The sequence below is a fragment of the Accipiter gentilis genome, chromosome 34 (genome assembly GCF_929443795.1).
Source record: "Accipiter gentilis chromosome 34, bAccGen1.1, whole genome shotgun sequence".
NCBI classification, from domain to species: Eukaryota; Metazoa; Chordata; class Aves; order Accipitriformes; family Accipitridae; genus Astur; species Astur gentilis.
This window is the reverse complement of record NC_064913.1, coordinates 9,223,957-9,296,045: the sequence shown is the minus strand read 5'-3', so window position 1 is coordinate 9,296,045 and position 72,089 is coordinate 9,223,957. Positions and strand designations below refer to the sequence as shown.

Genomic DNA, 72,089 nt, shown 5'->3' with positions numbered 1-72,089 from the left:
TTTTTGACTGGGATCCCTTAGGAAATCAATACTATATTTTCATTTTTTATAACAAAATCCATCCTTGTCATTGACTAAACAATGGTATCAGCACTACAAAGTAGACAAGGCTTGTTTTGCAGGGTCTTGTGGTCCCCATTTGTCATGTCCACATAAGACCATTGCATTTTAAAGATAAGAGACCTGGAAAATCAGCTTTCTAACTGGTGCTTTCATGTGAATCCAGCATTAATTGTCTCTTTGTACATATTCACAATAGATTCATTACTTTGGACATACTATTTTTGTGAACAAAATGTGTATTTGTAAAGAAGCTTTCTGTCTCTGTAATCATATACTTCACCTGAACAAAGATATCAAGCTTGCCAAACTTTCTCAACCTGTAACTGCAGCTTGAAATGTTGGTTCTGTGTACTGACTTCCTTAAGAGATTTTAGCTTAAAGCAAGTCTGATGCACAAAGCAGCAGCACTCACAGGTACCATGGCTGCCTGCCCCGAGGCACACATCCACATCCCTGCGCTGCACATTCCTGCCTACTTCTCCTACGCTGGGGAGTTATTTCTTGCTAGTTCATACCTGCAGCAAAGTAAAGCTTTTGTTCACATGTACTTACACATTGTCAAGGACGGGGAGACTCTAATAATTACTTACCATGGAAATTTTTACCATTGACTTCACTAAGCACAGGATCAAGCCCTGGTGTCATAGCCCTGAACCGTGCAAGACAGGCAATATCGTAAGAAAAGCACATTTACAGAGAATTAAACTCACAGTCTACTCATTAGTTAGTGATTTCAGTTCCACAGTATAAAACCCCATACTGCCCTCAGGTATACGGTAGCGTCCAGGCTAAATCAACAGCTCTAGGCAAAACCCCAACCAAACAAGACCCCCCCAAACTCCAAACCCTGGTCTTGCACGCCAGCACCTACAGATTGCACTAGCACCTCTGGAAATTGCTTGCTGTTCAGTCACAAGCCCCGCAGAGCCGACTGTCTCTCATTTTGAAACTTTAAACTGCATTGTTAGCATGACTCTTCAAAGTCTAGGTATAATGCCATAGAAAAGTCTCACCAAAGTAATACAAATTCCTCGATATATCATTTGTCTAGCAGTAAAGCGGAACCAAATTAGGGTGCTCTATAAAGAAATCATCCTTCATGAATATTAGTGTAAATATTGCATATTTTGAGTTCTGTATACTGAAAATAGTGGTTATTGTACTTTCAAGCAAGTACTAGTTAATGATTTCTAGCTTTTGTAAACACATACTCAGAAAAATATAATTTGAGGAATTTTTATGACCTGATTGAATCATAGTAGTCTTTATATAATATTCATATTAATATAATACATAGAATGCAAAATAATAACGCAGAATCCAAAGTAGTCTACACAGCCAATTTTTCTACAGCCTGTTATTTTTCAACTAGCATTTTTACATAATCTAGCAGTAAATGGTATTATTCTAACCTCACCGTTTTTTTAATCCTTGCTCTTCATAAATTGTCATAAACCAGATTTAGTCGAAGTGTACAACTAGTTAGTTTGAATCTCAAGCTTATGTCAAAATTTTTCTGTCATATTGAGACTAATTTAAGGACTTGGGATCTCAAAGCTGTACCTACATAAGGTGCGTGGGTGAGGGGTGGAATTTTTTCAGCTGCCTCAAAGTTAGGTGTCTGGATTAAGCTAAGCTTTTGTCTTCTTTTCAGCTGGTGGACAGAACAGGTATCCACAGGGCAATTTATCCCAGCCCACCAGAGGAATGTAAGTAACAATAATGTTGGGATGGCTGTGTTAGATAAATTCTGCCTTTGAAGCCATTGTGATACACCCATATATGATGCATTTCCTGTAACAACAACGCAAAAACCACCCCAAACAAAAACAAACCTGAAGAAAGCTTCTGGCTTTCAAGAGTAAGCTAGTGTTTGACGTTTGAAAGAATTATTGATTTTTCTAGTCCAGATTAGATCTTAAAGGCACCACTGCAAACTAGAATTTGGTTTAAAATTCACAAATTATAATGAACACTAAGCAAGATACAGAATTAAAAAAAAAAATACTGGCTATGATTCATTGTAATCACAAAACTGAAGAAATAACTACTAAAATCAGCATTTTTAAAAATATAACCTATTTTCCAATGTTATAACTTGTACTCACGTTAGTCGTTAAAACAAATGCATCTATTTACTATGAAAAATAATTTTCCAATATGTTACCAATTCTGTTTTCCCTTGTATGACATGATGTTAACCTTTTTATTAAAGAAATAAAGTACTAAAGCATAAAATAGGCCTTTAAAACTACATGCAAGCAGCCTTAGCTTGTGTGTAGCTGTAACAACTACGTTTCTTTGTGGAAAAATGAGTGATTGGGTAGTTTTGTGGTTTTCCCCACTAAAAACTACTTCTAAATTAATCAGTGTTACTACTTAATAGTCTTTAGAGAGTAACTTCTTCTTAACCAAATAGTTAAAACAAAGAGACAAAATGCAAAATCCACATGCTTTATGTGTGTATTTAAGTCTAGTTGAAGTTTTCTGGTAGTTTAAAGAAAAAAAGCGTTGACTGAATCAAAACTTTATTTTCAGTATTGTTCCCGTAGGGCAATGGAAATAATGAAATAAAAGTAAAATGATCAAAACCAACTTTGGGGTAAATAAACTGGTTTTGACATTATTTACCCCCAAACCTTTGATTAATTAGTATAATGTAAATTAGTACTTTATTAGTTGTTGTTTTACAACAGCCAGTGTGATCAACATTATGTGAAACACAGGGAAACTGAAAAAGTTAAAATACTTGCTGAAAAGATACACAGAAAAGTGATTAAGGCAAGAGTAATACAGAAGGCGTGAAAGATTTTTTTTTTTTTTTTTTTCACATAGTACCATTCAGGAAGTTAGAAGGACTGGGAATTTGCTGGAAACTGCAAAGTAGCTTTGCAGAGCAGTAGCAGTAATGTATCCTTATTTCCACCAAAATAAGAGAGGGTGGCATAGACTGGACGAGCTCGTCTCAGTAATAAAATTTAAGGAAGAGGAGAGACAATCAGGAACCAGAATAAAAGCAAAGACAGGATGATACACAGGAAACATGAGAATGTCTGCAAGGCAGAATGATCCTTAGACAGGAATAGAACAGATGGGAGAGAGTCCGATATTCACTACAACATCAAAAGAGTCGGGGATTTGTGGTTAGAAATCAAGAATGAAGAGGCCTGCCCATTGAGCAGATTCAGACACAATAAAGATTGAAGATACTGATTGTGCACTGAAAAGGATTCAAACACAGAAAAACTATTGACTGCTCTTCACGTCCAGCCAAACAACTTCCTGACTTCCACTGAAAACCATGAATAAATAGCAGACATGGGCAAAACTCATAAAAGTGGGAAGTCAGTGCACACAAGAGTGCTGCTAGTCCAGCAGTTCTCATAGCAGGAACCTGACCACAAACGGAGGTTTAGGACTTTTGAGTGAGACAGCAAAGTCTTGCTTTGATTATTTAAATTGGTATTTGGGGTTATAAGCCCTTCAGAAGTGGAGCCTGCAGGCAGGAGTTTTTTGGAAATCCAGATCTAGATAACGAGGCTGAACAGAAGATTTAAGGGAGATGTCCAACTTCTGGGAGGTATTTGCAGGAAAAGGACTCTTCTCAACAGATGGAGTCGATTCTAAGCATGCAAGTAAGCCCAGGTATCTAAGATCAAAGCTGGTTCCACAGCTTTTTTTTTTTTAGATCTGAGAGTCTCAGATAATCAGTCTACTTAAATTTAGAAAATAAGAAGAGAAAAATTGATAAGTGGAGTGGTAAAGGATACGGAAAAGGAAGAATAGTATTCTAGGAGAAAGAAAATATGAACAGCGATGAGAATGACAAGAGCAGAAGTCAGGGATATAAGACAGAGGAAGATTGCCTACTTCAGCTAGGATATTGGATGAACTCAAAAGAAAATAACTAATATATCTTTACATTAATGCAAAGACCTCTGAAAGTAAAATGAAAGACTTTGAACTGCTGGTGTAAGATATGGAAAAGCGACAAAGCTAATGATATGTGTAGTATTCTGGAAGCTGCTGCTGAAATCTTTAATTAAATCAGATTTGAGCGCGAATAAAATACATTTTAGCTAAATAATATTTTGGGGTGGTGGCAGAAGGTTGGGGTTTTTTTTTTGTAATAATGGCATAGGTCTACTATAAACCCTCAGAAAAGGACACTAATGTGAAGAAAATAATGTTACTGGCAAGATAAATACTACTGAAGCCTGTGTCATGCAAACAGAAACTACAGACACTTTGAAGAGGAAATATTGCTATCAACAGCAACTATTCCTGAGCAGGAAATATGATAGATTTCTTTTTTTTTTTTACAAATAATTAATGAAGCAAAAATAGGTTAACATGAACTTGTTTTGGGGAACAGTGAAGTCATAAGGGAAAAAAAAAACAATTAAAGGAAGAGTTGAGTGATCGGAAGCTAGTTCAACTGCATAAACGGAATGGTTAAATAATTCTGTGATTAACATTTTTGGTTTTAGAGGAGCCAATAGTAAGAAGTCAGGAAACTTACTAGGGAAGTTTGCAGACTTACACAATGAGGAAGTACAGAATCTCTTGAAGTAAAATATACCAAAATTAAGAGAGTTTGCTTGAGTCTTCAGGAAAACTGGTGGTGTAACTCTTGGTGGCAAAGGGAGCTTTTTTAATGAGAATGATTTAAATGGAGCAAACCTCAACAATAAAACTGCCATTTCTGTGTAGCTGGAGACAGCTGAGGGAGGAAAAAGCCACATGATTTCCACCCCAGAACACCAAAAGTACTATGCATTATTTGTTTTAATACATGTTTTTAAGAATTTTCTTAGCAATTTTGTAAAATTAATACATTAAAATCAACAATTGCAAATACATCTGGAAATAAATATATTTAAGGATAAACACTGAGACTACTCATTTGAATTCAATCATACAGTTTTCTCAATCAAATTTGAAAGAAAAGCTGGTCAAAGAAAGAAATAAAAATCAGTAAGCTCTATATCGGTTTACCAAGGATAATTCATGCATATTAGCTTCATGTTTTACTTTGATAAACCAGTATTTTCTTTTAACTATAGGAAATTCTGTCTGAAGTTTATTAAGCATTTGATATAAAATGGGAAATCATACTTGCACTGTTCTTAATGCTCTTCTGTAAACATCTACCGTTTACCATTGCTGGAGACCAAAGGTGGACTTTGTTCTGGTCCCATATATAACTGGAAACAACATGTGCTATGTGGGCATTGTATTGTGCATGAGCTACTTAGTCTTTTCACAGAGATGTAATAAATTGCCTCAGGGATAACACTTCACTATTACAATACTGCAGTAAACCATCACATGCCTGCTCCTTTTAAGACTCAAGCTAGTATCTCTTCATGATGTGCATGACTAATATGCATGAGGATAGTTTTATATTATCTTTCATTGCTCTAAAAGACCGCAGTTTTATACACTTTTCCAAAACAGGAGAAAGGGACAGTGTTACTCTCCATAAATACATGGTGATACATAAAATACAAAGACAGAAAACAGTCTAAGAACTTTTTGGCACAAGAACAAATGCTGCTGAATAGGCTGTAACTGGATGCTTGAAGGTCTCTAACCATCACAGGAGAGAAGTTCTGGAGAAACTTTTCAACTAGATGCAGTGGTGAAATCTAAGTAGTTTTAAGACTGAACATGATAAATTTAGGAATGAGTTTATACAGGTAGGTTGACTAGGATATCACAGAGCTGGATTTTCTAATACGAGTTGCCCCCCCAGTCTCTCACTCCTGTGAATGAAACACACATCTTGGTCCTCACTCCCTGACCTTAATTGATGGCCAACAACTAAAATCTCATTCTCTGAACATCCTATAAGCTTACATTTCCTCAGATTTGCTTTGTGATTGTAATGTATTAAAATGAAATTATTTCAAATGAATTGCTTGTGTCTTTTGACAGGAGGATCAAGTGGTGGTTCATTCGTAGAACGTATTCAGCTTGAAGCGTATGGAATATACCAGTCCCTTACACCACAGATTTTTAAGAAAATTCCATGCAGGAGTAAAAAAGTAATTTCCACCCTTGCTCAGCAATAACTACGTATGAAACAGCATGTGTAAGACATGGGCAAAATCTAACATGGATTTCCTATTATTATGAAATAACCCAGTTATTACGCTGTAAGTAGAGAATGATAGCTTCTGTGGGCAGCGATACCGATAGGATTACAGACACGAGTGGAGCCTTACGTTTGCCCTTGCCAGTCCCGAGATTAAGAAATGTGTTTGGATTTTCTCAGCCCAGAAGGCTGCAATCTGAGGTCATATGTTAAAATATACTGTCAAACTGGTTTGCTTTGAAATCTCACTGAGACAACCAACACAGCCACAGACATTTTGCAACTTTTCTTTAAACCACAGGTTTTTTTCATGCAATGTACAGATTAACATAAACTTAGGCCATATTATCCTAGATCCATGAATTTTAGAATACATTTTGGTGAGGCTAGGATTTCATTCTGAGATGATAAAAACTACCAAAGCATAGCAAAAGTATATATTGAAAATAGTTTACCTAGCTCAAATGTAAGGTATGTGTGTGTGGCCTAAAAGATAACAATAATGGTTTATATTCAATTTAAATCTGCTAAAGCTGAGTATATGACGAGGTGAAAGCATTGCACTTTTATTTAAACATTTAATTTTTTGAATGCTGTGTTGCAACACCAATCTACACAGACTTCTGGTGTAAAGAAAACAACTCAATAAACTGCTGGCATCTTCATTTTCAAAGTAATTATTGTCTTAGCCCAGCCCTAGCAATGACACCTGTAACTGTGACATCTTTCTTCTTCTGTTTTCTGAAGCAGAGGATTTGTTCTTTTCTCCATGTCCTGGATGGCCACGTAGAACACTCTGTACAAATGTGCATTTACTTGCCTAAACGCATTTAAAAATCTCTCATGGATGACTTGCAATTGAACATCCTATGCTATTTATTCCTCGCTGTCTCAAAAATTAATTTATCATTGATTCAATCTGTAAAAGAGTCTTTTGGGGATTTCTGAAAATAAACCCTCTTCTTTCGTCTGAATATTAAATTCAGTTATTTACATGGTATTCTGAACTGCAGTAATCAAAATAATAGTCCCTACCTGTTGCATTCTATCATAGAAGTATTAATTTATTTAAAAAATACATCCCCAACAATTTTCTGGAAAACGTGTCATCTCAGATACAACAAACACATCATGAGAGGAAACTATTTTTAACTCATGCACAGTTTTGAGCTGCTACAGTCTTTTTCTTCTAGTCTCAGTGAGTTTTGGGAATCACAAAGTCCTTCCTCTGGGTATGATTTTATTGGTATGATTTTATGATTTTATGGTAAGTGTATTGGTCTTCTGGACTTAAATGGGGAATATAATTTCTGAGATTCTCATAATGTCCTATATAGATGAACATAACACATGGAATTATTCCTTAGTAAGCAGTACGTTCTGTATTATTTTCAAAAACAGTATTTGTATGTTTATGGCTACACTTCCACTTTTCGTGATACTTTGTATCTATCTGAACAATATTTTCAATGCTATTTCTTTCTTTGAATAAAATAAGGTACTTATTTAATTTATTCTGCTGAAGAAATGATGGTCGATGTACCATTCCATTAATTACACCTAAACCTTCAATTTACTGAAAATTATATTTAAAATACCCATTTCAAAACCTAACTAGCCAAACCCTCAACTCACAGTGTTCCTGGAGCTGAGTATTTTAACCTCTGTATGTGCCCAAGTCTTGCAATGCCCTTTGATTTGCCCTGGACTGGGGAGAATAAGGTGCCTTCCTAAATGTCTCCAGAACACAAAACCAGGTATGTAGTGAGCAAATCCATGCTCGCTCTGTCCAAAGGGATAATTCATGTCCCAAGGGATAGGAAAAATCTCCTTCAGTTTTAGATGTCATCTCCTAGAGAAGTAAGAGAAGCTGGCACGAGGCTGCAATAAGAAGTCATGGTGACTTGTCAGTAGTTCTGTGCCATGCAGCTGAAGTTTCTCAAGATGTTCATTATCACAAAATCAGTGAAAATAGGCAAGTTACATAAAACGCGTTTACTTTTTTTTTTTTTTAATTCTTCTGCTACTGTTGGAGACAAAGTATATTTTTAATTCCATGAATAAAGTTGTTAACCAAACCAGCTACATTTCAAATAAAAATTTTAAGTTGAAAGTAGTCATAAGTGATTTAGAATTACTGGATCATGAGGCTTTTTGAAAAATATGGAAAAAACCAGGAATGATAGCTGCTTGAAAACTGTAGTTAAGACTCCAATGTATAATACATTAAAGAGTTCACATTTTAGCTTTGTCCAGGATCTCTTTCAGCGTTTTGCAGTTGTGGCTAATGTTTACATAGACTATTTTATTTTTCTAGTTGCTGTGCATTTGCTGGGGGACTTCTTGGCTCCTTAGCCTTAGCGTCATTCTCAACACCCTCAACCATCTAATTTAAAAAGTTTGGTGTCTTGAAATTTGATTTGTCTAGACATAAATTCTTGTAGTTATTGTATCTGTTGGTTTATATTCAAGAAAAGAAGATGTAGCTGGGTGGCTGCTAGATTTCTTCATTGCTGTCATCAACCTTATTTTGGTGATTTCTAAATTGTCAAAATTACAGAGGATGGCTCCATTATCAGAACTATATCTTCATTTTCCACATTTTCACAAATAGCACAATCATCTATGTTAAGATACTAACTGCTGAAATATGACTTTATATATGAGTCTTCTGCTTGGTTTGGATGCTAACTTAATGTATGTTTTACCTGAAGTGAACCATGTGGTGCTCTGAGCATCTGTGATTTGCATACCCTTCCAATGTTCTATCTGTTTATGATGTTTATTTATAAATAAATAAATTCATATTTATTAACAATGTGATGCCATTGTTTCACATTGGGAAGTATCTCTGATCGATTTTTTCTTCAATAGGTGACAGAAGGGCACATTTATTCTGGCCAGATTTCTAAAATAGCTCACAACTTCCAGGACTTCATTTCTCATGTTATTCCCTACTAGGATGAGGTACGCTGCAACTTCCTAAATTAGCTGCCAGAGTCGCCTAAATATATATATTTAAAAGACAAAGCCTGAAGGCAAGATTTAACTTTTAGGACGTTCCTATCTCAGCAGGATACACACAGCAACGATGGCAGGAATCACATCAGCCACTGTCTCTCTCTTCTATTCGTGGCAAGGCCACACAAGATCACAGATGAGAGATTATTAACATACTGTAATTCTAAGCAACAGACAACTGCTATGACCACTTCTTCCTGCAGTGCCCTTGTAGAGTTACAGAAATCCTATGCACTGAAATCTTCACCTTCCATCCAAAACCAGTGAAAGTGAGGGTGAGAATATGAGTTTAGTAGCTAATCCTAGACACCCCCATGACCTGCCACTATGATTGAATGTGCCACTGGTATACTCAGAGGATTTTTCAACTGATTTTTCATCTTATGTCACCTAGCTGTTAGTAATTTCTGTGTGCAATTGTAAAAATGTTTTGGTCACCTTCTCAACAGACTCTTAAATATTGCAATGAAGTTATACACAGAGTAACAGTCAATCCATGTTTTTGATGACATAGAAACAGATGTGACCTTTGAGAAAGCCAGCAAAAAGTAGCAAATCTCTTATATATGTTAAAATTTTAGAAAATATTTAGAGATGAAAATGTAAAAAACTGAAGTAGAGACAGACTTTAAGGACTCTATCATTACTGCAACATGTAGGAGCAACTACTGTGGCTTGCAACTGCTCACAGTAGTTGGCGATATCTCAACAGATCACTTGCTACATAACCACTGCCTGGTATTTCTTAAGTCACAGTGGCTTCTCACCTGATCCAAGATATGCTGACATGTTGTTTGTATCTCATCATTCATGAAAGAACCATACAGAAGACTACAGCATTTTTTGTAGATTTGCTAAGAACACTCAGGAATACAACTACTACACTTGTTTGCTCGTCCAAGGAAGTCTGCTTGTGTCATCAGGTTGTTCTACAGTGAGAAGCCTTGTAGGGTCCGACTTAAATGTCATCCTGCCTGAAATTTTCTCATTTTTGAAGAGTAAGTAAAGTTAGATGAAAATCCAAGATTGTTCTCTCTCTTCTATGCTGCAGTTCCCATTAATGCACTCAGAAATGTGATCGCAATCATTTGGATGTATTTTAATAAGCTGAAAAGCTATTCAATTGTCCAGAACTGGAGTTTCAAAACTAGCTGAAAGTTTCTGTTTGATGATAATTGCAAACTTGAAGCGCACATACACAGATAAAATTGTGAGCAGGTTTGAAAAGTGAGTGGAGGGGTGCTAAAAACTGAGGTTAGGAGTTAATTTGCACTAAGTTAAATGCTGACCTGAAAACTGTGAATGGCAACCCAAGGTGGAAAATCTAAAAATTTTCTATTTTGACAGCACACTATCAAGTGATGCTCTCTAAAACTCAGGTTGGCATTGACAACAGGCATTGACAAATTATGTTAACAAAGTCAAGCATATTTTCTTGTTCAACTTCTAACGGAGTTTGAAACTAACACAAGATCAAAATTCAGGTTGAACATGATCCTTAGAACAATCATCTTGCTGCGTAAGCATAAACTCTGGACTTGCTATTGACAACATACCTGACTTTTTGAGGGGTTTTGTGCATAGCATCTGCATGCTTACTGTGCCTCAAATCATAGTTTAAAATCTGTAAAAATAAAGTATTTGTGTAAAGCATTCTTCCAGAGACTTAGGTCCTCACGCTACAGCTGTAGCAGAATGGTCAAATAGCTAGTATAGTTGATAATTACTGATGTAGTTCAGCTTACGCTCCACAATATTCTGAATTGCAATAGCTTAAGCTAAAATTCAGTGCTGAGCTAATACCGAGACAAATAGAGAACATTAACAATAGTGAAAGACTCAAAAGGTGCAAGATGCAGTATTATCTAATTATTTCACATTTAGCCCACATATGAAAAAGTGTCATCTACACGCACTGAGAATATTAACGATACTTGTATACAAAAGACCCATTTAACAAGAAACTGTCATTTTTTATTGAAGCACTATGCAACAGATTTTACAGAGGGGTCTGAAACACTCAATGGTTCTGTCCTGGAAGTTCAAGCCCTGGACTATGAAGCTGAGGTATGATTTTTAACCAGTAATAATGACAATCAGTTACCACTGTTTCCATTCAAATTTAGTAACTCATATTTATTCCTATTTTGGTATGTGCTTGACTACTTCATTCTAGTTAAAGAATGTTATTCCTGACTTTCACCTATTACTGAATCGTACACCACTGATCTAAGGAATACAAATCGTTCAGTGCAGAAGAGATTTTTTGAAGAACTCAATATATTATTTCTTAAGATTGTAGTTATTCAATAGTCAGAAGAGGTGTAAAATTATTTTTTATTAAGTGGCTTACTTCATACATGTTTACTTCCAACAAACCTATAAAATAATGTGTTATATTTAAAATCTCTATGCAAGTGACAAGATAGTAATACCTAGCAGAAAAATAAAATTGGCATAACTGCTACCTAAAACATTTTCTTCCAAACAGCGTACACTCATTTTCTCTGCTTGTGCATTTTTTTAGCTAAAGTTTGGACAAGGTAGAGGTTTTGTATCAGCAACTCAGCTTTGCTTTAGGATAATGTTTTTTCTCATGCTGGCACTTCCTGCTTTCCACTTAGATTGCTTCTCTCTGTCCTCAAACCTCCTGAGTCACAAGCACAGATATACTGAGAGTCTGACCAGCAAATGAGGCTTTCTCTCTGTGTGTAGGCCCATTACTCAGAGAATGATAAGCTCCCCTCCAGTGTAGCTCAATCTCACACCGGCTAGATTGCAAACATTGTGTCCACCAGTGGTTTGCGGTGTGTAAAAAAAAATGGCAAAAATTAGTAAGCTATTTTTGTATCATATTTTTGTCATTTGCACCCAAAAGCAAAAGTGGAAATCCTTCTACACTGGAAGTGGAATTGCTTCTACAGTTTTGAAGCTGGAAATACCTGCACTTTGAAGATTAAACCAATGTGGAATTTAAAGATGGTTAAGTTCCAATAAACCTAATGAAAAAGATTACAAAGGTGATTAACAGCACAGGAGTAAAAAATACCCTGTTTACAAGAGCTGCAGTAAAAATACCCTAATCTGTCTGTTCCGAATGTAGATTGCAGAAAGTCTGAAGAAGATTGCTACCAAATGGTTACCAGTGTGGTATTTTACATGGCATTTGAGGAACTGCAAATTCCTCAAGGAAGTGGAAAAGCTGCAAATATCTGATGATGCATGTGGTGGACATTAAAAATTGAATGATACCTTTCCTATGGTAAAATTAAAGGCATCAAATAATTGGGAACATGATTACAGATCTAAGCTCATCATTAACTGTACACAGAGTTCAAAGGGATCCAGGAATGACCTCTTCCTGTGTCAATTAACTATGCAGTCATGTGATGACATTGTTAGTTAATTTAATAAATAAAAGCATCACTCATGATCTGGCAATAGAAAGCATAAATTCTTCCTCTTTTTAGTATTCAGTTTAGTTGGCACTTGGAAACTTACTCAAGGTAAGTTCATTTTATACCGAGTTCCAAATAATATTCTATCACTAGGTGCAAAATCTATTGTTTACAATAGGAACGTTTTTACACATAACTGAAATACAGTGTGGAAATTATTAGTGAAGTGTACTAGCAACAATAATGAGAAATGCACAATACTATGACTAATTGCTTTTGATAATGAAGTAGAAATATAAGTGTGCATCACAGCTTTCTCAGTAGAATATGAAGGAAATGCAAATCAGCTAGGCAGACCAACTTCACAACTCTTGGTAGAAAAATCTCTCCTCTTTTCATCCGGTGTGAGAACGCTACGTATTTTTATCCAGCATGTGTTAAGACTGAAGCTGTTGCAATAATTACTCGGAGTGAACATTAAACCAGTTCACTCCATCGTGCCTATCCTCACCGAAGTCAACCCGCTTTTCCCGTCCCCCTGCCGCACCTTGGATCAGCTTACTCTCTCGTCTCTGCTGCAAGCCTTCCTTTCCAGCCAGAATCGACCTGGGTTTGGGGTTTTTGGGGGGGGTTTGTTTGTTTTTTTAAGAAAGATGTAAGCAAAGAAAAAAACCGGCAGAAGGGCAGCAGGCAGACTTCCTGACAGAAAGTTTAAGGGGGGGGGGGGGGGGTGTGTGCTGAACCCAAACACCATCTTCACGCTGCCGCGGCAGCAAGCCCCAGCCCGGGCTACAAGACCCTTCAGCCCCCAGGGCTCGCCCCTGCCAGGCCCACCATGCCTCGTCCCGTCCCCCCCTCACCGCCTCAGCTGCCTCCCGGCCCCCAGCGCGCAGGTGTACCCGCTTCGGCCGCCCGCCTAGCTCCTCACGCCCCCCCCCCCCACACACACTCCCACTCACCCCCTTCTTCTGGAAAACCTCCACGTTCTCCAGAGGAAGCTCGCACCCGTGCGCCTGCTTCCCGCCTCCAGGCCGCCCCGCCGGGCCTTCCCCCCCCCCCCCCACTCCCCCCGGTCCTCGTCCTCCCTCAGCCGCCTCAGCCTCCTCCCCGCCCGCCTCCAGCGAAGGCGATGCCGCTGCAGGCGTGGAGAGGGGGGGGGTGGCCGCTCCTCCCTGCGTCAGGAGGTGCGGCTCCCTCCCCCCGCCGCTTTTATGTCTGTCTTTAAACACCGTCGCAGCGAGGGCTGGCCACATGTGCCTGCCGCCGCCTCCTCCTCCTGCCCGCTGCTGAGCTCCGCGCCCTCACGGCCCCGCTCGCCACCCGACGCCCGCCGGCGGCACCCGGCCTCCTCTATCCCCGCAGCTGGCGCCCGGCGAGCCCCGCCGGCTGAGGTGAGGTAAGGCGAGGCGAGGCGACCCGCGCTTTCCCAGCCCTGCCGTGAGGGGGGAGCATGGCCGGCTCCGCCGCCCGCGCTTGTGTCGCCGGGCGGGAAAGGAGCAGGACGCGTGTGGGGCCGGGGAGGGGTCCCCTTTCCTGCCGGGGTCCCCTTTTCTGAGTGAAAGGGGGGTCCCCCAGCCCCGTCCCCGGGGAGGCTGCCTTCACCCCGGCGCCTGGCAGGGGGAGAGCCGGCCCCTCGGGAGACAATAGCGAGCGCCGGCTGGAAGCCGCCCGTGGGTTTGAACTCGGCGGTAGGTTGGAAGGATGCGGGGGGCTTGGTTTTATTATTGTGACTACTGTTATTGTTGAGGGGGGGGGGGGGGGGCCGGGGAATTTAACATCCCATTCCTCCCGTGAGCGGCGATAGAAATTTCATTCATCTCTTGCGTGTTGCGTAAAACACCTCAAATGTATGTGTAGCGCGTGTTGCAGTGTGGGGGGGTGTGTGTGGGAGAGGGGGCGAGGGCCGTCTCCATGGCGGGCGGTGCGCGGATGGCCCGGCGGGGAGCAGGGGCGAGCCGCGCCGATCCGGAATATCGTGTCCCATCGCCGCCTTGTGCCGGCGGCTGCGGGGCCAGGGGCTGCGGTGGCCGGGTGGGGAGGGCTGGGGCTGGGCTGGGCTGAGGAGAGAGGGAGGGAGGAAGGTGAGGAAGACCGGCGGCCGCCCGGGCGCTGCATTGTTGCGGCGGAGGCTGGGCGTCGCCCGGCGGGGACCGGCGAGGCTTCCCCTTCCCGCCGCCCCCCGCATCCCTCGCCCCGCGGAGGCTGGAGCGGCCCCGGTGGGCTGGTGCACCCCGGTGTCAGCCATGTTTGGGTGGGTATGGTAATGAGGACCTTTTTCCTCAACCTTTGTGCGTCTCGGGTTGGTTTTCTGCTCAGGATTTTGGGGCGGGGGGGTTGCAGTCTTCTGTGTACGACGGCGTATCCGCTGGCTGGCTTCATACCTAACAGTTTTCTCCCGGTGCTTTTTCTTACTAATTCTTCCTGTTTCCCATGCCCGTGTTGGCTGGTTTTGTTCCGATTTTGCTAGTATCGGAGCGAACTGGAATTTCTTCGCAAGGCTTTGCTTTTGTAGTGGAAGTAAATGGGATGATTGAGATGGGTCTGCACAGTCACACTGACCTGCCACATGAGAGGGTGCAGTGGGACTCGTTCCATTTAAGTAAATGGCACTTTGTTTTATTTGTAAGAGATGCAGTCGAGACCTCGTCCTCATCAGCCATTTTATCTTCTGTCTGGTATTGCTACATGAGCAGCTCACTGCTGTCGTATTGATTTCTAAGAGAAGCCTAATTATTTTTTAATAGTATGTCGCCATCGATATGTCACTGTGGCATACTCTAGGACAGGGATCCAAATCTCTGTTTCTCCCTCCGAAGAAAAGTATAAATGGAGTAAAGATTCTGTTACCCGATGTCATGTACATGTGCGCTGGGTGTCTTACGCAGGCAGCTTACTCCCTTTGATTAAAAAAATGATGACAACATCCTCAGTTTTCTTCTATTTAGCAGTGTGTTTCCCGTTATCAACATCTCATTAAAAAGGAAACTTTACAAAATACTTGGGAAAGATTGCTTAATTTTGTTTTGGCTAATATACAAGATTTTAGTTTACACGTAGACTATAGTAAGATAACCATAGAATTAGAGCCTGCATTCGGCGCATATCAAACACTCCCTCTGGGCTCATCTCTGTACTTCAGATTCAAGAACAAAAAATCCCATTGGTTTTGATCTGTGAGTGAAAAACCAAACCATTTCGTAGGTGTTCACGTGTGCCACCAATAGTGAAACTGAGTGAGTGAAACTGCTAAGGCATCTTGAAACTAGTTTTGCAGCATAAGCTGATTCCTGTTGACCTTTAGTGTCTTGTCATTCTTACCATTTTCTTTTTTCTTACAGGCAAGCAAGCGAAAAACTAGTGCAGATGAGAACCATGTAGATTGAACAACTCTGTCAACTCTCTTTTCTCTGCTGTATATTGCAAAAGTCTGCACGCACAAAACTTTTAAAGTGTTGAATTTATCAGGAACGAAGAAAAATCACAGGTTATTCAGAAACATAATCTACTAATTACAGCTATTCCTTTTGGTATAAATTGCATTGTTAAGATATATTGGAGTAGTTGCTGCTCAAGTGGTATGGAATTAGATCATTTGGGAAGTATTTGTGGTAGGAATCTTTTTTTGGGAAGACAGATTTATCCCCCCCCCCGCCCCCCAGCATTCGCTAGTGTACAACCAGAAGTGTCCACAACATAAAGGGTGTGTTCACCTGTGTCCCCAGCTACTTTCCACTGTGCTGATTGTTTCACTGATACCAAGGAATAATGTTCTTGCTCGAAAGACAACATATCCGTTGATTTTTTGGAAGGTTTTGGCTCCTTTGCTTATAAAGCTTATAGATCGGAATGGCAATGGATTGTCAAAAATGGTAATACCAGTAGCAGCTTTTCCATGTGACTTTAAAGATTTATGAACTCTCAGTTGGTGCAGAATAACTTTGACAGATCAGCAGGTGGCATCTCAAAACTTAAGCAGCTCCCTTCTTCCTTGAAATTTGATTTAAAGTAACCTTGCCATTACTCAGGAAATGTTCTTAAATAATTTAGGAAAAAAGTGTCATTGACAAACTGAACACTGTTCTACTGAAGAGCTGGATGCACAAAACCTTACAAGCCCATACAAAGTAGTGTGAAAGAGCAATGGTAACTGCCAGATCAGTTGCTCTAGGCAGTGGCAATGACTGGGCTGAGCTTCCCAGAAGAATACCCTGAAATAGAGCTCTTTATTCTTATCCTTTGCTCTTAAGACTAGGGCTTCCTTAATTTCTGTATGGGAGAAAGAGAGGAAAAAGGTTGTGTAATGGTGTGTACGGCAATGCCTTGAACCTAACTCATAGTGCCAGTAGTTTTTTGCTGCTGGCAAATGATATTATTTTTGCATTTCAAGTGTCAGAAATGTGTACTGCAGTGCTAATGATTCAGCATGCTCTTCTTAAGCCAAAATGGGGAAGGGATGCAAAACCGGAACAGGACATTTACAGTGTTGGATCTTCTATAGTGGAATTAGTATTAATCATTTTCTTTTTAAGGACATAGGGATTTACTGTAATGTAACTTGAAAGCCTGATTTATATTGTGAAATTAAATAATCAGATTTGAGGAGAAGCAAGATTTCTGCTAACCTATTTATGAATAGTTCAGCTTCTTTGCTTATGTATAAAAAAACAGACAAAGAAGTAATCACATAAATTCTTCCCAAGGACAACTTGATTTATTTATTGATCCATTCTGAAGCACAGAGGGCAGAGAAGTAAGGTCTCAGGCAAGTTATGTATCTGGTAACATCTAAATTTCAGTACTTGATTTTGCAACTTAGATAACTTCAGTACTTTAATGAAATACTTAATATACTTTCATATCCTCTCACTTCTCAGAAGTGTGATAAGATTTTTGTAATAAAGTTGTGGTCCTTTTATAGTTTATATGGTGAACTTGGAAAAATGGAGATTTTGTTTCAGGTTGCCAGCAGTAATGCCTTCTGAGCTTGACCAGTCAAGGGTGGAGTATTGTCAGAATCGGTGAGATTACTTCACTTAGCTTCAGCTGGAGGGGTGGTAACTACTGAATTTGTTCCTTCAGTATAAGAAGGGACTGCAGAATAAGTGATGCATTTTCTTAATCTGGGTAGCAAATTACAGTTGGCGCATCATGTAAGTCTGTGAAGTATTTCAGTGAAGTTGATTTGTGAGAAGAAAATACTGAGAAATCTGTGAAAGCAGGTGAGAAACTACAGTAAGGCCAATAAAATCTTTAGAGGTTGAATGCAATGAAAAGAAAAAATTGACACTCAAGAGCTCTAGGTTGTAACGTTCTCTCTCTTAGACATTTCTGTTGGGCCAGTGATTTGGAAGAAGTCATACAAGCTGTTAAGATCCAATCTATTGACAGTGAACAAGTCCGAGAAAGAAATCTTGGTGTTTTTGTCAAATCATTGTGTTAGTCTTATAATAGTAGAAAGTATTCTTCTGCAGCTAGAATTTTAAGGAGACTTATCTGGGAGAGAAATTGTCTGCATTTGAGGCTCTGCAGGGTCTTGATGTAAGATAAAGCCAGGAAGAACATTTGGTAAGAACTGAGAATGCATCTTTTTCATATTGCTGGGAAATTCAGTGTCACTGAAGTCTGTGTAATTACCTGTATTTGTAGCAGGTGTGAATTTAGTCTTGTGTCTTTAAATAGTTTTGCTATAGTCTAAATGGTTTGATTGTACAGAGACACCAGAATCAAAACCATTCACTTTTTCTAATGCTTTCAAGTCTCCCGTAGCCGAAAGAGCTCTTATTTTTTTACAGTGTAATGTAGTATGTGTAACATGCATTAGCATGTGTCAGATAACATCACTGAAGAATGCAGAGAAATGTAAGTGTCATTGCATGTAATATAATTATCTTTTATTATGATGAGTTAAGTACCTAATGAATCTATATCTGTTACTGACAGTCTGTATTAAACTAGCTAGGGCAAAATGCTAGATCATGTAGTTCACGCTGAAGAGCAGCATAATGGCTGCTTCCGTAGATAGATAAAAATGGGCTTGACTAGGCAAAAAGGCTATGGTGCATATTCTTATTACCACCGAAGAACACAATGCTGCATTGCAGCTGTAATTCAGTCTGTGCAATGAGTGCTGTAACATAGTGTAACTCTTCGTGAAATAATTATCTGTACACAGATTCCCCCAGCGATAGCCATTCTTCACAATCACAGTACTCCCACAAAACGTGGTTTGCTCCTGCATTCTTTTTCTTTCTTTCTCACTCAGATACAATGGTCATTAGCTATTCCCCCCATCCTGTCTGCACCAGTGGCCTGATTCCTTTTTGCAGACTTACAGCAGTCCTTTGCTCCTAAAACTTTGGTTTTCTTTTTTCTGTATTGGTTGTTCCCATCATGCTTTCTTCTGCCTAGCTCATAGACTTGTATTTCAGATGCATTTTATAGGTTTCCTTCAAGGTGCAAAAGCTCCTCTTGTTCCCTTTTGCATGTAACTCTTGTCCAGTGATTTCATACAGACTGAAACCTTTGGCATGACTATCAGTCAAGATCTTTTGTGAACATCTGCCAAGGTGAGAATCCTGACTTTTAGTTCTGTGTCCTCTGCTGAATCATACTGGTTTCTTCACTGGGAGTCAAGGTGGAGATTTTGTGAACAGGAGCATAAGACGTAAGCTTGTGGGACTGGACTGGTATGCTGTGCTATCACAGTCTACCTTCAAAGCGCAGATTATAGTAATGTGAACTGGCTGCAGCTTTATATTGCGTTTTGCTACCCCCACAGCAGCATGTTGGTATGTTAACTGCTTCTTTGGAGAAGAGCACAGAGCTCTGAAGAACAGAACGTTAATCTTTTTTCTCCCTTTAATGGCAAACAATGAACTTAAAAAGGTATCCATTCTTTCCTTTTTCTATTTTTTTATGATGTTAGAGTAGCCTTCTAGAAAGTTATTTTCTGTCTGGACTTTCTTGATAGTCTTCTGTGAAGTACAAACACATTTTTATTTTATTTTTTTCCCCTTCTTTCCTTTCCTTCCCACTCACATTGAAGATTGAAACCACTTTTAATCAAAGAAGATTTGAAGTTTATTTGTAATGCATTAAAATTTGAATGTGGATAGTTTTGCTGAATTGCTGTGTTTTCATCAGATGTAAAAATAAGATAATAGAAGTAATAAAGTACACTGTGTTAGAAAAGAATGGAGGTTTTATTGGCCTTTCCCTTACAGAGAGGAATGCTGGTTTTAAAAAGGAGCACAAAGTAAAAATAATTATGTTTTAATTTATGTCAGAAAAGCATTGCTAAAAGTTCTTTAGTTATATCAGTTGTTGCCGTAGTATTGTGGGATGTTTTAAACATGAAATTGCTATACAAATGGCTTTTTATAGAGACTTGTGCTGTAATTGCAAGAACATGGGGCAGTTGTACTCATTATACTTTCAAATTTGTAAGCAAGTGGGATTTTTTTGTGCCTATTTTTCTGTACACGTTGTGAAAATCTGCAGCCTCATAACTTTTAATTGTTTATTGGTACTACACAGTTGAGAGAACTAGTAAGTGTCTGTATATTGGCATGCAGATCTCTATTAGAGATGCATCGAAAGGGAGCTCACTGTAAGATTAATTACCAGTGTAAGGGTGGAGAGGAGCAGGCAGTGTTGGACAGAACTAGTACAACTGCCTTACTAGGCACTGTGTGTGAGAGAGATTGGGAGAAAAGTGCATGCAGCAAAATTTTTCAATGTGTCTTTTGGTTCTTTGACTAATGACGTTCCTTTGAGTCTTACTGCAAACGCTTGCAGTTTGGTCAGTGGAGGCTTTGCAGGTCTTATCTCCCTGCGCCAGCGTTTCTGAATGCGGGCCTGAAGCTGAAGTAAAAGTTCTATAGGGAGCCCAGATCTCCCAGGGAGCTAATTTGGGTCTGAATTCCCTGTCACAAGGGATTATTATTGCTTAATCTGCTAATAACGTGGCAGTCTAATCAGGTTACTTTACTTCTGCATGCTGATGCATTAAGGCTTGATTCTTCTTCTGTAGAAGAAAATAACAAAATTCCCACTGTGTTCTGAGAAAGTAAGTTTGGGACTGCAGTTTGCTTGATGTGTCAAAAAAGATTCAATGTTTTACTTTTCAGTATGAGAAAAAAATGGAGATTTGAACGTGCCAAGGACAGTGCTAATAAGGCATAAAAATCTAGCTGATTTGTTTGATTTGGTAAGGCGTTTCCAAAAGTTTGTTTATGTTAACTCAGATTATTGATTACTGTTAATTCAGTGACAGAATAATTTTCTAAATGTTCTTCTAACTGAACCAGGTACTGTTCAGTAATTAAATATCCATGTTGTTAAATTCCCTCAAACAATACAGACACTTGTCAGGTCAATTTAAGGTGAATTTTAGATATTTTTTTTTTTAAAGGGGATTTTACATAAGAAAAGGGATACCATCTTTATTTGTTCATTTTGGTTATGGAAAAGTCCAGAGAAGTATCAGATTCTCCAGTAAATGTGATAATAAACATTTCCCTTCAGTGTTTTCATCTGACACATGACATCATTTAAGCTAGGAAAAGGATAAGTGAAACTGCCTGGAAACCAGAATTAAATCAATTGATCAAATTCCATGATCTAGATCTTAAGAGGAAAAAAACAACCCCAACCAACCCCCAAACAAACAGCTTTAATAAGGCTAAGTTATATTTTAGACACTTTACTTTTAATCCAAGGTGCTCATAATAGTATAGTATAGTAGTATTTTAAAATACATGACAAGATTTAGGACTTGGAGTTTAAAATGATCCCAGTAGTGGCTGAGTCTATGATACTGAATTCTGTAGTTCATTAGTAAATATGGTGGTTTGTTATGTAGGGGTTTTTTAATGATACTTAGGAGAAACGGTCCACATAATGCTGTATTACTGCACAAGGCTGTGTAGAAGGTAGCTAGTAGTTGAACTAACTGAAAGAGCAGTTCAACGGAATTTGGCATGATACTTCCTAATTACTATTTGATGCTAATGAAGAACTTCAATATTGGGCTAGATCCAAGTGATGTGGGAACCTAAAATAGCATTTTGCAGGTGAAAGTGCTGAAGTTCAATACCTTGACATTAAAAAAAAAAAAAGGAAAAAAAAAAGAGCTTGTTCAGTGGTTTGTGTTTAGCCAAACTGTGCTGGTGAGTGACTCTGCTAGGTATCTCCGTATTCAGTCTTCGCTTGGGAGCATTCATACCTAGACCTAGCTTGGGCTGAGTAGTTCAGTATCCGCCTTCCACGCGGGTTTGATTTGGATTCAAAGGGAGAGGCTTCTGTGCATGTCTTAGAGCGGGTTCTGGGAGCGGTGAGCACGGAACGGCAGACTTCTTGTGCACAGCAGCTAGGACCACGCTCTGAACATTTGTACCTGGTGGTAGTGTCTGCTGAGGTAGGACTCCTCCCTTGGTTTGGTACTGCCTCCTTTAGCACAGAGAAGAAGTTGTTAAATCTGACAGTTGGAGACCATCTGTGGATTTGTGATGTACCCTAACAGGCTATCCTGCGTCCTTGATGCAGTCTGGCATATGATACGTACTCAATTAGAAAACCAGTACTGTTAGAACCAAGCACCAGTCTGCTGAGCATGCTTCCCACATTTTCTCAAGCCCTGCAAGTATTGCAAGTCTGTACAGTGATAGTGCTATGGATAACATCCTGCTTAATGGAAGGTGAATGAAAGGGAAATTAATATCATACTGTGCTAGGAATAAAAGTATCAAGCCCGTTTTTTTGTGAAGTGTAGTAATGCAATGTTTAATGCATGACAGGACAGAATGATGCAATTTCTGTTGGAATTGATTCATCTGTGAGAGCTCCAGATAATCATATTGCTGCCCTGCAAGTTACTATATCTAAAATAATTAATACAGGTATGACCTTTAAAAACATTTTAATAAACACTAATGGATGGCTTGTGCCTTTTCGACTGAAAATATCTTTTGCTAATTACAGTTAGAGAAGGATTTCAGTCCTACAGACAAATACTGATGTAGTTTCACTTGTGCAGCTGCTACATTAACTACAGAGACAAAATTGTTTCATTTTAATGTACTCCCTGAACTTACTACTAATTACTGGAACTCAGAAGCTGCTCTAATTTACATCAGTGGAACAAAAGGAAAACTTAGAAACATGACTAAAAGTTAGTGGTTGGAGTACCAGATGCTGAGACTTATAGTCCCAAAGCTCCATTAGGACTGCTTAAATGCTTCAACTTAATGTATTATTGGCGTTTGCATTCTGGATCTACCTAGATGTCTCCGTCAGAGCTAAGAGCTACTGAACCATACGTGGACTAGAAGAGGGTGTAGTCCTTTGAAGAGTTTACAACTGAAAAGACAAAACGGATAAAAAGAGGCCTGAACAGACATTCATTTAGCCCAGATATACAGGATACAATATGAGGACTTCTCTATTGCCTTAACAATTCTCTTCCCCTGTTATACTGTTCTGTGTATAGCTCATACACTTAATTTTTTTTTAAGAACTGGTATCAGTCAAAACAAGGCCTGATACTAGTTCCACTGCATGTCAGAAGGAAGGTTTATAGGACCTAAACCCTTCCAGCGACAGCGGTGAGCGTGAAGTAGATCACAAGCCGGTAGGCTCTACTGTGCTTAAAAAGTGTGGGCTGACTGCCAGAGCTGGAGTTGCTGAGAGGAGGCAGTAACAGGAGGGGAAGTGAGAAGGCAGTGACGGGAGTCTAGGAAATGAATGAAAAGAGGTTACGGTGGAGTTTAGTAGGCAACTGGAGTGAAGTTCAGCTTCCAAATCCTTGGAAACTACTGAAAAAGGTAATTGTCCTGTCTTGTCAGCCAGGAGGCTAGCGATGGCACTTGTGGTGACAGAGGTTTTAGTTCTGCTGGTGTGAAGTCTCATCTTGATAAGGTGTGGGCAGGGTTCCAGTGGCTTAACGTCTTTCCTTCTGGTCTGTCACTGAAGCAGCCGTGAGGTGCTTGATCTCTCAGTTACTGTGCTAACAGTCCAGTAGCACCTTGCAGTTCTCAGCTGTGTGCAAGTTCATCACCAGATGTTGCAGCAAGTCCACAGGCAAAAGCTGAAAGGTCTCATATTCCAGAGTAATTTCTGATTCTCATCAGCAGTTCTTGATTAGACTCCTTGTGTATTCCCTCTTTAGGGTTTTCATGAAGCTTAACACATAATCTAAATCCCTTTTAAGACTCTTAATTGTGCAGATGGCTTTGCACATACTAGTTTTATCCCATGTGATTAGTGAAGAATTTCTCGAAAAACATTCCTCCCCAAAATCTTACGCTTACCTTCAGTGTGGCAGCTGCAAGCAAGTGTGTCTAACTTTTTAAGTGATTCATTGAGTTAAAGAAAAACATATTCAAATGCAGGCATTTTCATGTCTGTACATACACGTTTGAAACAGCAGACTTTTTAAATGGATTTAGTGCTGGCTTTTCAGATATTTCAGATATGTTTAATTATTTCCTGTTTACAAGAAACTATCTAAAACATCAAAGCTTATAGGAGATGAGCATCTCCTTTGAAAATATGATTGTGATTATATATTCCTTGATGAAGAATACAGGAAAATCAGTCACCCTTGCTTTTGAAGCACTAGGTGTGTCCTGTATATCAAAGTTTTAATTGCTGCATGACTTTCTGAAATGGTCTGAAAAACTTAATCTACTTTGGATTTATTAAAAATGTATTTTAAACAAGTACAGCTATTAAGTTGGGAAGTAATGGAATTGGGCTCCTAAATTTTATGTGAAGTGCATACCCCATTATGCCTGATAAGAAGAATCTTCTTATGCTGTCAAAATATGAGGCAATTAACCTATCAGTCTTTAGGAAATAAAAACAAAACAAAACACCCTCAGCAAGTGAATGAAATATATTCTACGTAAATATTTAAGATCAAACAGTGGACTTAATTCCTACAGTTTGGAACTGGTTTAACATCCCTTTCTCTTCCTCCTCTTATCAAATCATTGAGATAAGCAGAAATGGATAAACTAAAGCATATGATTTCTCAATTAAGTTTCCTCTGCATAATAGTGCAATATCCTTTTTTATTTTTTTCACAGATACTTTCAGTAGAACAAACGTTCAGAAACAGAAGTCCTTACTCTTGATTCCCTGGTATCAAGGACTCATCAGCCACCATCTTCAGTCTTATCTCTTCAATATTTTTGGCCAAGAAGGAGAGCTTTCTTCAGTGCTTGTGCATCTGTCGCAGCTGAACTCTACTTCCTTACAGTTTTTCTTGTATCACAAATGCCTAAGAACAGCAAGGTAGTTAAAAGAGAACTGGATGATGAGGTCATTGAGTCAGTTAAGGACCTTCTCTCTAATGAAGACTCGTCAGATGATGCCTTTAAGAAGAGTGAACTTATGGTTGATGACCAGGAAGAAAAAGATGCAGATGTTGAAGAAGGCTCAGATGTAGAAGATGAAAGACCTGCTTGGAACAGCAAACTCCAGTATATTCTGGCACAAGTTGGATTTTCTGTGGGATTGGGGAATGTGTGGCGATTCCCGTATCTGTGTCAGAAAAATGGTGGAGGTAAGTCTTGCGATAGCTAGTCATAGCTAAATGATGAAGCTAACCTTTCAGATTTCAGGGTTAGCAGAGATATCCACAGTAAAACCTGCTCCAGCATGTCAGGTTTTTCTTTTAATTTCTGCCAGAGCCTATGAGGAAAAACTAATATTCTTTTTGTGTAGAGAGACACATTTGTTAAAGTAAGCAGCAGATTCTTCTTCTAAGATTCCCATTTCCTCTTTTTAGGGAAGAAAGTTCTTGTTATGACCTTAACTAGTGGTTGAACTAGTGGCTAAGCAAAACACATATTTATGGAGAGGTTGCATTATTTAGGACCTGGCTATTGTTGTGCTAAAGTGTTCTTTATAGTGCTTGGACAATAAATCAAGACATTAAATCTGCATCCACTTTAAAGACCAAAGCTGTGTTTGGTATAAACCCGCTAAGCTTCACACCTTTACTTCTTAATTACTTTTAGCTCCTAGGGCATTTACTTTCTGCAAGAACAACAAAATACTGTAGGAGTAAAAAGGATTTTTTTACTGATAATGGATAATTTAAATAATTACATTAAGGGAATACATCTGTTTTGTTCTGTTATGTAGTTAACTATTTTCCTAAAGAACAAGTTACCTTTCATTTAGAACAATAACATCAAGCTGTTCATTTGTTAGCTGTCCATCTGTGGTCTTGAATGCAGTATGAAGTATGAGGCTGGAGACCTTCCTTCCTCTAAGAATGCAGGATCAGTGTTTTATCCTATGCTATACTGAACCATACTATACTACATTAATGTTCATCCTATTGTAGCTAATTACTTAGCTGAAGTCAAACCTGTCAACTTTTTATGATACAAAAAGTGAATCTGTACTACAGAACAGAAAATAATCACATTTTCTTCATGCTGGATTTTAAAAGTTGAGTGACAAAACTGATGTAATTGAGGAGTATAGAAATGAGCCTAGACTATAATCAGAGAATAATTCTGTAGTTTTATTTGTTTTCTCTTAGTCAGTTGAAGCAGTAAAAATGGAGTTTATACTTTCAAATATTCATTCTCCAGGATAAAGTCTAAATTCTTTTTTTATCTAGTTATTGTAAGATTTTTTTTTCCCCCCACTATCATTTAACCCCCCCCTTTTTTTTTTTTCCTCCTTTATTCTGGAGAGAAAGTCATTAAATGTTTGCTGTGATGATTTGTGTGGAATCTAAAATTTTCTACATCTGTAACTGTAATATTAACTGAAAAAACCACATTGAATGTAGTTTCTGAAAATAACAGCTTTTCAGTGGATGGCAGGCTGATCTAGTGTACTAGAGACGGTATAGAATTGATCACATACCACTACTAGTTGAAAAAATTAATACATTTGTTAGTTAACAATTTTTGAAACAAAATGATTCATAGATGAAGGTGTAGGTATTTAAATGTTTATATTCTGTATCATTTCATTCTAAATATGTTGTCAAGATGTCTCAAGGATAGTGTATTACAGCAGTTTTGTGTTGAAAGTCTGTGTTTAATGTAGTTAGTTACTAATTTTGCAAGCCTATTGGATTCTCCTTTGAACCAACAGAAAAGATCTGTTCGTATGCTTGTTAGGCTGTTGGTTTCATACTGTCAGGTGCTTTTAAAGTTAGTCTGCCAGTGAATATAAATTTAATTCAGATCAAATATAAAGGTATTAAATTAATAATTTCTCATTTTAGAAAAAAAAAAAAACCAAACCAACAAACAAAAACCAACCTTCAGGTATTATGGCACTTCATTAATCAAACTCGAAAAAATAAACATGGAGTCATTTCAGGTCGAAATTCCATGTTCTCCCCTGTGCTGTGATTGCAGGAACTTGGATATATAACATAGTCTATGAAGACATAATGTTTTCTGCACGTGGCTGAGACAAGTTTGTATTTGGCTTTTAACAGTAACTTTGCACCATTTTAGTGAATTGCAACCTTCAGATCAACAGAGAAAAGCAAGTGATCATGAGAGCTAAAGCTTTCTTGGTTTTCAAGTTAACCATAATGCAAGATGGAGAAGGTGACACAAAACATTGAAATGTGTAAAGTACATTGGTGCCTGTATATGTGTGTGCAGATGGACAGATAATTCTCACAAATGTGTAAAAGAATAGTGGGGGGGAGGGAGGGAAAAGTTCAAACCCATGATAAGAAAACCCACATGCATTTTATATGATGTTGCAGTTTTCTGCTATACATATTATTTCGTACATGTTTCATTCTCAGTAAAATTAGAGTGGTTTTATGCAACCCATTCTAAATATCAGTGTCAGAACTGTTCTGTAGTCTTATGATGAGAAAGCTTTACTATAAATACCTGTTGAAGTCTCTGAGTATAAGGTTAATGGCCTTTCTGTGGATTTTCATTAGAATTGTTTTGATGAAGCATATGGCTACGTCTCCACCTTCAGTCTTGTCCAAACATTTTTCATTTTCTTCCCCTTGTTTAAGGAACTTACATCTGGCAAATACCATCAGGTGAGGGGAGTATATTAAAAAGTGGTTAACCAATAAATACACTTCAAATTTAAACCAAAAATAAGTAAAAATTCCGTAGTTACTCATTAGTGTCCTTCACAGGTTTCTTCCAACATGAAGTGTTTCAAAGCAACCAGTAAAAGAGAGGTCAAATTGTAACCATGTAGTAATCTTCAATTTTGTTTTTTTTTAAATGTCTGTGACAAGAACAGCAAAACTGATGAAATAAAAATAGAAAAGACACAGACAAATTAGCCCAAATAGATGTATATTATTAGAGGATTTTGTAGAGAAGAAAATGGGTGTTTACTGCCCTGTATTCTAGAGAGATTGGGTTTGTTTATGGCTATGGCCTGTGGTACGCCAACACTTCAGAGCTCTGTACTGCTTCAGTGAGGTGTCTGTGATACCGTCTTTAAAGGTAACTCGTGTATCGCTACACTGCACTGATACTTGGATGTCCATAGGTAGCTTTCCAATCTCTGTTTCTGGGTCTGGTCTGTACCACCAGAACAACTTCCTTCACTTTATTTCTTATGATCCTTTAACAGTTTTCCCTGTTGCTTTAATTCATATAAACTCACAAGTATTTAGAGTAATATCTGGTATTTTTTTTTATGCTCAACTAAGTTACAGCTAGGCTGGGTAGCTCTCTGCTGGCTTTCACACTTGGCTCTTTCCCAGAAAAAAGTTTGTCATGAGGGAAGAGGCTGGTGTGCAGGTAGGACGAACTTTGATCCCCATTGGGGATACAGCTGCAATGCAGGATGTATCAAGAGAAAAAAAGAGGTTGAGAGGAGACTGAGAGTACTCCAGGGTGCTTATTTTCATGACTTGGGATGAGAGGTTGGGCCCAAAGGAGTTTTAGGCTCTGTGAGTGAGGGGCTGAAGGTGTTCAGTAAAGTTTTGAGGAACTGGCTATAGATCTCTGCCTCCTTCACCTCTGTCCTCGCCACAGGTCTTCCTTACCCGGTAGTCAATGCCCAGTCCCCACCTGGCACTTAAGGCACCTCTTACACTCTTTGCAGCCTAACAGATAAAAAAACTTTCTTCCTTGATGCCTGACAAAGGTGATTTGCACTGGAGCTGTGTATGCTCTAACTTAGCTTTAAATGTTTTTTATATTTATCATTTTTACACTATACAGTTTATTTATTACTCCTTTACTATATCAAGACAAATCTGTGTGTTTGTTCAGGTAGGCACAGTTCCTATATAACAATTTCATAACCTATGTTAGCGTGCAGTAGGTTCAGAGCTGCCTAGGCTTCCTATAAATGATAGCCTTAAAAATAAACCACTCAGGTCTATCCAGTCTTGCCATGAGGCTAATAAACAGTGACAAATTAGACTATTTTTTCCTGCTGCTCGTTGCTGTCATCTGGTGAATAGCTTGCACACCTTTCGCTTTTTTCAAACAAAGGAAATATTTAAAGTTTATTCTGTTTGGTTGTTGGTTTCCTTTAGGATTAGCAGAAATAAAATGGTACTTTCACATATTAGAAGTAACAGAAGCAAACTAAATTAGCTGTTCTGCTAGAATAAGTGATATTTGACTGAGTGTTATTATGAAGACAAGTGAACATAGTTATCTAAGAGGTGCTTCGAGTGTTGCAGTTGTTACTGGGAGTCTACAAAGTACTGCACACCCAAAGATTTTGTGTTGCATTTTCATGAGCATTAACTAAATTTTTCTGATTTTTTTTTTTTTGTCAGTCTTTTTAATATCTCTGTGACGTAAAAAGTCAAAAGAACTGGTAAACAGTGATAGATAAAAGTTGTGAGCAGCATAGGGAAATCTGTAGCAGATTATGTTGCCATTATGTTTTGAAGATTGACGTGGGTAGAGTCACATCATAAGTTTTTACAGTTAAGTAATCTGGCTTTCATACTAAAGTACTAGCAGATTGAACAGTTAAGTTCTGCGGTCTTATAAAAAGCACAGCAGCTATTGCTGAGAACTGCTGAGGAAATAATATGTAAACTGTTAAAGACTGAGTAGTCATTAGAAGCTACTGTCCGATTGCCTAATAGAAGTAGAATGGGAGCAAAGCAAGTGGCTTCATTATTTAGCTTTTGATCAATAATTTATATCAGTGCCTTGAATTCATTGATGACTTCAATATTATTTTGTGAGTTCTGATTTAAACTATTATCAGACTCAAAATTTAGTTTTACTTCAGTGTGCTGAAAATGTCTTGTTTTTATTTTGCAAGTGTAGTTCTTTGTAAAGCTTATTGACTAAGGGGATTTTCATCCTTTAAGCACAGTTTTGTAAATAGGCACACCTGAACATATTTAAACTGTGAAAGACTAGTGACAGGAAGACTATCCTATCAGTATAATAGACTACAAACCTACAGGTAAAACATAAAACTTTTCATCAGAGTTTTCCTGGTAAAAGCAGTTTGTATTTTGTAATCGTAAATAATTTCACTTGTAGGAGCTTAATAGACTGTAAACCTATAGTGTTTTGTTGCCCACTTGTCATAACTTTGAAAATTTTAACATTCAACATTGAAAATTAAGTTGATCTTCATTTGAATATTAGGTTCTTGCTAGCTTTCTGTTAGTAAATGTCCAGTAAGCTATAAGAACTGGGATGTCTCTTCAAAACAGTGGTAAATCTCACCTTCATTGAGTAAGAATTAAATCAGACCCTAGACACCTAACTAAAAATTAGCACAGCAGCAGTTGAAACAAATCTGGAAAGTTATATTTTTCAGGTTACATCAAGAACGGCTAGGAGAAGAAAAGTTCTTCTGTAGTATCAAGATGGTAATGGTTATATTGTCTTGCATTATGGCTTCTGAAATTATTTTCCAACTCTTTAATCACTATGAATCATGTCATTTATGTTATTTTTAACCCCCTGAGCATTCATAAGAACTTAAAATCAAACCCAATATTAATATTCCACTTCTATCAATAATGTTGCCAAATGTAGCACATATTGTAATACAAGAGAGGCAATTTACCAGTTATCCTATTATGGTGCTTGGTTAAATAAGAAAATTAAGAAATCAAAATAGTGCTGTGCACAGCTGAAATCTTTGTATCTTTGTCATTCATTCTAGAAGAAGGATGAGGGGTGGGGGTTTTTTAGATTTTTTTTTTTTTTTCCTTATGAAGTTGAGATGAGTTTTTTAATACGAAAGCCAATGTTTAAGGCCAAAATATGCAAAAAAGTGTCTTTACAGCTGAAAAATTTTGAAAATCTAGAAAGGGGACCTGGGTATCCTGAACTGTGCAGAATTGTAATATTCAAAAGGCTGCTTAGCTATGTTTTCCTGCATTTACAAATAAGAGAGATGCTGAGCTGTTTCCATAGTGATTCTGTTTTATGATGAAGTGAAGATGTCTTACAGTTCTTTGAAGTATGTCTAACTTCAAGGGAAGACTGAAACAAAATACTTGTCCAGAGATGCTGTGGCTTCATGTTGACTATAGGGCACAGAAGCCCTTTGCAGCTGTGATACGCAGTTGTATAATCCAACTATGTCCAAACTATATAGCACTGAAGCTCGCACGTGCACTATTTGCCATTATATTCTTCTTTTGGGGAGGGGCACAAGATCGGAAAGGAGCTCAGCAGGTTTGAATGATTGGAAGACCAGTGCTTCAGGTGCTCTGCACAAGCCCTGCAGTATAGAGGTGAACTGCTGGCTACCCACGTTGAATTACAGGGTTATGTCATGTATAATGTAATGTGGATTTAACACCACATTTATTTAACTCATTTAGTTGAATCTAACTGATAAATCTTGCAACTTGCATTGATACTGCACCGTAAAACACCCATGTCAGCCCAGTCTTTAAACATGTGCTTAACTTTGCAGCCTTGTGATTAAGGTTGTGGACTGGGACACTGAAGAGCTGGGTTCAGTTCCTGCTCTAGTACAGTCATCCAGTGGGATACAGGGTAAGTCACTTAGGCCCCAATTTTTTTGAGCTTGTCTCTGCTCAGCTATGCAACACCTGTCTAATTAAGACCTCAGGTATCATTTACAGTAGTGTTGTATGATTTAAAAACACTATGTACTGTTAGCTTTCAATTAATTGTGTGACTGAATTTTTAAAGATTGTGATGCCAAAGCTTCTCATTTACAGTGTGAATTAACAGTATACTTCTGTCTTGCAGAAATTTTGAGAGCATGTTGATGATAAATCAAGGGTATTTAACGGTATTATTCATCTCACATATTCTTAAGGCAGATAGTCACCCTCATTTTGGAATGTGGTTGTTACTCTATTCCTCAGTTTTCCTTGTATTTATTTCCTTCTGTCTCTGTTGTCTCTCTTTTCGTAGTAGAAAGTAAGTCCTTTGCGTTCTTTCCATTACGTGCACATATAAGATGAACCATAAGAGACATCAAAGTACTAAATGGGAATGTAGCTGCTACCTCAGTAGAAATAATACTTAAGTAGATGCTCTGTAGTGTGCTGCAATGGGTAGATAGGCCATGATGTTGGGCTCTGTGAAGGGAGTATTGTAACGTCAAAACCAGTAAGTTGTTTGGAGCCTGGCATAGGTTTTGACCAAATGTTGCTCAAACAATATCATTGCGTATCATATTATTGTGTCATGAAAATAAAACACAAGGAGCTATTTTATTGCTAACAATAGCCTGTAGACTGTGAGGTAAGTAAGATCAATATTCTTTGTCTGGTCCACTAGTAGGTTTTCTCAGATTTTATTTCTTCTGTCTTTTTTCCTACTATTCTTAGACTCAAGACTGTAGTTACTCCATGCTTAGCATCTTTGTAAGGTCTTTATAATGGAAGATTATGTCCAATTTGTGCATATTTCATGAAGAGCAAAATAGCAAGTGGACCTAAGTAGGAAAGGATGGTACCAGAAAATCTGAAGCCTCCTGCACAGTTTAGGAAAGTTTAACTTTTCTAAAATAAACTGTATTGCATGAGATAAGCTGACTACCTAAGGATAGGCAGACGACAATGCTTTTTGATAGACTCCTGAGAAAGCCCTAGAAATTTGACACTGGATGAAAAACTTAAAATAGGTCTTAGCTGGAGTTGAGGGTAAATCCCAAATTGGTTTCTGAACTTTGCTCAGCTTCTCTCTCATCACAGAGATGAATAGACTGATTATACGACTTAATAGCTCTGAGTCTAAGCATCTGAGGTCTTTAGATCTTTGCTTTGTAGCTTGCTCTGACATGCTGCAGTCTGCATCTCTCAAGTGCTTTTTTTTTAGCTTTACAATGGTTGCAATCAAAAGTCCTAAGCCCTTTGAGTTAGTTGGCCAGCACAGTACTCTATATTGCAGCGTAAGAGCCATGCATTTGAAAATGAAGTGCCATGTTGCTAATTGCTGATGTCTAAATGTTTTGTTAGCTCTAGTACTAAATAACAACATCAAGGAGGAAGTTAGGCTCTGAACTTGTCAGTGTGCTTAGTGTGTGATACATTTGCTTGCCATTAGTTTTACTGAAATAAATGGAGACACATCCTTAAGTTAGAATTGTCTATGACTGCTTCCTGGCAATAAGACCTTGAAAAAAGGAATTGTGTTTTTTATATATATATATATATATGTATGTATAAAGGTGAAGTAACAGTTGCATTTTCAAATATGTCTTTACGGAGAGTTTGTGAGTACTGCAAGATCTAGATCTACAACACTCCATTTCCACCTCAAGTCTGTAGTCTCTGTCTGGAGCCTGGTAGAAGTGGGCTGATACGGTTTTCTTGCTTAGCTGGATAGAATCATTATTCTGTATATTGTGAAATCCCCTTTCTGAGTATCTGAGGTGCACATGGAGAACTCAACAGATGATCTTCTGAAACTGCACAAGATTGGATGAAATTTGGAATGTTGTATGCACAGTATTTTCTATATTTCTTTTATAAATTCAGTCTTGCTGCTCTGTTACAAGTCAAGGTGTAGAGTTTTTTAAGAAATGTTGATTCAGTTCCTGATTGCCTCACTGTATTTTTAAAAAGTTTGATCAAATGCCTGAAATTTCACACAAGTGAACAACTAGTTTAGATAACAACTGACTTCAGTAATGTTTGTTAGAGTGCTTTAGAAATTCACTGTCTCTGGGTGTTTCGTATCTTACAAGAAGTGTGGCCAAGATTCAGGTAAAATTGCTCTTTGCATGTGATCAAAAAAACTTTGCAGTGAATGACACTAGTTCAAACTTGAAGCTATTAGGTTTTGCATTTGATGTGTCAAGTTTGACTCTTCTTCCACTCACTCTGATTTATACTTTTTTCCTTGCACAGGTGCCTATCTTGTGCCATACTTAATCTTGCTACTGATAATAGGGATTCCACTGTTTTTCTTGGAGCTTGCTGTGGGGCAGAGAATCCGCCGAGGGAGTATCGGTGTGTGGAATTATATCAGTCCCAAACTTGGAGGAATTGGATTTGCAAGCTGCGTAGTAAGTTTTTAACATTAATTGTGTGGTTTGCTTTCAGCCTGTGTGATTTAGACTTTTTGTTCTGCTGCAGGGAAAGGCCACTGATTTGTAGCTGGGCATCAAGGTCAGTTTACAGTGTTCTGGAAGATCTTAAAAGTTAAATTAGTATATTAAAAAATGTTGATATAGATGTGTCTGTAAAACCAGTCAACTTGTGTTTGTGATTCTTTTGAAACAAGGGACTAGGGAACAGAGTAGTCTTATGGAGAAAAAAAGACTATAAAAGTATAGGTGTTACACATGATAAAATACAGAGAAAAGTGAAAATTTAGAAACTGTCAGGTACTCTAATGGGGCAAGCCATTCGGTTCTTATTCTGACATATTTTAGTTAAAATTATGTTCAGTGGCTGATATGCAGAAATATGCAGAAGTTCAGTAGGGATTTTTTTTTTTTTAATTTACAAATGTTGTTAATAAATGTAACTTTTTGATCTGTGTTTTCTTTGTTTGTTTGTTTTTTTAACAGGTGTGTTTCTTTGTGGCCCTGTACTACAATGTCATTATTGGATGGAGTCTGTTTTACTTTTCCCAGTCTTTTCAGCATCCATTACCATGGGACCAATGTCCTTTGGTTAAAAATACATCTCATACGTGTAAGTCTATATTAATGTTCTTAAAAATCAAATAAAATATGTAAAATTTGAGATTTTCAAACAAAAAGGAGAAAAAATACGATTCAAAGAGATAATTGTGGGAAAAAGTGTTGTATGCAAAGCTGGTTTTCAATCTTAATAAGATGTTGTAATACTTGGAAAAAATACAGTGTATTTATCTTATATTAGGGTTCTGTTGTATTTGGAAAGGATCATCGCTGTCAACAGCATTTTAAAGAGTAATGGAACTAGGAGAGTACTATTTAGTGTGTTTCAGAAAAAAAATCTGATTACTTTTTTTTCTGATGTTGGTACTGCTTTTTATGCTTACTTGGTGAAAAACAAAGGTGGAACAAGGATATTTCTACATTTCAATTAGTAGGATACTTCCTGGTGAAAAGCAAAAAGTGTTGTGTTAGTAACAAAGCAGAAAATGGAAAACTGTAAACATCAATGAAATGCATGTGATGAAAGCATTGTTTGCTTTGTAAACCAATAGAAATGAGATACTTGGTCATTGGTTTGTTGCTATAATGAGATGGACTCACATGGACATGTTCTACAAGAGCATTAGAAGTTCCTTATCCCTTGGTGTTGGTTATGTTGTAATAGTTACACACTTTGCATTATCCTTGCTGCTGAAATATGAAATATTTCTTTTATTTTCTTTTTATTTCAAATCCTAAATTTTCTTTAATAACCTTTTGTGGTTTTTTTTTTTCCCTTTAATAAAGAACATAACCAGGGACATTTGAAAAGTTGTATGACAGTTTTATAGTGTCTTTGCCAGAGTTGCTTGCTTCAGTTGTTTGAAATAATCAGTATTTGTGAATGCTGGCACACAGTCAAATCGACTGTATTCCACAAGCTATTGTGCATTAATTGAGTCACAGTGGTTGTTTACATACCCTTATCCTGCCTAAATACTAAGATATAGTGTGTCAGCCTAACTTCAGCAGAGGTCACCTGAACTAAGCTTAAACAAAGAAAGGTATTATATTTGGTAACAGTCAAATTGATGGTTTATTTCAGTGAAGGTCTGACACCTGTGTTAGGTTTCTTAAAATTAGTATATTTTTCCCTTCTTTTCATTAATTACCTCGTCTCAGGACCTAGCTTAGAGATATAATTGATTGTCAGATATAAATAATTTATAAAAAAGTTAAGTAAATTTTTTCTTTGAAGGATTCTTTCTATTTATATGTGCTGTATGTCTGGATGGCTGCAGTTTCTGAAACTGTTTGGTAACATGAGTAAAGCAGAATTGCAGTATAATAAAAAAATCACTTATGGAGTACATACAGCAACTTCCATTTAACATAGCTGTGTAGGAGCCTTTTTTCCTTTTCTCATCACTTTGGTATCATTATGTTATTATTTTATCATTTATAATAGTAATAAAGTGCCTGTTGATTTGAGTGTCATATCAAAGCAGATATAGTTGAGAATTTATTTTCCGTGTATTTTGAAAATTGCGTTCAATTTCAGAGAGATACTTTCCATAGTATATAAATCACAGTATCGTATGTAGGTAATCTAATCTTACATGTGATAAATGGAATGTATGTCTTCATCTAGTCCTGCCTACTGTTTAGTAGTTAAGTGGAAAAAAAAAAAATTCCGCCTAGGACTCGGATTGACCATATGCAGAGGAATACAATATCCCAAAAGGGTGTTTTAAAAAGATATATCCAGAACATTTCACTGATAGCAGTCACTTTTTCTTTTAGACCATGTCTTAAGGCTCTTGGTGAGTTTAGTTTCTCGGTAAATGATGATGGCACAATTGCAAACACTAAGAATTGGTAGAACGTTGTTATGAAATGTTGGGAAAATACTTCTGTCCTGAACCCATTCTTTACTTGCTTAACGTCTCTTGACAGTTGTGGAGCCAGAGTGTGAAAAAAGTTCTGCAACCACTTATTACTGGTATAGAGAAGCACTGAATATTTCCAGCTCTTTGTCAGAGAGCGGGGGTTTAAATTGGAAGATGACTATCTGCTTGCTGGCTGCCTGGGTCATGGTATGCCTAGCCATGATCAAAGGCATTCAGTCTTCAGGCAAAGTGAGTATACTGTTTCCCTAAATGACAGTATTTTACTTTGAAACATTTCACGACATTTTTGTTCACCACACCTCTGCTTACTGTCTCATGAAATCTGTAGGAGCAGGTTAGAAGCTGTGACTCACCCCATTATTTGTATAATCTCAAGTAGAGGAATGTTAGTAGTTAAGCATTAAAATTGTGGTAATTTTAGTGGGAATTGTAGTAATTTAGGGGGAATTGAGATCTGAAGAAGAATAATTTCTGTTCTCATCAACGTAACTGTTGCAAGTAACTGTACCTCAGCTTTATTGTGCAGCATAAGTTTGTGTGTTGTGAATGCCTAAGGAATTAGGTTTCCATGTATACTCACAGTATATTTGCAGTGCACCCAGGCCCTCAAAATGCCTTGCCATTTTTCTTTTTATTGTTACTGTCATTGGTGTCCATGCTTCTGACATGAACACAGCTGCTTTTCAGGATTTTGGATTGTTTCTTTTGACTAACCATCCCTTTGCATCTGAGTGCATCACCTTATCTTCTTTCCTTTCCATGCAGCCAGCTAGTGAATTGGCTAGTGAATGATTTGCTAGCTCTGTTCATCTTAGTGGGATTTTCAGATGAAAAATAATCTAATAGCAAAATTCATTGCTATTAAAAAGTTTGGCACTGAGGCGGAAATTTCTGTGACCTCTTTAGTGTATTTCAGCTAAAGAAACAATTAGCAAGTTTAGTGAGAGAATCATTTTACTAAACTTTGAAGTACAGAATAGATTTGCTTTTCAATGATGAAGCATGAAAGGTTGTATTTGATTACTAATTTTTTTTTTTTTGTTTTGGCAGTAAGCATTACTTAGTGATTTGAATCCATTGGTTATGTACTTTCCATTGACTCTTGTCTTCTCTCCTTCTGAAGACAGAATGAGTTTCTTTTCGTGCTGCGTATCTTTACCGTACTACGTACTTGAATTAAAGTGCATTTGTAAAATGAAGCATTTCTAAAACAGTCTGCTTCTGTCCTTGTCATCTCATTGAATTCACACTGAATTTCCCTGGGAGCCCAGCAGTGTATTATCAGTTAGTCAACACAATGGCAACCGTATTGTTTTAATACAATACAGAATTTATTTTAGTCATGTGATTTTGCTTTCTTCTGCAGAGACAAGAGGAATGGGAAGAGTGCTGCATATTTTTTAGAGCACATGATTATCAATTCAGATATATATCCAAAAGATACTGAGTAGTGAATGAAGCTATTGAAAATAAAAGAGCCTGGATGTCATGTTAAATTTCTTCTTAATGTTTTCCAGATCATGTATTTCAGTTCCCTTTTTCCTTATGTGGTACTTCTATGCTTTCTGATCAGAGGACTGCTCCTTAATGGGTCAGTGGATGGAATTCGTCACATGTTCACACCAAAGGTATGTGCTTAATTTCTGTTTGCAGTGTGTTAAAGTTTCAGTGGCAATTTGACCATTTATGAATGCTCTCATTTAAGCTTATTGTCTTCCTAGAACATTTGGCCATATTTCTGTTTGGTTAAATTGCAAAATTGTCGTTGACCTCAGTGGCACAATATCAAGCCCTAAGGTCCAAAGGTGCTCAGTGTTCCAAGGGTCTGTGTAGAGTTACCTCCCTTAGGTGAAGGGTTCCCAGAGTTAGATGCCTTTTCAAAGCTAAGCAACTGAAAGTGCTATTTACAGGATTCAGGATATTTAGAGAGCTCCAGATACTAAAAAGAGAAGTGAATCTTAACTCTTACCATTCTCTAGGGTTGAAATGCCTAGTTCTGGAATGTCACAGTGAAGTGCCTTACCTTGAATGCTGTCATGGCTTTACATAACTTTTCCCTTTTGAAAGAGGACAAATTTATTCCTTTTTAGAAATAAATTAATGCTGTTTGTATAGTAGCCCAAAGTACAGGAGACCTGTTTTTAATACTAAAGTAGTGTAAGTACTCACCAAGCTTTCCTTACCATGTTTCTTATGGTTGTCATGCCAAGATGGCAGCAGGGCTAAGCATACGTGTTTACTGTTAACATTTTTACTAGGGTGTGTCTCACAGAACTTTAGATTTTCTAACTGTGGAGGTGAGAAGGGATGTTGCGAAACATTGTTTTGCCTGAAGATCTAAATTCTACCCACACCCATCTCAGATGCTTGTAACTGTATCTGAACTACAGGAACAGCATGTTTGAGTAGTCAGAGCCATACTCAGGAATGCATAATGCCGGGCTTCCTATTGTATTTTGAAATGGACTTTCCATTTCAAAATACAGTTGAGCAGAACAGGACTGATGTTTCGAAAATGAAAGCCAAATAACAAGATGATTAAAATCAATGCACGTAGTGGCTAATGCCAGATGACAGGGTGTTGCCAGTTGTTTTGATTCCAGGTGTTATGAGCCTGTGGAGAACTGTCATCCTATAAAAATGACCTTTGTTAGCTATCACATTCTTATTTCTTGAATTGTGATAGGCAGTTGTGCTCTGCTTCACTTGCTGTCACCGCTTTAGAGGGCCGAGGCTCTGCAGGACCTTGCAGGCTGCTCAGGCAAATTTGGGAAATCTGAGGAACAAAGTAACATAATGCTTACTGATGAAGAGGAAGTCTGTAGCAGAGAGAGAATACAGACCTCTTGAAGTTATAATTTGGTTTCTCAGCCACAGTGTTAATCCTTTCTTTACGAGAGAAGTACCGCTAGACACTGAGGGAAAGTAAACACTGAAACTCCCCTTGAATAGCAACACCAGTGTGCACTGTTCACTACTTCATCTTTCATGAGTTAGACCTAAAATAAGTTGCAGCTGATGCTTACTTTTATAGTTATGTTACAACTTAATTATACAGTTGTTTCAAGTGTTCAGATAAATAATCTTGAAAGAAAAAACGTTTTTAATTTCTTCTACTGGTTTCCAATTCTGTATCTCAAAATTTAAGTTGTGGTTTAAATTTGAAGTTAGGAGACCTGTATGTCACACACAGTATATGTGAATATAAACCTTCAAAAGTATTTTCATTATGATCTCTGATTGTTTCTGTACTTAAGCACTGATTTGGACTGTAGGTTCGTGTGAAACTACCTGAAGGAATTCAGACTCCCCCACCTGTTGTTGTTTCCATTTGCTCTATTGTGCTAACAGTTTATTTGGGTAGGCAGACTGTAAAAAGGTTTGCTGAACTGATCTAGGTTGAAAATTATCCAGGTACACAGACATGAGAGGAGAGGGCGAAACATCTTTTCAGCCTCTAAGTTCAGCAAACGACCATATTTTGACCAGGGATGATCACAACACATTCCCACAGAAGAGCTGTGTCAGCACAGCAGAGAACTGGCACACATCAGTGCAGGTGTGAGAGCTCAGGGTTAATGAAGAAGGGAAGAATTTCTCTGTTTGGCATGGTTGATGAACAAAGCAGAAATTCTAAATAATAATCTTAATGAAAAATCTAAAGAAAGGTATATGAAAAGCCTGCTCAAGTCAACTACTGCAATGAAACTGTAGGACTGTGTAAAGCTTAAATACAGAGCCCCCAAAATTTCACAGAAAATATGTTATAATAGCAAATCAATTACAAGTTTATTTTGAAATTCTAGTCAAGGTGTATCTGAGAACATACTACCTTTGATACCAAATGATATATTGCAGAAAGCGAGAAGTGTTTTGATACTTGAAGCATTTACAGATTTGGTCAAATTAAGACTGTTCCTTGAGCTCACTCTAGTGGAGAAGCTCTAGCATGACCATGTGATATGGGCAATAGCTACTTGTGCATTGTAATTACAACAAAAATTGTAAGTCAGGAACAAGTTTATTGTCATAAATACCTCCCCCCCCAATATATTGTATTTTAGCTATATATAAATGAATAAAGAAGGTATCTGCTACCTATCTATAACAAATATACCTTTATGGGGAACTGGAAAATTTTTCAAAAATTTTTTCATAACAATAGCAGATTTTTTTTTTTCCTCAGAGTGAGACGGTCAGTCTAATGATGCTGACATCTGTGCTGATGCTTGCTAGTTTTACTGTTTTCAATAAGCCTAGGGTTTAAAAAAAAAAAAAAAAAATCACATGCACAGGTGTAAGGTCTTTTACTGTCAAATGAATGGAGGCCCTGAATCAACTTGAGAAAATCTAATGTTTAAATTACACATGTACTACTTTTTTATGATTCAGTATCTAGAAAAACCTGAGGTAGACAGATAATGACTCATAACTTTGTAACAAAGAAATTTCTTGAAATATGGTCATCTGAATGAGCAATACAGTTCAATTTTTTGATAAAAGGCTTAGTTGTCCCTCAGATACATGACCCATTTATCTTAGGGTAAGTTCAGGGCACCTGGCTTAAGGGAGATTTGACTCGTGGACTATACAGACTGTGGTGGCCAGAGTTTATTTCATGTGTTGCGTTTTGCTTTACATATTTGCATGTAATAGAATTCCATATAAGCATGTGTATCTCATGTTCACTTTTTATTTTGAAGAGTAACAACAAAGCAACTTTTAACATACTTACTGCATTTACAAGAGGATTGATCGTCCCCAAATACATCTTAATTCTAATGACGTCAGTACATACACTGTAAAAAAAGAGACAGTAAATACTGTAAAAAAAAAAAAAAAAAAAAAAAAAAAAAAAAAAAAAAAAAAAAGGTGTCCTCTCTTATTTCTCATTATCATATAGCTCCAGTAGTGTCTCACTGTTGGGAACATACTGTATAGCATGTTTCTCTTTAAGGATTATATCGTAAAATAAATAGCAATTCTGGCCATAAGTTTGCTCAACTTTAGGTGTCACATTCAGCTATCATTTTATCATAATGAAAATACATTTGTAGTGGAGAATTAGCATTTTATGATGTCGGTTTTATTCCTGTTTTTTTTTTTTCTGTTGTCTTTTCATATAATAGAAATGCATTTTATAGCTGACATATATTATATCTAATTTCAAACAGCTTGAAATTATGCTGGAGCCCAAGGTCTGGAGAGAAGCTGCTACTCAGGTGTTCTTTGCCTTAGGGCTTGGATTTGGTGGAGTCATTGCCTTTTCAAGCTACAACAAGAGAGACAACAACTGCCATTTTGATGCTGTACTGGTGTCCTTCATCAATTTTTTCACTTCTGTGCTGGCAACTTTGGTGGTGTTTGCAGTTCTGGGCTTCAAAGCAAATATCATAAATGAAAAATGTGTTATCCAGTATGAATATCCATTTCTTTTTTTTATTATTATTATTTTTATGGTATATTTCATTTATGAATTAACACAGATCACGGAGTTTGATTTCTCTGTTTTATTGTGTTTTACAGAAATTCAGAGAAGATTTTAAAACTTTTGAAAATAGGCAATCTGAGCCAGGATATGATCCCACATCATATCAATTTCTCAAGCATTACAGCAGAAGATTACAATTTAGTTTATGACATTATTCAGAAAGTTAAAGAAGAAGAGTTTGATTCTCTCGGTCTGAAATCTTGTCAAATTGAAGATGAACTTAACAAGGTGAGAGTAATAAGTAAGTCTTAAATACAATGGTTATGAACGGATGAATATTTGTAAGCCTGAAATAAACTGTGAAGTATACTTACACAGAGTATCAGTACAGTCTACCTATGAGCAGTGCACCTATAGAGATCCATATGAAAACATGGTTCTGTGCAGGGTTGCATTCCAGCTCACCTGAGGACTTTTGGGTCTGATGTCTTCATACAGTCTTCACTGATCTATAATACATCTTGATCATTATATTGCTCTCCTCAGGAGGTGGTAAGTTTTTAAAGTTCTGTTTTTTAGAAGAGTTGAGCATGAGGAGTTTTCCAAAGACTAAACAGAGGTGTACCTATTCAACGTCTCAAACTATGATGTCTTCCAATGTTACGATACAATTATTAAATATAAATACTACTTCACTAGAAAGTAAGAAAGTTATTCTTTACTTATTAGATAATTATTTAATGAATATCATCCTGTTTTGAAATCTTTACAGTAAGCTAGATCTGTAAAAAAAAAGACATTTTTCTAGCTTTTTTCAGAGGGACTCCCAGTTTTAAATACTGACTTTTATATAGTTGCACCAGCATCTGAAACTAAAATGTCAAACCGGTAACTTAGACATTAAAAGTTTCTGTACTATTCCTGCCATTTAAATTTGAAACAATAGGTATAGAAATGGAAGTCCTCTATATACTTACTGGAGAAAACAGAGTGTATTTTGTAGCAGTCGTGTATAATAGATCTCATGCAAAATTATCAATGAAAGGGAGAAAGTTCTGACTGGGCACAAGAGGAAAATTTTTCACAATGAGAACAATCAGCCATTGGAATAATCTCTGAAGGGAAGTGCTGGATTCCCCAACACTGGACCCTTTTAAGATTTGGCTTGCCAAAAAAGGTTGGACCAGATGATCCTTGAGGTACCTTCCAATCTGGTATTCTATGACTATGAAAGAAGTGTGGTGTTAATATCAATCAACTTACAGATTCTCAGCCAGTATTTCAGTAAATAGTATTAATTAAGTTTGCAGGCTTGGAAGAATCACATATTAGCTGCTTCCCACTCTGCCTTCAAGATGTAATCAATGACATTGCATGAACACAAAGTCAGACTGTCACACTACAAAAAAAGTACTGTCCATGAATAATAATGTGGATTTTTTCTCACTGACAGGCGGTTCAAGGAACTGGTTTAGCTTTTATTGCCTTTACAGAAGCAATGACCCACTTCCCTGCTTCTCCCTTCTGGTCAGTCATGTTCTTCCTCATGTTGGTAAATTTGGGACTTGGAAGTATGTTTGGAACCATTGAAGGTATCATCACACCCATTGTTGATACCTTCAAAGTCAGGAAGGAAATTCTTACTGGTGAGTGGCACAAACTTTCTTTCCTCACTAGAGCAGTAAGCTAATTTTTTTTTTTTTTTTTTTTTTTTTTTTTTGAGAGCATGAAGTCTTGTTTTTTTGACATGAAAGTTTTCAGTGCTGACATTTTACAGAGCAGTAAATCAACGTATTTCAGATTGTAGTTCCATGCACAGGGACATTAACTTCTGCAAGTAAAACCTTTTCCTGAATGTTACAAGAGCAGGAACATCCTAGAAATTAAATTTTAATGGAGGATTTTTGTGACAGGTTACTGTATGGTCAGTCCTGAGTTCTTCCAGAATACTTTCCTTTCCAGCCTGTGTCACTCATTGGGGAAACAAAGGGAAATGAAGGAATGAAAATACATTGCAAATTACTACAAATTATTCCTAAGTAGGCCAAATGAAATCTTAATTTACAATTAAATGTTCCTATGTTAAAAGTCAGTAGGTTACTCTCTGGAAGAACATATTTTTCCCAGTTGAATGTGGAAAGGGTGTTAAACAAGATGTCTCTTTTATTTTATTTAAATGCCCAAAGTTATTTGAAGTATAGCCTGTTCATGTAGCTCTGATGATCTTGTAGCAATTTCTCTTTTTGAGATAGAACATCAGCATGAAGTGTGAAAGTTAGGTTTCTGAAAATCCTCAGGACAGCTTCAAGGAACTTGATGTGTTATGCACAAATTCAGATTTTGTATCTATACCTGTGACAGGCGGGATAGAAAATAAAAAAATATAGTAAGCTGTTTTAGCATTATCTAACTCTATGAAGGAAATAAAAATATATTTTTTAAGAGTTTACCCTGTGATGCAGCAGGGCACTGCATTTTCCTGACTGCCTTTCTTGACTTACTTGGGTAAGAAGTAGTATTTAACAGAAAACATGTATTTTTTTTCTTTGCTAGCTCGAAGAATAAAATTCTTCATAAAGATAAATCAACTGATTGTTCAGAAGTCCTAACCTATTGAGCACTTGTTTGGATTTTCTGAGTTTGTTTTTAATCAGCTCTTAAATACTTACTGAATAACCACTGTGACATTTAGAAATTAGCTGTTCTTCCTAAGTATATATGCAAGTACTATGATAATATAGTCATTACTTCTGTAGTAATGGAGCATTTTACAGTAATTCCCTGTTAACTGAAATTGACAAAAAACCCTATTAAGATAAAGGAATATTCAGGAACTGCCTTTCTCTTGTAGTTTTTTTGAGTGGTATGCATGCATGATTTTTGCTAAACTCAGTTGTACTCAAAAGGATTACAACTTGATGTGGTGTTTTTATAATTAACTTATAAAATTGAAATGCTGGGGTTATACTTCATGCAGTATCGGTGGGATTTAAGAAGGATTATGCCTGCACTGGAGTTTGTGCTTAAAGCCTACAAATCTTCAATTTTTACAGAAGTGATGAGCATATTTGCAACTTTTTGCACTATGGTTCCGGTTCAGTCTGTCTTGAGTTCAAGGAAACCAACTCATATGCTTAAAGTTATTTTGCGTTCAAGTATTTCCAAGTAGGAGTCTGCATGTGTATGTGCTGAGTTATGGGCATACCTACCAGAGCGTTAGTTTACAACTAAAGTTGCATGTTTTTGGGGTGTGATGGTAAGATACAATGGGAGAACATAAGAATAGCAAGGATTTCTAAATTCACATACACACCGTTCTGGTGGTCTAATTCTTTTCTCAGGGTTAGTAATAAAACTCAGTGTGAAAAACGAGACTTGGGTCAAGGAGATTTCATCTGTGTTCTTTTGGGTTTGTTATCTTGCATTAGGAATTCACATCAATTTGTAATGATCTCTTTAATTCTATAGACTTCTATTCTCTGAAAGTCATTACAACAATAGTTCCTACAAGGTTGAAAAAAGTGATTGGTCTTCTACCACAGTATTTTTAAAAGTGTCGTTGTCTTCCTTTCACTACTATAATCAATACTAATTTATTATCTGGGATTTATGCAATGGGTATATTCTGTAAGGATATTTTATATTTTGGCTCAGATTCATTTTGCCTAATTTTGGACTGCTTAGGTGTATCATTAGCCTAAGTTCCTGGGGTGGGGGGAGGCACTTTAAGTGGGAGAATCAGTCTTACTGGTGCTCAACATAGAATTGATTTAACAATTTATTGATATTTGACTTATTTTATGGCTACTTGGGCATTTAGTCCTATTCTCAATGAATTTAGTAGGGAAAAAATTGTATTGAGATTCATTATGCAGGATCAAGCATTCAAGAAGTATATTTCAGGTTGTCCCTAAACAAAAGAAGGGGTAGAAATGTTGTTGCTTAGTGCACTAATACATTTAGTCAGATCCTAATGGAGCTGCATGCTGTGAATGATCTTTTAGGGGAAGTCTAGTCAGCTTTTATATTTTTTAGACTCTTAGTCTGAAACTTTGCTTCTTTTCACATCTAAATTCCAAAAAGTGATCTAGTGACCAAGTAACATGATGTATGATGTTTAGGTTACCAGTTCTGTTTATTTCAGCCTTGCATTCATGTCAAGTTAAAAGTTTAGTGAGAAATAGTCACTTGATTAATCTCTGCTGCTTAATCAGGACTCCTGTAATATGGCAATTCCAGTAATTATAATTTTATAACTTTTCTGTTATGTAGGGAATAGGGGGATTTCTAATCTTAAAATTGAGACCCCCTAAAAAGTAAAATGTTGTCAACTTTGTTTATATGAAATAATGTGCTAAAGCAGATCTTTGCTATTTTGAACTCTCTTTATTTCCTCTTTGTCTAGGGAACTTTGTTATAATTACAGCTCACATTTCTGTTCTTTATTCCAGTCATCTGCTGCTTGGTAGCATTTTTTATTGGCCTGATCTTTGTGCAGCGCTCTGGAAATTATTTTGTGACGATGTTTGATGACTACTCAGCTACTCTGCCCCTGCTTATTGTGGTCATTTTGGAGAATATTGCAGTCACCCGAATTTATGGAATAGACAAGTAAGTGAAGGAAATGTATCTCCCTGTCCATATTAACGGTATTCATTACAGTAATTATTACTGTATTAGTTATATTGCCCTAAGTATTTGCAATGTACACATAAATACAAGTAAGTAGAAAGTGAGTCAATCTGGACACGAATCTTGTCTGTTTTTAAGAACAGGTTTGGAGCAAGATATACTGCATCAGGACAGTGTAGTGAAACCCAAGGAGCGATTGCAACGGATCCAAAGAGAGGAGCATGCAGTAAAAGACGTGAAATTAGAGTTAGAAAGGAGGCTGGATATGCAAGTATGAGACATATTTTTATTGAAATAAGACAGCGAGAGAAAGATTTCAGGAAGTAATAACCATGGTCTAAGCCGTAGTTGAGGATGAGTATTCTGAACAGATCTGCAGTATTCCAGGCAGCCTGAGAAAGGAACAAAGCAAACTAATGGTAGTAACAATAAGAAAGTTTTGGTTTATGAACTAGATTTAGTTTGGGGTGTTGTAGCAATTAATTGTTCTTTGCATTAGTTGTGAGAGAGGAAATAGAGGAAATGATAGCAAAGAACAGGGTCAAAATTTACTTGGAAGCAGCACGGTCGACAGTGAAGTTAGGTGACCTTCTATCAGTGATGGCTGAAGAGAAAAGACAATCAAGTCCCTCTGATTTTTTTTTTTTACATCTTATGAATGAAATTACCAGAATGTGTTCACTAAGCAAGATCAATGTGTGCCACACTTAAGGAATAGGAGATTTTGTATAAAAAAAATAACTCATTGCATCCACAGATAAAACAGAGTATGCTATACTGGCATGTTGAAGTAATTTAAACATCTGTGATTCCTTTGCATGTACAAAGGGTGACATAGAATGGGTGGTTTTTTTATTTGACTTTTCACTTGTTCCATCCAAGTAATCAGCCAGTCCCTTGCCATAATGAAATAAAACTATAATAAGATTAAATTTAATTTTATTGTTTCCAGACATTGTTTCTGGTCTACGCAAGTAGTGCCTGGTCTACTTATTAAGGGAGAATTCCCACTCGGGCCACACGTCTATGTGATCAATTATAGGATTATACATGAAAACACCACCATGTAGATGTTTTTACACATGCAAACAAAAAATAAAACAGATGACCTGGTTATCAGGTTGATAATGTCCAGTCAGGTAGAGTTCCACTGTGAAGGGAGGTAGACATGCCAAAAGTCAGCAACTTACTTGTGAGGAAGCTGGTGTTTAGGCGTAGCTAAAATATGGTAATACTTTCCTTCTGAATTGGAGTGCGGTTGCTTCATGTTTTCAAAAGAGGTTCTGACAGGTTATAGGGAAAAGTTAACAGCCCAATTTCTCATTCATAATGGTCACCTGAACCTCCTTCTGGAGTAGTCCTAATATTTCTTCTGATACATATTTTTCTCCAGAATATCCTTCTTCAGGACCCTAGCATTCTTGCTTGCAAAAAATGCCAGAATCAACAACTTGAGGTTGTCATTGGCTGTGATAGCACCAAGGGGTCCTCCTCATAGATGAAGATCCATATATATGTCTTACTATATTGTCTATGATCAGATGGGGGGGAGAGGAATTGCATCCAAAGGGATTGCAGCCAAAGGATAGAAAAAAGACAACATGTGAATACCCTGTAGCCAAGAAGGAAAATCTGCTATGCTGGAATCGGTGCTAAAGGAGCTTTGGTAGCTTTTAAAAGAGGATAAATAGGATGGAGATGATGAGAGACTTTGAAAGTGAAAATAATAGTTTTATGTTCAACTGGAGATCCCAGAAAGAAAAGGCTATCCATAGAGGGCACAATCCATTTGTAGATTCAGCTTCTTTTTAACGATGTGTTTCACTGCAGTGTAAACAAAGGATAAAATACCCTAAACTATGCAGTTCAAAAATTTTCTTGAGACTTTATATGACAGTAGCTTCACATGTGTAACTGCTTTGAAAACATATTTATTGCTGTAAGAGCTTTTTTGAGATGCACATTTCAAAAGGGAGTGGGACCACAAGGGAGTTAAAACAGAATAAGTGCTTGTGCATCACTCCAAAAGAATTAATTCTAAAAATATTCTCTCTTTTCCTACTGGCTCTGGAACCATGTACTCCTTCGTCAAGAGTACAAAAATAGGAGTTTCGTTCATTTTGTAACTTGTAATTTTGAGGCATAAGGAGGCAGATTTAAAACTTCACAAAGCTTTATTTCAGCAACTATATGATGCAAAACATAGCTTATGCATAAAGTTATTTTTTACACTGCAGCACACATGTGGGTTCAAAATTAATTTTGCAGAATCTGTAAGATGTGCTGGTTGTATATGTCCTCAAAAGGAATGACACATGCCTTAGTAAACAACCCAGCAGACAATATAAGATGTAAAAAAGAATCTTATAAGAAGAAAGGTGAGTTTAAGTATCTTTCCAGCACGGTCCAGCAAGCAGTTTACTAAGTCACTGCACTGTGTAGTGATTCCTTCTGTTCATCTGTCCTGAACTACTAATACAAGCTCTAGTTTTCAGCCTATCAAGTAATCTTAAGTTGCAGCCATTTCTATACCTGCATTTTTTCATTCTGTCTGTTCTCTCAAATTAGGTGCTATGTATCAATTATAGTACTTGAAATCTCAGTGTGTGCACTAACAATAACCTTTTATTCCCTTCACAGATTTATGGAGGATCTGAAAGATATGCTTGGGTTTTCTCCAAGCCAGTATTATTACTACATGTGGAAGTATGTTTCACCTTTAGTATTGTTATGTTTGCTGGTAGCTAGCATTGTCCAAATGGGATTAAGTCCTCCTGGATACAATGCTTGGATTGAAGATACGGTATGTATATAACAGATGCCATCACCACCATAATGATCATATCTGACGTATTTCAGAAATACATGAAAAGACAAAAAAATTTGCAATTACAAACTCAAAATCAGTATAAATAATGACGTGGTTGTTTTTATTTCAAGTAACATTAATATAAAACCAACCACTTTTTAATTTTAGAGTAGTTCTGCTCTAAAATACAACTGTTTGACACGAACCTTCATGCTCATTGTGACTTGTAGGTTTTTGATATATGTTGAAGAAATTCTTAAGGTTGGGAGAGGTTGTTCACTTCCATTAAATCTTACTTCACTGCAGAAAATAGTCGGGTGATAACACTGAATAAATCATTTCAGACTTCACATCAGCTTTTTATGTGAAATTAAATACTGAGATTTAGCCATGTCATGAATTTTCCCCTTTGGGAACACATATCACATGTAGGTAACAGCTGCATTAAAACCTGTCTCTGATAAGAATGTTTGATTTGTAAAAAAACTTGTCTGTGTGAACAGCAGAGTCAGTGCTGCACATTGGCTCAAAAAAGACATTCAGTCAAGGTAGCTCCTAAGAGTTGTGCTAGTTTGTAGGCTTATCAGCCCTCAGCTGTTTCTACAGGCTTGTCATACAAAATATAGGGAGAGTAAAATGTCAGAGAAATGGATCTTGGGGACTCTTCTGAATGGACAATTGTCTGAATTAGCAGGGAGGGGAAATTGCAGCAAAGATGGGTGAAGTGTAAATACAAGAGGTTGGCTTTACTATAGGTCAATGCCTGCCTCTAACCAGAGAATCACTACTACTTCCCTGGGATTCTCAGAAAAATGCTCTTGTTACGTTTGATTCTTGCCCTCAAAAATTAGGAAGAGAAATACATTAGAATACTAAACATACCATTCCTTTCCATGTGTAAAATTAGACAAACTAAGTCTGTTAGCCAGTGATTCATGGATGCAGTAGAGGTGTGGGGTGCAGTCACTGCCCCAGTAAATGTGTTATAGTTTACATGAAGTTTATACAAAGTGGAACAATTCCACAGGATGATCTGAGACAGTCCCTCCAGACCAGCTACTAGCCTACAGAACAGCACTTTTTTCCAGGCACAGTTAGATACTACTGCACACTTGTCTGTTCTGAACATCCTTTAAAGAATCAGGGAACAACTACAGTCAAATGTAGCAGACAGCCTAATGTGAAAATCTTGATTTGGGTTCCGATGGAGTGTTGTGAGCATCTCGGAAAATGTGCGACAGTGTTTTGGTCCTACTCACTGTCAGAAGGATAGCAATCCTACATCTCCATGACTGTTCAAATTTGAGATCGGTAATGGTGCCCACATTGTGGGTGCAAGGTGACAGAAAGATGGGTATGTGTTTGAAAACTGCAGGCCTTGGTGAAGACTGCAGGTTTGCTCTTTTTGAAGTAAAGATGTATTAATGGTTTTTCTCTTGGGTTGCTCAGGCTATGGAAGAGTTCCACAGCTATCCAACATGGGGAATGATTGTCTGTATATCTCTGATGGTGTTGGCCGTACTGCCAGTCCCAATAGTCTTCATGGTGCGCCGTTGCAACCTTATCGATGACAGCTCTGGGAGTTTGGCATCTGTATCCTACAAAAGAGGCCGGATAATAAAGGAACCTGTTAATCTGGAGGGAGATAATACAAGTCTGATTCATGGGAAGAGTCCAAGTGAAGTGCCGTCTCCAAATTTTGGCAAAAACATATATCGAAAACAGACTGGATCACCAACTCTGGACACTGCTCCAAATGGACGTTACGGTATTGGGTACCTGATGGCAGATATGCCTGATATGCCAGAGTCTGATTTGTAACTGCAGAAAAAACACAGTGTTTGTTTCTCCGCTCTCACTGATCATGCCTCTCCTATGAGAAGTGGTCAGCTTGACTTACTAGGGTGCGATCTCAGGTGCTCCATAGTGACAGTCATTAAAATGTCATGACTGTACGTACAGGTTGAAAAAACTCCCTTTGGATTAATCTTCTGGATTTTCATTTGCACTGAAGGGAACACATTCAAAATCAATGGCAGCCTACATCTGCCAGCACAGCCAAGAGTTTCATTTTTTAATTAATTTCTAAATTTAAAAATTGCTATGTCTGAAGTCCGGGTCTCACTCTAATGATAAAGTATTTCTGAGGTAATATAACTGAAAATCCTTTTTTTCCTGCTTTCAAGTTAACTCCCCAGTATTAAAAGTGAGCTCAGAAGTAGTTCACCAAACCCGTGTTTGTGTAAACACTTGTATATACCTTATGTAGATATGCTGTACTTATTTTGTTAGCACTGATAATTACTTAGGCTATTAGCTGAGTAAAAAACAAACCTGCAAACTATTTTCTTATGTAATAGCTGTATAGAGCAATAGTACTAGAAAATCAAGGAGTAGACTTACAGAAAGGTGAGGAAAGATTCCCTGTTCACTGGGGACTGCATAAACTGTGGCTGTATATTTTGTGTAAAATATTTGCTTTTTCAGTGTGAAAACAATGTTAGAGTGAGTCACTCCAAGAATCTTAAGGATTGTGCAGATTCTGCATTTTTTTCTATGCTGTGTGCCTAAAAAAAGACCTTCTTGATATTTATTGTGGTTACAAGATTACATATATATTATATTTATATAATATACTTGTAATGTAAATATGTATATTATTCTGTATGTAATCGTTTCAAGAGTTGAAGCAAGATGGCTTTTTTAATTAGACTCCTTCAGTTTTGCTTCTGTTTTATGCAGATAATTTTTTCAGTCAGTAATTGTTAAGAACTGTATGGCATTACATTTTAACCTATGAATAAAGAGATTGACAAGGTATTTCTCTGTGATTTCCAAATACACTTACTATAACACAGCCTCTTTTTCCCTCAGTTGGGCTATCTGAGAAAATAACATTTACCAGCTGACTAGAGATGCTAAAAGAACTTGAACACAAAAAATGCTGTATCAGTCATCTTAATAAACTACTGGACAAGGACTTTGTGAATACAGCAGTTGATGTAGCACTGTAAACTGGCATGATACTCTGGAAGCTAGTACATGATTTATTCCTTACCTTGCAGAGCTTTAAAGTTAGGCATAAACTCTGACTTCACTACCTCTCGCAAGCAAAGGGCAGAACCTAATTACATTGTCCCAGCATCAGACAAAGAACCAGATTAATTTGAGGTAAAAGCAAGTCTCAGAAGCTGTGTGCTTCAAGAGTACAGTTTTGAGTGTGTCAGTGTGGAAAGGCTATGCTAAAACAAATGAAAAGGAGCAAAGTCTTAAAGAAATCAAAACACCTTGGCAACTTGATAAAATTCCTTAGGGATAAGTCTTTTGTCTTTGGAGGGTAATCCCAGATAATTTTCCATTTCTAACCTGAGAACTCTTGAAGTAATTTCCAATCATCATAGAGTTGAACTAGCAGCATTACTTGAGGAAAAAGTTATATTTAATTATTGGGCATATCTTACAGTTGTTAGAAGTTCTGCACATAAAATAGGGTTTGAAGTAGTCCTCATCTCGTTCAACTCCCCTGCCATGGGCAGGGACACCTTCCACCAGACCAGGTTGCTCAAAGCCCCATCCAACCCGGCCTTGAGCACTGCCAGGGCTGGGGCAGCCACAGCCGCTCTGGGCAACCACTTCCAGTGTCTCACAGTACAGAATTTTTTCCTAATATCGCATCTAAATATACCCTCTGTTTAAAACTGTTATACCTCATCCTGTCTCTAGACTCCCTCTTAAAAGAGTACCTCCCCATCTTTCCTGTAGGCCCCCTTTAGAAGAAGGGTGCTGTAAGGTGTTCTCGGAGCCTTCTCTTCTCGAGGCGGAACAACCCCAACTCTCAGCTTGTCTTCACGGGAGAGGTGCTCCAGCCCTCTGATCGTCTTTGTGGCTGTCCTCTGGACTCGCCCCAGCAGGTCCCCGTCCTTATGTTGGGGGCCCCAGAGCTGAATGCAGCACTGCAGGTGGGGTGTCAGGAGAGCAGAGAGGCGCAATCACCTCCCTCGACCTGCTAACCACACTTATTTTGACGCAGCCCAGAACACGACTGGATTTCTTGGCTGCGAGTGCACATTGCTGGCTGGTACTCAGTTTTTCATCCACCAGTACTCCTACTCCTCCGGGCTGCTCTCAATCCACTCATTGCCCAGCCTGTATCTGTGCCTGGGGTTGCCCCAACCCATGTGCAGGACCTTGCACTTGGCCTTGTTGAACTTCATGAGGTTCACACGGACCCACCTCTGAAGCTTGTCAGGGTCTCTCTGGATGGCATCCCTTCCCTCCAGCGTGTTGACCACACCACACAGCTTGGTGTCATTGGCAAACTTGCCGAGGGTGCGCTCGATCCTACTGTCCAAGTCACCGAGAAAGATGATAAACGGCGCCGGTCAGAATACCAAATGACCCCTGAGTAACACCACTCGTCACTGGTCTCCACTCAGACATCGAGCTGTTGACTGCAGCTCTTTGAGTGCGACCATCCAGCCAATTCCTTATCCACCAAGCGGTCCATCCATCAAATCCATGTCTCACCAATGTAGAGACAAGGATGTCATGCAGGACGGTGTCAAATGCTTTGCACAAGTCCAGGTAGATGACAGCAGTTGCTCTTCCTTTATCCGCCAACACTGTAACCCTGTTGCAAAAGGCCACCAAATCTGTCAGGCACGATTTGCCCTTAGTGAAGCCATGTTGGCTGTCACCAATCGCCTCCTTATTTTCCATGTGCCCTAGCACAGTTTCCAGGAGGATCTGCTCCATGATCTTGGCAGGCACAGAGGTGAGACTGACTGGCCTGTAGTTCCCCAGATCTTCCTTTTTTCCCTTTTCAAAATGGGGGTTATGTTTCCCCTTTTCCAGTCAGTGGGAACTTCCTCTGGCTGCCACGACTTCTCAAACGTGATGGATAGTGGTTTAGCAGCTTCATCCGCCAGTTCCCTCAGGACCCACGGATGCATCTCATCAGGTCCCACGGACTTGTGCACCTTCAAGTTCCTTAGATGATCTTGACCTTGATCTTCTCCTACAGTGGGCGGTTCTTCATTCTCCTTGTCCCTGCCTTTGCCTTCTGTGACGTGGGCGGTGTGGCTGGAGCACTTGCCGGTGAAGACTGAGGCAAAGAAAGTCATGGAGTACTTTAGCTTTTTCCATGTCCAGGGTAACCAGGTCTCCCATCTCCTTCTGGAGAGGCCCCACATTTTCCCTAGTCTTCCTTTTATCACCAACATACCTATAGAAGCTTTTCTTGTTGCCCTTGACGTCCCCGGCCAGATTTCATTCTATCAGGGCTTTAGCTTTCCTAACCTGGTCCCTGGCTGCTCGGACAATTTCTCTGTATTCCTCCCAGGCTAACTGTCCTTGCTTCCACCCTCTGTAGGCTTCATGCATTAGAATGTATGTATTAGAATGCATGTATTAGAACATATGGGAGAGAACAGGCATACTTTAAGCAGGTTGCTCTTCCATAACTGATCAATTGGCAATATTAGTATGTGTGTAGTGGATGGCCATTAGAGACAGAGACCAAGTATTTACAAAATATTCCTGCTGTGGCAGAGCAGCAGAGGATTTCCACCATCATATCACATCAGGCTTCTAAAATAAGTGACTGCTCAGGGTAGTTATCATGCATCCCCTCTGTGCCCAGCCCACAGAGTGCAGAAGTCTGTTGTTACAAGCTACTTACCTGTAGTGACACATGCTTTTAGTGATATAGACCCTAGTTTTAAATGTGAAGTGATGGCCAAATATCTGCTGCTACAAAAGACCTGTTAAAAAGAATGTGAGCAATATCTTACTATCAAAGTGCGCTTGTGTTTAAAGCATCACAAAGGGGACTAATGTTATTTAAGCAGACTGCTGAAGATTATTCTGCAAGGGGCATATATGTCTTGTTTTTGCCCTTTTGCCTGTCTCCTTGAACAGTTTTATGAGTATTTAGATTTTCCACTCATTTAAACCACTGCTTCTCAATTGGTTGCTTCCTAATAGCTCCAATTAGCATGTCTCACCTCAGCTTTATGAAATTTTTCAGGCTTGAGAAAGCCCAGAATGTATGTCCTGGCTACTGCCAGATGTTCGATTCATAATTTGATCTTGATCATGACAACACCCTTTAGTGTGTTCCTAAGTTCCTTTAACCTGGCTTAGTCTGATGGGCTAAAAATAAAGGAACTGTCTGACCTGCCTAAAGAAGCAGGACTGGTCCAAAAAAATAGCTAGATGTGGAAGTTTAAAAACATTAAAAATAATTTACCCAACTGCTTGGATATTAATGAAAGAACTGCTGAAGCAAAGTACGGAATTTTATGCACAGTTGCTGTTAAAACCAAGGGAGTTCACACCGCTTTCATACTTCAACTTTGGGAGCATATTGCTGCGTGCTGTCCTTACGGATAATAAGAAGTAAAAGAAGAGTAGAGGGCAGGAGAGAGAGGTTTCAGATATTTATCTACTTAAAAGCCAGAATGTCTGTGTGTCATGTCAGTCATAACCACGATTAATTTGGCTCTTTTTTTAAGGAAAAGATCATTGCAAAAGGCAGTCATGCTTAAAATTAAAGAAAATCCTATTTGTGTCTTACACAATCAGAAATAGCCTAAGAGCAAAATCATCTATGTGGAAAGTGCAAATAGATTTCCAATATAATTTATTGCAGAAGGCCTAAGGTTTCTGAAACCAATATGCTTTGTGAGATCTGATTTTCCCAAAGAAAGAGGACAGAATCAGTCAGCACCAGTATGGCACAAACGAAGGCCGTGGCATTACCTCCATGTTCTTCAATAGGGGTTCTCAAATTCAGTGAAGTGCAGAACAGAGATTATACAGTCCTGTTGCCTGTTTTTAGTCTTTTCTGATGTATCAAAGTTTTATCGATACCTTACAGAGTATCATGCAGAGAAGAAAAAAAGAAGTAAGAATGAAAAAGAAAAAAAAAGGAACAAAAAAAGTTGAACAATCATAACCTTATTCTCAGAGACCAGCAGGTACATTCTAGCTGATGAAACCTCATGCTGGCATAAGGCGAACAGTGATCTTGGCACACTAGGGAGGAATCAGTTATATTTGTGATAGCAGTAGCAGAGAAAAGAAGAATGTGTTTGCAAAAGGGGTTTAGATACTCTGAAAATACTGAACTGTATTGACCACCATGACAGACTAACATGCGCTGTTCAGCTGAGATGTAGTGTACACAAAAAAAAAAGCTTCCTACTGCTACATCTTTGAGAAATTAGCAGAAACGTAGTTATGCCAGTTAAAAAATGCAGGAAATTTAATATAAACGTTTAAATGCCTAGTTAGATTCTGTGGTTTGAGGAAAAGAGGAGGAAATCGGGAATACAAGGTGTTATTTACTTCCTTTACCACTGGATGGTGCTCATATTTCACGTGTGTTGGTAAAACGGCCTGCTCAGGAGTTTTAAGAGGGGGAGAATGCTGTATTTTTATTCTCTACCAAGACAGAAAAATCTTCAGAATGATCATGGTCTCGCTAAAACTCAGAACTTTACTAATCTTCTGTACCTTCAGCTGCTTTCATGGATATTTGATTTTTGTATATCCAAGAAAGAAAGACGCAACAAATTTTTAATGCTAGTTAAAAGCAACAACACACTGTCAGTATCCCGGCGCCAAGTTGTACATTTTTGGGGCTTGAGAACAAGCAGCATCTTCTTGAGTCAATATTTTGAAATCAGTAATTTTCTAACATGCCTTTTTAAAAATATCTTATTACTTGCCATTCTCATTTCTTATATTAGCTAATTAATTAGTGAGGAAATTAATTAGTGGAATAGGAGAATCTCAGACCAGAATATTACTACTAACACTAACAATAATATTCAAGACTTCAGTGCTTCTCGCTGCCACCATCAGTAAATGCTGGAAGTTGCAATGAGGTAGATGGGAGCTGAGGGGGCAGAAAGGAGCACCCGGAGGGACAGCAGCTGAAGCAGAGACCCAAACCTGCCACTTTGCTTCTGAGGAAAGCAACTACTGTGATATCTGGTAGTGGTTTAGAAGTAGTACGGCTACTAAAACATGCCTTGGGCAGCTGTTTAACCCTCGTGGTAAAGAGAGTGGAAAGCATTTCTCACTAGCTCTGACAGAACCACCATAACTTTCGTCCATACTGTATTCATCGTTAGTTAGTCCTAAATGAGTGAAAAATATTAACTGACACTCTTGTCTCAAATCAGCATCAATACATGTCTTTGTTTTTGATTTTTTTCCCAACAAAGTACACAGAATGGCAATGAGAGCTCCCATGCCATAGTCTTTAAATTATGGTGTTAAGATAAAGAATTTATTCAGTGAACAAACACGTGTAGGCATTCTCCCTTTTTATTCAGTCCCATCCATATCTTTTTCTGCTTTTGAGATATCCTTTGGATGTCTCATGTCCAATCCAAGCTCAGCAGGTGAAAAAAGAAGAATGTGTCTTCCATCACTAGTAGTTAAAGGATAAGAGATACTCTCTTAACCAAAAGAAGTAGAACTGATTAGCAAAAAGAAAAATGGTATGGAAAGAAAAAATAAATTTGTTTCAAAGCAAGTCTAGTTAATTTTCAGGTTTTTTTATTCAAGCAAAAAGGTAATACATGCAAAGGAAGAGTCAGCTTTGCAATCCAAAGAATAGGGAATTAAGAAAAATGTTAAAAGAGTCGTGAAAGGGGGTGGAACCGAAATGGAGCTCATTAAAAGAAGGAAGAAGGAAAAAGATACTGCAGAAATAAGGCTCACTCAATGAATGACAAAGTGTAAATTGAATAGGTAGTAGGTGACCGGGAAATTAAAGAGGTATGGGGAAAAAAAAAAAGGACTTCAGAAAGAAAACAGGTTTTGATAGCTATGTGAAGTACGGTATAATCAAGCCTTTAGAAGAAATAGTCTACAGTTAGGTATAGCTGTTAAAAAGAGGTATGAATCAAAGGTGGTTGAAGTTTTGTTAGCATAGGAGGAGAGGGAGAGAGGAGGAATGAATCAGGACAAGAGAATGCTGGGCTGGGAAGAAAGTCTTGGGCTGTGTCAGAATCAATTTCCCTTTAAACTACTCAAGTGCCTCTGACATACTGAAAAACTTGGTTATTTTTCATAAAGCATTTTGAGATGTTCTGGGGAAAGATGTTAAAAAATTGCAGCCTTCCAAAATTATTTCATTTTAGCTGTCTGATTTGAAGAAAAACTATCAGGGTAAAATAACAGGTAAGTTGTGCCATGAATTTAAGTTTTAAGGAGAAAAATAATTACTCAAAAACACAGAAAAGTCAATGAATGAGGATATGAGGTAAAGAAAAATGAGAGTTTGTGACTAAAAGCTCTGAGTCGGAGACCACTGTGTTACTGTGATTTAACATTGTAGTAAATCTCCTGAGCATTTGCCTAGTGTCAAGGATATGAATAGTCCCAGCCATTACTCACAGACTTGAAATTAGCCAAAAACTCAAAACACCTAAATGATATGAGTTTTACTGCCTGGTCCCTGGAATGGAAACCAGATACCCAGCCTCCCATATGCAGTGCATCTGGACAGTGAAGTGTTCCAAAATTATTGATCTATAAATGGGCAACATTTGGTGTGGGACTTATGTGTGACAGAACTCCTTGTTCTCTAAAGAGGAGAAACTGAGGCACTCTGGAGGAACTGCCAAATCAGACAGGTGAGACATTAATGTCTGTGGGTCTTTACAGAAATTGAGTGTTCAGCTCTGTTCAAGTATAATATATTTTGAATAAAAAAGTGTTTAATAACAGGGATGTTGTATTTAATGAAGATGTCATGAATGTTCTGCTCTCCCCTAGGCAGCAAAACCATAAAAAGACAAACTGCTTGCCTGACATAAAAAATAGAGCGGCTTGCAAAAATGTTGTAAGCAATATATGTACACATTACCTATACATATACATATACATATATATAAACATACATCTAGCTACAATTCAGCTGGCTTCCTGAGGGAAGAGCAAAAGAGGGATGGAACAGTTGGCCCTTAAGGCTCTATCTTTACTCCTCAAGAAGATTTATTTTCAATAAGTTTAAGATTATGCCATAAACAGTCTTGGCTAAATGGCTAAAAGTAAGGTCACTAGATAAAGAAAGAGCTTTTGAATTAGAGAAATAAGAGGGTTCTTGAGACGCATTTTGAAATATCGCAAGAAGCCGTAAAATCTTCCCCAGACCTCAGATCCTCTGGGGTCAGCTTAACAAGGCCTCCGTATACCTCGTAGATGGCCCAGTGCAAGGTCAGTCTCTCATACATCTTAATTCACACGTTGTTATAAGCTTCCTTTTGATTTTGATTCCTCTCCGCTGCCCCAGGATTTCTCAGCTGGTTCCCATTTTCACCCCAGGCTGCACAAACAGCTGTGCTGGCACCGTGGACGTGGTGGTGTGGAGACGGGAAGGAAGGGCTGAGAGCGGAAATTACTTAAACCTGCACTGCCACTGAAGAAAGAAACATGGAATTTCGCTTTCAGCCTTAGAAATACTCGGTTCTCTCTGTGAAAACTGTGTTATGAACAACTAAACAATAGCAAAAATGTCCGCAGTCTCTTAAGGGTTTTACATAATTTACTGTTGGCAGGTAGCTGAAAATTAGCCAACACATGGTGTACAGTTATATGGCCATATAGCCGTATAAAAAGCGCTGGTGACACTAAATCATGAGTTTATCACAATCATTAAAAAACAACAGAACGGAATGAATTGCAGTTCTTAAACTTCTTTCCACAGCCTTTTCCTTCTGTTTTCAGGGATAACTTTTTCTAGCCTTCCATGTCTGTCTTTTCCCCCATGACACAATCACCAACCTTCAGGACCCACTTAACAGTTTGGTGAAGCACCTGGAATTTGCAGAAACAGCCTAGCAGCATTTATCACATACATACAAATTACATTCTAACTGTCTGCATTGGATTTCTTAATTGCCTTTGCAGTTTGAATGCAGAGAAGCTGAGTCCGTATTGCTACGCTGGACCGAAAACGCTTACGCCAATGCTGCACAGGTCAGAAGACTCTGGTCCACATCACGCTCCGACTGTGTACACATGCTGCATCAATCTGTATTGCCTGTGTAAAGGACCCAGAGATCTAATTCTCCTTCTCTGAAACACTTCAAACCATTCTTAGGTGAAGCACCTGTTGTTGGATCTTGTGCTCTCAAAAAGCAACTGAACAACTCTAGCAATTTGGTGAGGAAGATGAGGGGGGTGGTTTTATCTTCCAGCTCTCACTTCTGCCCGCTTTGGCATTCATCAGTCCTTCACAGACAGATCCAATTCATTAGCCCAGCAAAACACTTCAAATTTTATTCCGGTTCATTTTTTGTCAGGTTGTGAATTAAACTGATTCGTCACAGGATGAAATGTGTGCAGGCACAGATGCAGGAGGGAGGAGGTGACTGTACAGTCGGCAAGGAACAGACATTTGGAGTGGGGTGGGGGATGAACCTCTCTCTTTTGGCAGTAGTGAAATTATTATATCTGCTCCATCATGTAACATCAGCCCAAGATGGAGACACATGATAATCTGAATTTTGGTCTAGTAAGAACAATTCTCAGATCCAATATCATTAAAAAGCCAGTCTTATGTGTACATGAACTTTCACGGTATGTATTACTAAACGAATTTATAAAGCACATTCTTATTAATAATCTTCTAGAACAAATTTTGAGGGAAATGTTAGTGCCTTATCATGTCTTTAATGTGAATATAATAATTTGCCACTCCTTTAGTTCTTAACTCTGCTTGCTTGCAGCTGCTGAATTGACTCAGTAGGTTTCCCTGTCTTGATGTGTGCCTGAGTGTGCTGTTGACCTCTCATCATCACACTCTTAATACTGAACGGCTAATTTTATTTTACAGAATATCATTACTTAGCTATGGGAACCCATTTCTTCAAAGACAACGCAAATGTCTCTAAGTCAGATCTGAGATTTGACTCCTAGCACATTAACACACATATATGAAGTTTTGAGTGCTGCCCAGGCAAAATACTTCAGAAACTCAGCATGTGGCGTAACAGATTTTAAGACTTTGTCTAGAAATGAAGAAAAATTCATAGTGAAAATGTAACACTTCAGTGTCCTTGCTGGCTCTATGCATAATTATTTATATGCCATACAACATGTAGAAGATCTCACTTGAAGACGTAACATCATGAATAAAAACAGAAGGGTTTGCAGCTATGTTAGACAGTTCAGTTTCTTCCAATGGAAGATTTGAAGAAAAATGGCAACAAGCACCACATTGCTCTCAGAGGCATAAGCACACCATGTCTCAGCAGCTTCAGGAGCGGATATTAGGCAGAAGGTTAACCCTTTTATCATCACAGGGTGAATCAGCTCCTCGGGAATACGTTATATGTGGAAAGTACATGATGTCCAAACATTAATATCTCAATGATATAGACCTGAAAATAATTTGCTTTAATTTGATTAATAAAGAGAAAAAAAATTCCAATGTTACTAACTTTTGCGAGCATCAGGAATGAAAGGTATTTTATAAGCATTGCTTGCTTGGAACAAGAAAACAGCAACAGAGAGGGCAAAAATTTTCTTTGTGCTCTGCCTTTGTACACCCTTACATATACTACTACATGCATGAGTCACAGTGCATGCTTCTGGACCCTCCTTCATCAAAACGCAGCCTCGCAGGGGACAAACAGGTCCAGAGAGCTATTTATTTATTCTGCTAGCACATCCTAGGAGCCTGGCTAGGGTATATACTCCACTGTGGAAAGCAGCATAAAGCCAGAAATACCCCCTACCACACACACGCACAAAGAGATCAGTCCCTTCTCTCAAACAGTCTACGCGACTAATAAAGAACCGTAGCTTACAGTCCACAATCTGTATAGGTAAACAGATACAGTGGAAGACACCTACTGCTCCCTCAAGGTAGTGTTTTACTGAGCAAGGAGAAATGAGTACTCAGCTTTAGTGAGACTTGGATGTAATTCTTGGAGGCGAATCAAACACAAGCCAAGGAAACCTCATCCTGTCTCAGAGATTTTGAATATTCTTACAATTGCCTTTTATGAGAGAAGTAACTCGTGGGGTAGCATCACTCTGTCGCCCCAGCCTGCATCCCCCTAACCCCAGGAGATTTATGACAATTGTTGAAAAAGGGAGAGAAACGCAACAGCAACAAAATGAGATAATAAATGGGATGCTCAGTTATATTCCTCGCCACTTTCCTTTTTTAACAGAGAAAGTACAGGAGTAAACCCTTCCAAAACCATAAGTCCTCTTTTCATTGCTTTTATGGTGTGAAGAAGGTGAGTCAGGTGGTGCATCATAAACCAAATGAATTAACCCCTCATTTTGTTAACTGCAGGTCTTAAGGGGAAAATGTGATATTTCATGCTCTGTATATGCTACAATGAAGAAAGTCTTGAAAGTGGGACAGAAGATTTAAGCTTTAAACTTCTGTTTACTTTAATGGGTGTCATGCAGCTTAACCCTGTGAAGACGTGTCTCTATGCAACCATTAAGGATGAAGATTTTCATTTTTGAATCTTTCATGTACTATGCATCCTGGCTCGCATGTCACATATTTGAGCCAAACTGTGCAGTATGTGCCAGTATCTTTTTCATTTTCAGTGCTCTGGCCCCTAATTTAGGTTGACAGTCTGGTCTTGAACTAATATAGCTGCATCATCAACAGCATTAGAAAGAATTCATCTGTGCTGGCAAGTGCTTCCTTTTCACACGAAGGAGGCAGTTCAACTCATTGGTAGGTGCTATTAAGACTAAATTATTCTATTTGTATAAAAAACCTTTTGCCAAGACTGTATGTTATATGAGAGGGAAGAAGAGTACGACTTGAAGGTGACTGTATATGTGGTATTTCCCCACCTTTAACTTTTCATCTCTATCCTTTTTAAAAAAATATAGGAATGAAAACAGGTTTAGGAATTGATTCCAGTGAGGCCAGATTTGTTACCAAAGCTGTGAGATTGTCATCTTTGTTTTGAGTAATGCCTGGTAATGTAAAAACCTCCAAACCAGCATGGGTGAGGATTCTTCTGGAGCAGACCGAGCTGTCCAATTTCCATGAGGTACACCTCCTTCCCAGCAAGTACACGAGCCCTGCAAAGCATCAGGGACCAGCCTACAGGAGCCAGGGCACTGCCAGCAATTGGGAAGGAAGGAATAAGGGTTGTGAGAGCTGCTGGAAACAGCAATGCAGTGCAAAGGGGGTCGCACAACCTACACAGGGCTTCCCTGTTTGCCGGAGTTATGACAATACGGACTCTCCAACAATTTAAGCCTGGGAGAATGCAAGAATAGTTTAGATCATTTTAGCCCCTTCCCAGAACTCTGAGGCCCACGATGCACTTTTTTTCCTTTTCTTATTTCTTACTTTAAATCTGTACTTGCACAAAGCTCCCATGAAATAGGACGTGCGATCTCCATTTTGCAGGGAAGACAAAGACTAGAAAGATCACAAATGAAGTTTGTGACGGATCCAGATACAAAGACCAGATCACATTCCTTGGAAAGAAGCTGACACTTTCTTTATGAAGCCAAAGAAAGAAATGTGTCCTTACATTAAAATATATTTTGCTGGGATCAGGAGATGTTGGATACAGGTGCAATTTCACATGGCTAGCGCAGAGCAGTCTAGCACTATAGCCCTTGGCCAATGTGTTTACCTTCGGTTTTCTTCTGTGGTTATTTTATAGCTTTTTTGAACTAAGAGCAAGAGCAGGCAGTACCCTAGTTTAACTGAGGATTTTAACTATCCTTTTTCCCATTGCTTTTGCTTTTAAGGTAGAAAAAAAATAATTGGGGCTTTTTGCTTTAAAAGTAGAAAATTCAACTGCGTGTTGACGTTTCCTGACTATGTGTAGTAATGTATAGCACCTGAGTGTCCTTTGGGAGAATGAGATCATGTGGCGGCAGATGCTGTACGGACAATGTACATGTGGAGCTCTGACATAAGGTGAATGAAAGTCCAAACAGCTGAGCACCAAGAATGTCATGACAGGCATACAATGCAAGTTTGAAGCCTGTTTCGCATATGCAATGAATGTCTACAAACAATTGCTATAAATAACTGACAGGAGAGAATTTCTTAAGGTTCAAGTACAGAATTATGCATCAGGGAATACCAATGCTAAACCTAACTTTGACACAGATTTCTTGTGTGACATCATTTAATTCACTTGTCTTCATACCTGTTATTTTCTCCATGAAGTATGAATATGTTGCAACCCATATGTTAACATTCCCATAACAATAAATTTTTTCACTGATTCATTGAAGACAGTCAAAATGGGATAGTGAGTATTCTTTTTCTAGTTAATAAAAGTTTTCTATTTTTAGTATTAAGTTTCTTCTCGAGAAGGCATAAGGGACTCTGGCTGCACTCAGGTGAAGGAAAGTTATGTTGGATCGGCAGTGATAAAGTGGTAGGTCTCTTACAGTCTGTATTAGACTCGGGCAGCTGCGCAGGCAGTAGAGATTCCCTTGATTTTTCCTCTCCACAGAAAACATTGACCACTATCTAACAGCCTAAACAGATCTTTTGTAGCCTGGGATGTCAGGTAATGCTCAGGTTGCTTCTATCTGAAGCCAGATATGCTGGGGGGCCACTTGGAGAGATAAATACATGCTCTTTCTTTCTCTGAAGGAAACTGTTTTTGTACTTCTGTAATTGGGTGTATAATTCATTTTACTTTCCTTTTTAATTAGGCTGTGGCTGGTGAGGACAGAAATCCTCTTTGTAAGGGCAGGAGTCATTGATATACTGTTCCAATTTTCTACCAGTATTACTACACTGGGAGTGGAACAGTACCACCATGAATCCAATCACTGTAATAACAATAATAAGTACCTGATCTGCAGAATAAAACAATTATCCCCCTTCACAGGCAGAAGGAAATTCAGGTACATTTTAAAATTTCAGTCAAAAGTTTGCTCATAAATTCAAAACAAAATAGTAAAATACCAGCTGAGATTAACAGATTTGTTAACGAAAGTACATTTTCATTTCTTGTCATTGTATACTGTTAAAGTGCTTCTGGTCCAAAGATTTGCTGATAAAAGCACTGATTCTAATCTGTGCAACACATCTGGCAAAACACTGCATAGCTCTTGGGAAACAGATTAAAGGAGACAGAGATACGGATAGGTACAGAGACATATAGATCAGTCAATCCCCATGAAAACCATTTCTCTGAATGACAGAAATGCCTCAAAGCTGTCTATGACACGGATCTGTTTTCTCCATTATAGTAGTATAGAGCACTATATTCTGGGCAGAGCGTCTACCTATTTCATTCTCTCAACTGTAGTCATAAGTGTGCATCCAGCGCATTCAATACAGTGTGGAGCATAATATTTCAGTTTTATGGAAAAAGGCTTGAGGTAATCAAGTATGAAGTGGGTTAGACAGAATGATGCATAATGCTGCCCCATACAGAATGGGAACTTGAAAAAGCATCCATCAAGGACATCAGCTGGAGCTCTTCTCAAGCGGTTTAGCACCGTAATTTGGCACTCTTACTCCAGGTTTGATTCAGTCAACATCACACAGAGTGAGGGGAATGTGGGTAAGGCTGCTTTCATTGAGAGGACTATAGAACAAAAATGAAAGGTTTATGTGCAGGTTTCAAGGAGGGTTTGGGATTTTGGAATCATTTTGCAAAGATGACAAGCTGAAGTTGGTAGTAGCTTGGAAATTCTTTGTGGAAGAAAGATGCTCATTTGGTAATGACATTTTCTTGAAAATATCCCATTTTTTTCCAGCTATCTCTGGTGAAAACCATTCAAGGAAGCAAGGTGAGAATATCATGTTTTGCAACCTTGTACTAAGGCCTGATTTTAATCATAATGGGAGGATATATTTCTCTTTTTTAGAAAAACTCTACCACATGTAGACAGATGCAAGCAGTTTTGGTGGCTTTTGTATGCAGTGAAATAGAACCCCTGTAGTTAATGTACATGCAGATGTTGGGACTTCAGCAGGAGTAGCTTGTTTTAGACAACCGCAGGCCATATCAGGCCTGATTTTCTTATTAGGTCTATTATATCATGGGGAACTCATGAGTACTCAGCTCCTCACAAAATCAAAGCAGTTGTTTTCTCCGCAGTGTTGTGGCTAATAGTCATATTTAGACTCTGGCAGGTTATACAGTCATAAAAATGAGGCTATTTTTGGCAGCTGGGATGTTTTGATGCTCATGGGAATGAGGTGTTTTGTTGATAGTTTTCCTCAACCTGCTACAGAAACTGCCGGTGATGGGTAGGTCAGCCAATCGGAGACACTTGCCAGAGCTGTGGATTTCATGAGGCTAAATTTCATTTCAAAGTAAGTTTTCCCTGTCCTCGTAAAATGTGTTTGTTCTTCGGAATGATTTCATTCTAACTGATAGGCTCGGACTTCAAATAAAAGTATCAGTGTATTAGTAATATCCCTGCAGATAACTTGTCAAATGACCACCCACACAAAGTAATAGGAGTCAGAAGTCATGGCTCAAATTCATCGCGAACCACAGAAGATATTGCAGGTTACCATTTCTGCTGCCTGTGCATTTTAGTACTTTCTTTGAATCAGACTTCTGAGCTTTGGAAAGATCCAACTCATGGACACAAAAAGACACAGTACAGCATAGTCATGTAGGTGCTGAAAGTGTACAGTACTGCTAGCCAAATAAGTTAAGCAGAAAAAAAAAATACATGTACTGCTGTGGTGTGTCATTCTGTCTAGTAACAAGGGACTAGAGACACCCTTCAAAATTCTGAAAAAGGAGTTATCAATAGAACTTCAATTTCTTTTCTCCATATACAGAAAATGAATTTAATTTTAAGCTATGAAAGGAGACATATTTCTAAAGGTGAGCACCCCCTTCACCTTGAGAACTTTGCAGCTATTTATTTCAATCCACAAGCATAAAGCAGAAAGAGATTTCATTCTCTCTGCTCCTGCAAAGAAATGCATACTTACCAGCTAGTCATATTTTGCTATGAGCAAAACTCAATTTTCCTAAATCGACTGTATGGTCTGTTTTGCGACTTTTCTAGGGAAATAGCTTTTTGTTTTTGTGGAGGGAGATGAATGATTTGATATAAAGATGGTCTGTTCTGTTTTCGTACTTGGAAAGTACTTCTTATCCTCATGTACAACAGGAGCCAAATAATAAATAATTTGAAGCAAGCCAATTAATTACTTCACATTTTCATAAAACCACCCAATGAGAACCCTGGTGTATCTTCTTAAATTTCACAAGTAGTGGTGTACTTTCCCCCAGTGACTCCCGCATAGTCAACACCCAGCAATGAGGATAAATGCATATGCAAGAGATTTCTTTTTTTCTTTTTTTGATGGGGAAAAGATATTGGATATCATCTGATACATAATATGAATGTTAAAAGATTTCATGATAATATAGGATTCTGTTTGGTGAATGTACTTTTCAGGCTAAAGAGTGTCTAGAAGTGGGATATAATATTGGAATGTGTCAGTGGCTGCCATTCCACCTATTGCACAAGAAAAACATCAGCACCACTTGTTCAAAGTAATCCCTATATTCTAAGGGACACAGGGATGGGGGTTTGGTGCCAGATTAGTTAAGAGGCAGAACTGGTGGGCCCCACAAGAAGAGGGAGAATCAAGTGATACTTATCATAGAATTACACCAGACTCTGCCTCTTTTTGAGTCTACATTGCTGTGGTTTAACACAATGCCTTTTCCCTGCAGCCAAGGAGAAAAATGAAAAAGGTGTTAAGGTTGCTGCACCCATGCATCTTGGTTTAGTAGAGCAAGACATCCTGATTAGTATCCAGCTCTGCCTATTCTTAAGAGACCATCCAAAATCCATTTAACAAAGGCTCTAGGAACTTTTGAGCTGCCATCCTCAATTCTGAGAAAGGAGAACAGTTCCAGGAAACCTCTATTCCAGTGTGGAGGTGAAAAATGAGCTGCCTGTAAATGCCATCCAGAAAAGGCGAGGTCACAGTTGGCTAGACCAGGTAGGCTGCTAACACCTGGGGGAAGACAGAGAGGGTAAGAATTGAACCAGAAGTGTTTAAAAAATGGACTTGATACAAATGAACTAGCACTATACGTGACTCCCAAATCTGAACAGCCCTCACGAACCGGGAAAACCCTCTCATTTCTGTTTGTCAGGCTAGGAACTGCATAGCAGGAGGTCAAAAGAAAGATTCAGTAGAAGTTCAGACCCTGCTTTTCCACAAGACACAGTGTCCTTAAAAGAAAGGGGAACTGTACTGATCGACTTGGTCGGCCCTGTGAATGACTAGTGGTGTGCAGCTCTTCCTACTGTGCAAAAGCAAGATTTGAGGGAAGTGGAGCAAAGCTGTTGGCAATAAAGCCTGCATTTAAATTGAAGCATAGTAAGAACCACATGGTAATGTATGGAACAATGGCTAATCAATCATTAATCACTCTTATTTTCTGGAAGAGAGCATTATCGTTAGTATAATAACAGCATATTGTTACTCTGATGGAAGACGTAGACTGGAAAGCAAGAAACCATTTGCATGGTGCCAGCCACAACAGTATATTAGTTATTTGCTTAATGTAAATTTGCTTCAGGTTTAATGGTAGAAACCTTATTTTTGCTGGTTTCTGCTGCTGCTGCCAGCAACTGCATAAAAGTCAGCTTCTTGTTGTCTAAAAGGTCAGGGAGAAATACTGCGCTAGTTATTCAGAGCTGGACACATTTATGAGCAATTTCTTCTGTAGCTGCTCAAAGCATTCTGTAAACATCTCCAAAAATCAGTGAAAGTTTCAGCCTGAATGGATGTGGCTATCTATAGTCATAACAAATGATCTGGGACTATATGTGCAATATGGTTGATGATAAGCATATGGCTTCACCGTATTTTAGAGTTGTTTCCCCAGTAATTCTCACTTGAATTATGAAAATTGAAAATATAAGAAATCTAGACATGCTAAAATGCTAGTGATCCTACCTTTAAAGCAGGTTTGTATGTGGGTAATTATACAGAAAGAATGGGTTGATGAGTATCCTGAACCATCTTATCTTTACTTTCCTTGCCATTTGTACCCATTTACTAAAATATCCCTTTACTTCATAATTACCATTCAGACATGCAATGTACATAACTAAATTCAAATACCTCAATAAAAAAAAAATCTCTACCTTATGGAACTGTTGATTTTCTCCAAAATCTTTCCAGTTTGTCTCCAGATAATGCCCGCCCAGAATAAGATGCATTAAAATGAAATCACTAGTCATGCACAGAATCCACACATTTTGTTTTGATGCAGCCCTCTGTGTTTATAAAACAAATCTGTGTTTTCCTTTTTAACCTCTGCAAGCACCTCACTGTAAATTTGTGCTTAACTTTCCTTGATCTTCTTGGCAATAGCTTTTCCAATGTATCACTCACATTTAATATCCATTTTAAGAATTAGCATAGATTTCAAGTCTACAAGGAATTATCATAGCTTGACCTGCTTGCAGATGTAGACTTTAAACTGGTAAGTGATGTATCCAGTCTACAGCTTCTGAGCTAAAGAATTTTTTAGAAAATGGTCTAGCCTTTATTTAAAGACTGCAGATGATATAGAATTCATTGCTTACTAGGGAAGCTGTTTCAATGGTTAGCTACTCTGTGTTAAAAAATGTTTTCCTCAATATTTGCCTGAATTTGCCTTACATTAGCCACCAGCCATCGCATACTGTGTAGTTTCTGCTTGTTAGATTCAGGATGCTCATACTTTAAGAAATTTATTGCATACTTACCTACAGAATGTAATAAAATCATCTTTATTTTTCTCTTGAGTAAACACAAGAGGTGGACATCATTGTCAAATAATGATTTCACAAATGCCATGCAGAGAAAGACAGGAGGAAATCACAGTATCTACTCTTGAACCTTCTAATCCTTATGTTCTGCCTGCACATGAGAGATTTACTGTGACATACCCCAAAATTGCATTTGCCAGAAGGCAATTTCAACTGATTATCCTTCAGGTGGTTATCTCAGTATCTTTTTCTTAGTCACTACATTTTAAAAATCGCCCTCCAGATTGTGTAGCTTATTGTCATTGTTTTTATCTGCACAGACTTTGCATAGATGTGTATCAACGTGGATATCGATAAGAACTAATCTTTCATTATTCAATATAGCGGTGGGTTGACCTTGGCTGGCTGCCTGCCCACCCAGACACTCTCTCCCTCCTGCTCCTCAGGAGGACAAGGGGACAGTGTAAGATGAAAAAGCTGGCGGGTTGAGTGAGGGAGACCTCTCACTAGTTACCATCACAGGCAAAACAAGACTCAACTTGACGAAGATTAATTTAGTTTATTGCCAATTAAATATAGAGTAGGATAGTGGGAAACAAAACCAAAACTAAGCATACCTTCCCACCCCCCCGCCTTCTTTCCAGGCTCAACTTCTCTCCTAACACCTCTACCTCCTCCTCTCTGAGCAGTGCAGGGTGATGGGGAATGGGGTTGCGGTCAGTTCGTAACACTTCAGGTCTGCTGCTCCTTCCTCCTCGTACTCTTCCCCTGCTCCATTATGGGGTCCCTCCCATGGGATACAGTCCTTTGTGAACTTCTTCAGCGTGGGTCCTTCCCACAGGCTGCAGTTCTTCACAAACCGCTCCAGCGTGGGTCTCCCACAGGCTGCAGCTCCTGCCAGGGGCCTGCTCCTGTGTGGGCTCTCCACAGGCTGCAGCTTCCCTCAGGGTACATCCACCTGCTCCGGCATGGGGTCCTCCACAGGCTGCAGAATGGATATCTGCTCCAAGGTGGTCTTTTATGGGTTGCAGGGGCACAGCCTGCCTCACCGTGGTCTTCTCCATGGGCTGCAGAGGAATCTCTACTCCGGTGCCTGGAGCATCTCCTCCCCTCCTGCACTGACCTGGCGGTCTGCAGGGTTGGTTCTCTTACATTTTTCTTACTCCTCTCTCCCAGCTGCCAGGTAGCGTCTTTTACGTTTTCTTAAATGCATTTTCCCAGAGGTGCCACCATCTTGTCCGAGGGGCTCAGCCATCTTGTCTGAGGGGCTCAGCCATCTTGTCCGAGGAGCTCGGCCATCTTGTCTGAGGGGCTCGGCCATCTTGTCTGAGGGGCTCGGCCGTGACCTGGAGGCGGTCGGTTGGAGCCGGCTGGAACCGGCTGTGTCCGGCACGGGGCAGGTCCGGCCTCGTCCTCAGAAGCCGCCCTGCAGCTCCCGCTGCCAGCGCCTGGGCACCCGCAGCCCATACATCCACCCCTCACCTCTGTGAAACACGGATTTAGGAATTATTATTAAAATATACATTCATCACAGAATCTCCACAAACTTCACTTACAACAATAAAAAGAGCTCCCCCTCTGAGTAAAACTAATATCATCGCTACACCAACAAAGGCGGACAATATACACACACTCCACTCTTTGTCCCTTTACCACATTAAACCAATAAAAAATTCCCCACAAACATTCCACTTTCTAGCAACGTCCAGACCAAGGTTTGCCCAGTACCTCTCCCAGTTACTGTTCTTACCTGGAATTCCTCCAGAGCCGACGTATGACACCAGAAAGGACTGTGGTGGGTTAACCTGATCTCTTCTCACAGCAGCCCCCCCCGCTGCCAAAACCCGGCCATGTAAATCCAATACAAATACCCTTTCTTTTTGTGTGTAATCTACACAGTTAATGAAGAACAATTTCATGTTTTCTCTCATTTCACTGATAAACATAATGAAAATCATTAGCCACA

General features: G+C 38.4%; 1 protein-coding gene across 3 annotated transcripts; it reads left to right on the top strand.

Annotated features, from left to right (window-relative positions):
- The first annotated feature begins 13,786 nt into the window (after positions 1-13,786).
- SLC6A15 (solute carrier family 6 member 15) lies at positions 13,787-52,022 on the top strand. 3 transcript variants are annotated; one of them, XM_049792380.1, is made up of 12 exons: positions 13,787-13,978; positions 24,672-25,150; positions 33,884-34,041; positions 34,549-34,675; positions 36,559-36,740; positions 38,030-38,140; positions 41,687-41,928; positions 42,039-42,231; positions 43,397-43,589; positions 46,395-46,554; positions 49,216-49,378; positions 50,834-52,022. In XM_049792380.1, the coding sequence occupies exons 2-12, from the start codon at positions 24,862-24,864 to the stop codon at positions 51,203-51,205; spliced, it is 2,190 nt and encodes a 729-aa protein (XP_049648337.1). In that variant the 5' UTR covers positions 13,787-13,978; positions 24,672-24,861; the 3' UTR covers positions 51,206-52,022. The 3 variants fall into 3 exon arrangements, with proteins under 3 accessions (XP_049648337.1, XP_049648338.1, XP_049648336.1); XM_049792381.1 differs by lacking the exon at positions 13,787-13,978 and adding an exon at positions 14,194-14,270; XM_049792379.1 differs by lacking the exon at positions 13,787-13,978 and adding an exon at positions 14,716-14,833.
- The last annotated feature ends 20,067 nt before the right edge of the window (positions 52,023-72,089 follow it).

What these genes read in the sequence shown, in the direction of transcription:
- SLC6A15 (XM_049792380.1), top strand. Translation starts at nt 24,862, where the DNA reads ATGCCTAAGAACAGCAAGGTAGTTAAAAGAGAACTGGATGATGAGGTC. An exon ending in GCATTCAGTCTTCAGGCAAA is followed by an intron (nt 36,741 to 38,029) that starts GTGAGTATACTG and finishes AATGTTTTCCAG; the next exon opens with ATCATGTATTTCAGTTCCCT. An exon ending in TTGAAGATGAACTTAACAAG is followed by an intron (nt 42,232 to 43,396) that starts GTGAGAGTAATA and finishes TCTCACTGACAG; the next exon opens with GCGGTTCAAGGAACTGGTTT.